General features: G+C 45.9%; 2 protein-coding genes across 2 annotated transcripts in view; both read right to left on the bottom strand.

The window, feature by feature from the left end:
• The window catches only part of Coq2 (coenzyme Q2, polyprenyltransferase), an 18,855-nt gene extending 5,056 nt beyond the window's left edge, over window positions 1–13,799 (bottom strand). Inside the window, exons 1-5 of the mRNA XM_041642142.1 lie at window positions 13,539–13,799; window positions 8,955–9,121; window positions 4,175–4,296; window positions 2,499–2,584; window positions 725–858 (exon numbers count right to left, since the gene is read on the bottom strand). Coding sequence (XP_041498076.1) covers window positions 725–858; window positions 2,499–2,584; window positions 4,175–4,296; window positions 8,955–9,121; window positions 13,539–13,791 — 762 coding nt within the window. The 5' untranslated portion in view covers window positions 13,792–13,799. The remainder of the gene's footprint in view (window positions 1–724; window positions 859–2,498; window positions 2,585–4,174; window positions 4,297–8,954; window positions 9,122–13,538) is intronic.
• A 3,346-nt stretch (window positions 13,800–17,145) lies between these two features.
• Hpse (heparanase) lies at window positions 17,146–54,861 on the bottom strand. The gene is made up of 12 exons (XM_041642062.1): window positions 54,555–54,861; window positions 45,790–45,935; window positions 43,656–43,781; window positions 34,686–34,859; window positions 31,197–31,365; window positions 29,697–29,744; window positions 28,426–28,519; window positions 27,815–27,921; window positions 25,653–25,767; window positions 24,413–24,531; window positions 21,266–21,409; window positions 17,146–17,331 (listed from the first exon to the last, which is right to left on the bottom strand). The coding sequence occupies exons 1-12, from the start codon at window positions 54,767–54,769 to the stop codon at window positions 17,172–17,174; spliced, it is 1,617 nt and encodes a 538-aa protein (XP_041497996.1). The 5' UTR covers window positions 54,770–54,861; the 3' UTR covers window positions 17,146–17,171.
• Between the last annotated feature and the right edge of the window lie 6,087 nt (window positions 54,862–60,948).

A 60,948-nucleotide genomic window follows, 5' to 3' on the forward strand; every position in this document is an offset into this window, starting at 1 on the left:
ACCATCTGGGCTTGAATTTCAGCTCTGTTCCCACTACCCAGGGAACCATGGGAAGTTACTTATCCATAAAATGCGGACAGACAAGATCCTTCCTGTGTAGACTGTTAGACGATTAACTTGGTTTTTGTAAAATATTTAAAAGGGTGCCTGGAACATAGTAAATATTATTTAATGCTTATGAACAAAACAGAACAAAGCAGCTGAACTGCGGAGTAAACTAGTGTAAAAATGAGCAGCAATGTTTTGTTGGGTAAAGGGAGCAGGGGATGGTTTTCCTTTTAGGGAACAATCTCCTTTGTCTACCGTTAAAGTCACTGTGCAGATTTGTAATCCCATCTCAGAGGAGAGGCAAGTGAACCAGGAGCACAAGGTCATCCTTGGTTACACAAGTTCAGGGCCAGCCTGGGTAACATGAAATGTCTCAAAAACCAAATTAGACAAAGAAACAAACAAAAACGGCTCTTAGAAACCACAGCAGTGGGGTTGGAGAAATGGCTCATAGGTTAAGAGCATTGCCTGCTCTTCCAAAGGTCCTGAGTTCAATTCCCAGCAACCACATGGTGGCTCATAACCATATGTAATGGGGTCTGGTGCCCTCTTCTGGCCTTCAGGCATACACACAGACAGAACATTGTATACATAATAAATAAATAAAAAAAATTAAAAAAAAAAAAGAAACCACAGCAGTTAAACCAAAGTTCAGAAAAATATATCATTTCTTTACCTGGTGGGCATAAATAGTATCATATATCAGTGTCCACATAACTCCAGAAAAATAAAGAGGCAGGCATACAGCTGGGTCACAGGAACCCTTGACAGCAGACCATCCAAGTAATGCACCCCAATTAAAAGTCAGCCCTGCAATCAGGGGAAGCAGAATGTACGTCAGCACACATAAGGCATAGGAACATAAGGCGGCACATGTCAAATGCTCACTCCAGTCAGACCCTGCTACACTGCTCTGCGTCCTTCACAGAATCTCCTCAACCTCCTGTGGCTGGTTCTTATTTGTACATCTTACAAAAAAAAACAAAAACAAAAAAAACCCACAACAATAACAACAACAAAAAAACAGGCACAGAAAGTTTAACTAGTAATTAAAATAACAGCTAATAATGTACCTAAGAATAAGGTACCTAAGAAGTTTGTGCCTGGCAGAGCCATCAAACTGTGAGTGCTGGAGTCGGAATGCAGACATACCAGGCTCTCTCTACCTCCCGGTAAGCTATGGGAACAGAGTACAGACAACACTCACTCTGCTCCCTCAGCCTCGGTGAGGCTGTACACACATCCGTGCACTGACAGAGCCTACATCGACCTGCAAGGCTGATCACCTCCTAAGCTGCAGGCTAGAGGCTCAACCCTCTGCGGACACCTCTGCCCACACAGCTCTCAAGTCATTCTGCACCTATCTTTCCCTTTCCTACAGCGTCTGTTCCCACTCCAAGCACCCCTCCTCTCCCGAGAAAGCACCACATCCACGTCGGCCACACGCACACTCTACTGCCATGTCCTGCCTGTCTCTCGGCCTCCAGTTCCTGGAAAACGGTGGCTGTGTTTCAGTCACATTTATCGTCTAAGCACTTGGTGCAATTCCTACCTGGCGCAAAGTGCAAGTAGGGACCCAGTGAATGCTTAGAGTAAGTGTACTGGCTGCATTTGTACCAGGCACAAGCATCAGTTTGAAAACAGAGTCTCAAACTTCTCCTACCAAACATTTCCAGACCCGCCAGAACAGTACCGTCTATTCTAAAGAGAAAGAGACTCTCCATGAGGGGTACACACTCCATCACAACTTTTCTACAAGTCAAGTCCTCATCCCTTCATGAAATCTCCCTGATTCTTTTCATTTACTGGAAAATGGTTCATAGAAGTAGAATCAGCCTAGGAGTAGTTTAGAATATCCTAGAAAAGGAATAGTTTAGACTATCCTAGAAAAGGAGCAGTTTAGAATATCCTAGAAAAGGATGGGAAAGTCTGGAAGTAGTTTCTGACCTGCCCACCCTCCGTATCTCCCATCCACACAAACACTTTCTGGAGCGCTTGTACTCTATAACGCCCACGCTGGGCTGGGCGGCAGGGAAAGATGCTCCTTAGTCGCTCACGGTTTACTAATGCAGAGCCAGAGAGCTGCAAATACATTCTGGCCAAAGTTTCATAGAGTGGGAGCTGTGGAAGCCTCAATTTTCACCTTGGTTCGCCCACAGAAGTGCATGTTACCTCACTCCCAAACTCCTTAGGATACCTTGATTAACCATCATCTTATGGCATATCTAGGGTTTTAAAGGCACTTAAGGAAAACAGTAATCTTGATAATTTTAACAAATCGCTAAGATTTCCCAGCCAATAAAAATAACTAAATTCCTTTGAAGCATAAAAATTTATTCTTCAGAAAACTTGACGACTGGCCTGATAATCACAGACACGCACACACCCATGCAGGACATAAAAACATGGCAGGCAGTGTGAAGGGAAATCTTTCGCTGTCTCAGTCTTACCCAAGGCTAACTGAGGCCAAAACGTGATTCTCTTCATCAGTGGGTAGGTGATGACAAGAAGTAAGGACGCCGCGCCCAAGGCTATGCTGGGAACAGAAGCAACAGGATTAAGGGAATTGTTAGAAATCAGTAACCATTTTCAAGTCATCAGTATCCCTAATTGCAAGGTATTTTTGTCTTAAGTACTATTTTTATGAAATTCTTTCCTAGAGTTTGCCTACTAGAGACAATGATTCGAAAGCATTTTAAATGTCACAAAAGAACCAAACCAAACAACAGTTAACACACACAGTACTTCCATGCACTAGGTACCATTGTAAGTGCTTCAGTTCTGTTCATTCTGAGCTTCACTAGGCAACAAGAGGTTCCTTCTGCAGAGGAAGGTGAAGCACAAAGAAATTAAGGAAGAGATTGTTGGTCAGCTCATCTGTGGGAGACCAAGGTTCAAACCTTAAAGCAATCTGGCTCCAGCATCCTGCCAATTTAAACGACCATGTATTACAGCCTGTTCAAAAACCATAAGATGTGCAGTAACTGTGCGCGCATGTGTGCATGCGTGTGTATGTGTTATGTGTGTGTGTACACGCACGCTGTGCACCCATGTGCACATGAGGGATGAGGAAAGAGGCCAACTTAAGATGTGCTCTTGAAGAGCCATACCTTGTTTTTTGACACAGGTGTCTTATTGGAGATCTGCCTGTTTCTGCCTCCCCAGTGCTGGGGACTGCACTTATATGGCAAGTGCCCCACCATATGAGCCATCTCCCTAGCTCTCCATGTGTCCAACAGAGAGTTCATCAGACCAAGGAGAGTCCCTTTCATACATAGCATATGTTACTTCTTAAGAAAGAAAATAGGACAGGTGGTGGTGGCACAAGCCTTTAATCCCAGCACTTGGGAAGCAGAGGCATGAGTATCTGTGAGTTCCAGGCCAGTTTGGTTTGCAGAGTGAGTTCCAACAGCCAGGATAACTTGGTGAAACCCTGTCTTAAAATGAACAAACAAAAAAGAAAGGACAGAAGGAAGGAGAGAGATAGACAGAGAGAGAAAGAAAAAAGAAAAGAAAAGAAAAGAAAGAAAAAGGGAAGGAAGGAAAGGACAGGAAAGGAAGGAAGGAAGGAAGGAAGGAGAGAGAGGACCTATTCTCCAGACAGCAATACTTAGCGGGCACGCTCTCTGTCGCCCTCTCTCCTTACTCAGGAGTACTCTGAGAACAGCCATATGATGCTGGGCCTATTTAGACTGACCCAAGAAAGGGCCCTCACACTTTTCTCTTCTACTACTTATATTAGTTTCAGACTCTGGGAAAGACACAGTTCCTCTTTATGTTAACTGAGCCTAACCACTTCTGCTTCCGGTACTCAGTGGTTACAGGCCGCAAAAGTAAAACTATACACATACCTATTGCTGTCCTACACACAGGGGATGGGCCTTGTGTCCCATCAGGAGCATCCATAGCAAACACTAAAGGTGCTTCAGAACCAAGCTGGTCTCCTCACTCCTTGGCTGAAGCGTCCCTGAATCTCACAGCACAGTGAGTTCCTTTACTCTTCTGAACCCATGAATGGATGCTTCACAAGAATTAACAGATTTGTAATAGAGAGAATTCTACATTCCACATTTTCTGATCCAGAGGACATGGTTTACACATAACTGTGCAACCACATCTACTGTACCTGTAGTAGTTCAAACACAGGAGAACTCCCAGTGCCAAGGTCAGCTGTCCCCCAAGGAAGACGAAGGACTGGAAGATTGAAATGTCGCCAGCGGCAATTGGGCGATTTGCTGTTCTCATAACCTCAACAAAGGAAAACAGACACTTTAACCTCATACACCAATTCAATTGTTTGTTTAAACATTGATTAATAGACAGGTCCATGAGCTGGCGAGATGGTTCAGGGGGATGGGCACCCGCCTTCACGCCTCCTGTCTGGAGACAGAGCCTCAGGCCGACATGACGGAAGGGGAGAGATGCCTCATCCATTCTTACTCTGACTGCTCTCATGCAGAGCTTACTTAACCCATACAGAGAAGTACATGCTATTTTAGAACTAAAGTGAGGGCTGGAGAGATGGCTCAGCAGTTAATAACACCGGTTACCCTTCCAGAATCCTGAGTTCAATTCCCAGCAATCACATGGTGGCTCACAACCATCTGTAATAGGATCCAATGCCCTCTTCTGGCGTACAGGCATACACACAGACAAAAGCACTCCTACATAAAATACCTAAGCAAATAAACCTTTGTAACACACATACAAAGTCATTATTTATATATACATACATACATACATACATACATACATACATACATAGTGAAAGACCCGAGGCAGGCACTAAAGCACAAATATGAACAGAGTGAAATCAAAATTTGAAGTACTATCGAGAACTAAAATCACGTGTTTAAATGTTTAACATGGCTTTTAAAGGGCAGTGTTTGTCCCACCATCCCCACCCCATCCCATCCTTAAACACAAAGTGTCTTCCTGATCTTGATGCTTAGTCACTGAGCTCAGCAAACACACAGGTCTTGCTTCCATAGGAAGGTGGTAAAATGACTGGAGTTCTCAGGAGAGAGGGAACCTCAGCAGGTTGCGGATAAGGCCAGCGCCCTGTTCTAGGATGGTAAGCACTACATGAGACATGACCCTGAATGGGTCTGTGCTATCGGACTGACGACGCTGAAATGATAAAGGTAAGTCAGCTGGAGAAATGTGGATGGCACTGTTAAACACGGGGATCATGACTGCTGCTGATTCTCCCCCCTGAAATGTGACTATGTCAAATTCAAACACATATAAAGATTATAATCAAAATTTTCAATGTTGTTAGAAATTAAGAACTTTAGATATGGGATGACAAAGCCTCACATTTGAGACTATGTTTTTAACCTATTGTTTGCCATACAATCACTTAGTAGTAAATCATCACCCCGGTATCAATGAACACACAGAAGCTGTGTTCCCGACAGCAATCCACTCTTCATTCAGTTCATCAGCAAGTTACTAACTGCTCAGTGCATTAATCAAACCCGAGCCATAAACATGTCCTTAGTGATGGACAACACTTTAGGAAACAGGGGTAAAGACTGCAACTAGGCCTTTAAGAGACAGGTGACATATTAACTCCCCAGGCAGCAAGCACCATCTCAATCAATGGGAAACACCTGCTCAACACCTGAGCTTTGTGAACGCCATTACACAACCAGACCCCTAGAGGAAACAGAAAAGGTTGGCTGGCTTGATTATCTTTTAATGAAACTTTTTCTCTGAGATGACTGCAGTTAAGAAATGGTTAAGAAATGGAGCTGGAACCAAATGCTACAGAGAAACCCTGTCTCGAAAAGTCCAAAAAAAAAAAAAAAAAATGGAGCTGGAGAGATAGCTCAGGGGTTAAGAGCACTGGCTGCTCTGCCAGGTTCAGTTCCCAGCACCCACACAACAGCTCATAACTGCCTGTAACTCCAGTTCCAGAGGATCTGACACCTTCACACAGACATATATGCAGACAAAACATGAATGCAGCCGGGCGATGGTGGCGCACGCCTTTAATCCCAGCACTCGGGAGGCAGAGGCAGGCGGATCTCTGTGAGTTCGAGACCAGCCTGGTCTACGGAGCTGGTTCCAGGACAGGCTCCAAAGCCTCAGAGAAACCCTGTCTCGAAAAACCAAAAAAAAAAAAAAAAAAAAAAAAATGAATGCACATGAAATAAATTGTTAAAAAATATGGAATAAAAAAAAGAATATGGAACTCCCATATACCTGTATCATCCGTTCCGTTAATGACATCCTGGGAAACTTGATGGAACCAGAATTTTGATGTCAAGACAGACAAAACCTACTAAGATTCCTGCTCCAAGGACCTCCATTTTCCCTGGATGTCACTCTCTTCCCTCTGTCACTCCTTGATTCCTACAACCGCACAGAGGGTGATCCATTCAGGCTTTTCCTTTCTCTTGACATAATCCCGGGAAATGCACCCACACTGTTGCATGGATGATTTTGCTGTTGCTGCAGTTTTCCAGAGCATAAATGCATCATGCACGGTCTACTCATACAGGAAAGAACTACTGGCTTGTTTCAGTTTGGACCTATAAGTAAAGCCACTACATTCATATGCAAAATGCCATGTGAACATAAGCTTTGTTTCTGTGGAGGAATGCACAGGCACCCCTGAATGACAGCTGTGTACCCACAGGAAAACAAGCCGGGTTCTCTCCCCACCAGCAATAGTGGATATGTGAACTGCTCTAGGCAGCATTTAGTGCTGCCATTGTTTTCCGTTTCAGCCATCCTGATAGGTCTGTAGTGATACTTTACCGTAGTTGAAATTTGTATTTAAATCAAAGCTAATGATGTTAAAACAAAAATGTGTACGTGACACTTGCAGTTTTGCCATCTTCCTATGGGACGAATTCATGGATTGATCAGATTTTTATTTAGTGCTTGGCTCTGAGAATTTTGTATACTGGTATCCAGGTAGGTATGTGCTTTCAAAATATTCACCAGTGCATACTTTAATCCTCTTAAAGGGCCTCCAACATATCTAAACTAACTCTGGTGAAATCCAATACAGCAATATTCCTTTTTATGAGCTATATTTTCAGCATTTCTCTTCCACTGTACTCAAGAGCTGCAGACTGTGATATATCTTACTGTAGATTTGTTTACCATGATGACAGCACCCACCTTCCTGATAACGTACTTACACAACGGACACTTACGCCCTTTGCCAAATTTCAGACATTCAGCTGTTATTTCTTCAGGTATTTTTTGGTATTTCTTACTTGAAACCCAAGCATTTTATGTGTCCCTAATCTCATTTATTTTATTTCATTATTTTATGTGTATGATGTTTTGCTTGTATGTATGTCTGTGGATCATGTGAGTGCCTGGTGCTTACCAAGAGGCCTGGAAAGAGCTTCAGATCCTCTGAAACTGGAGTCACAGATGGCTGTGAGTTGCCATGTGGGCACTGGGAGTTAAACCCAGGTTCTCTGGAAGAACAGCCAGTGCTCTTAACCACTGAGCCATCTCTCCAGCCCCTCTAATCTCATTTTAAACTTGTTTTAGCTGGGTTATTGACACCACTTTGGTCAGTGGAAGGGACTGCAGATGCTGCCTAATTATTTCCAGGTGGAATTAGAAGCGCACACCTGCTCCTGAGAAATAGGCTTTTGTGGGTGCTTGGTTTTGTCTGTGCCCATTTGTGTCCCCAGCCTGCTGGCCTCTTCAGTTCTAAGATTGAGATATGCGAGACAAAAATAATACACAAAACTAATGTACCATGCTCTTCTGGGGTTCCTGGGGCTCTGCCACCTTTTCCTCTCCAGTCGGTTTTGTTGTTTTCTAAGTGACAGTTGGAGTTTCTTAGTGGGAAGGATAAAGGACAGCACATGCGGTCCCCTTCCTGGAGCACAAGTCAGACTACGTGAGTGGTTACAGGGTGGGGCTGGCGCATGCTTTCTAAGGCTGCTCAGTCACATACTGTACCTTTTCATGTCTTCTTCAATATGTACTTCCCAAGCTCAACAGTCTTAGACTAGTTCTGAGGGTAACTAAGAACAAAATCCTTTCTGAATATTTAATCTCAAATGTTCGCTTTTATAAACAGCACATGGTTCCTCACACATGTGCTAATTTCTAGCACTGGTTTTCATCTTCTATAAGCCTTACACTGAGCTTTAAAAAGGGAATGCTGAACTACTTTAAGCACAAATCTGAAGTCTCATTTATAACAATATGCAGAACGAAAATGATCCAGGAAATATCAACATTCAAATCAGGTTTGCATTTGCTGGCCAATCAAATAGCCACAGCTGTCTGTATGGCACGGAGATGCCCATCAAATGGTTTCTGCCCACTTCCATCCCATCCCGATCCCAGGAAACACACGCACGCACACAAGAGGGGAGATAGAGACAACTGTCCACTACAGTGCACTTCTGTCTCCCAGTAAGAAACTAACTAAGAGTAAAACAGGCCACTTGTGAGAAGTGTATTTTTAGTAGGTGAGCTCTTGTGATAACACTTGTTGGTGTATAATTTAAAACTCATACACTCAGGGTCTGGTATTTTCCACTTCTTAGTTTTGGTCCATGGCCGACTGTGGGTAACTGGAACTTAAGAGCAAACTGAGGGCAGGGGCTTTGGGGGAGCCAAAGCTAATGCCTGCCTTAGTCATTTAAACTAAGACCTCGGAGGCAAGGATGACTTATCTTTAGACGTGGAAAGGTTCAGGGTCAATTTCTAGCTGTCTCTCCTACCTTTAGCTCCTCCATTCTAAATTACCTGTAAAACTCCAGTACACATCCCTGCTCCACTCTTCTGCCGGAGGGAAGTGAACTGCCCTTTGCAACAGTGGTTAGTCATGGCAGACTTCAGTGGCATCATGTGAGGTCATCATGGTGTTCTGCAGAAATGAGAGAAGCCTCCGTTCCTTCCCAGGGTGAAGCTACCTTTTTATCGAAGTCACGGTCCCACATGTCATTAATAGTACAGCCAGCTCCACGCATCAGAATAGCTCCAGTGCCAAAAAGTGACAGCATGTACCAGTCAGGAAAACAGCCTGGTTCAGCGGCCAGACCAATGCTCCAGGTGCATGGCAAGTACAGCAGCCAGGTTCCTAAACGAAACCAGAACCACACGGAAAACAGAAACGGACACATTTAAATCAGATAATTGCTTCACTTTCTTAATCACTGTTTTGGCTTCTGCTGCTGTGACAAATACCATGACCAGCTGAAACCAGGGAAAGGGTTTATTGGGTATGGCTATCCCCATCACAGACCATCATTAAAGGGAGGCAGGGCAGCAACCTGGAGGCAGGACTGATGCTTACTGGCTTGCTCAACCCATTTCCTTCTACCACCCAGAACCATCTGACCAGGGTAGCACTGTCCCCAGTGGGTTAAGCCTTCCACATCATTAACCAAGAAAATGTCCTGGGCAATCAGAAGGACACATTTTCTCAGTTGAGGTCACCTCTTCCCAGATGACTCTAGCTTGTGTCAAGTTGACAAAAATACTCCCCCCCACATACACACAAAAAAATCAAGTACACAGCACAATCACCACATCCCCCCAAAAAGTATAATCACAGTAAAACATAAGACAGGTCAATGCCTGGAATTACAGCACTGGGGAGGCTGAGGCAGGAGGACCAAGAATTCAAAATAATGATTCCTAAGCTACAGAATACCCAGAGCACAGTGTAGCAAGACCTTCCTTGGCCACAGGCACATATTACAATTATGACCTCACTTACTGAGAGCCTGTAGTGGTCCCTACAGATTAGGCAGCTCTTGCAGACCAAAAGGTCAGGAGACCTCCACATGTAAGGGGGCAGATATAGACACTAAAGTATCTGAAGGCTTAAGTCTTAATTTCATCTGAAAACAAGGAAAAAGAGCATCTACCTCACTGAGTTTTAAAAGAGATAACAATATTAAGGCCGACAGTTATGAAATCTGAACTTGGGGCTACACGTATTCTACCAGTCTACAGGCAGAATGGATTAACCAACTATATAAAGATACATACAAATACGGGCAGTGGTGGTGCACACCTTTAATCCCAGCACTTGGGAGGCAGAGGCAGGCAGATCTCAGTGACTTCAAGGCCAGATTGATCTACAAGACAATTATGAATGTTACACAGAGAAACCCTGTCTCAAAAAACAAAATAAAACTAAAAGAGATGTAGCATACATAAGTACAGTCAGTTTTCTCTTGTTTTTAACTCCTGAAGTAATAATAATATTAATATTCCTTGAGCCCCTGTCATGTGAAGGCACTTATCAAGGCACAGAGGATGTTTAGGAACTCCAGGTACCGGCAGCAAGAGCTGTCACAAAGCACTTTTGGGTCTGAAGTAGAACACCCCCTACAGGCACTGGCATTTAACAAGTGGCTTTAGAGGACGGTGCTGTGTGGGAGATGTAGGAGGTGCAACCATAGAGGACAAAGCCTATCACTTTGTTTAAAGACGTGGCCCTTCTCAGTGTGCTCTCTGCTCTCGGCTTCTTTCTAGCCACATCTTGGTGCCATGCTCCTCGCCATGATGGATCTAACCCTCTGGAACCACAGCCCAAATAAACCCTTTCTTCCATAAGTCGCCAGATCATGGTGTTTTACCACAGCACAGAAAGGTAACTAATCCAGAGACTGAAAGACAGAGGGCAGGATTTACCCGAAGTCACTCTGGTTAAGATGGAGCTCTAACCCAGAAGTCTAGCTGCAGCTTAGGTCAAAAACTCTCAGTTCCCATACCTAAATCTCAGTGCATACAGACATTCTACTGCTTCAGCTCTCCTGACTCCAGGGACACTTCTGTCTGTCCTCTGTGACACCTTCGTTCCTATGGCTATTCTGTGAAGACAGGTACCGGGTAGTGAGAAGCCAAATAGGCTACGGACAGAAATGTTTATTATGAAAGAGAAAAACTCTCTGGGAGATGAAATAAAATGGTCAAATTCTGAAAGTGATGGGCAGAACAAAATGCCTGTGTAGACTGGGCCTATGATTCTCTAATTATATAGATTTCCTTAAGACAACAAAATCACCCATGGAGAAGGAAAAATGACACTGCCATTTTGGTGGAAAGAGTGCCACCTGGTGAAACTTCTGCAGTAATGCAGGCTTTGTGGAGCTCAGCAGTATTGTGCTGGCCTAGCATATGGAAGGCCTTGATCTCCAGGTACTGGAAAACAACAATGAAACTTTGTTACTGCCTTCTCAAAAAAAAAAACTGAAGCCTGACAGTGGTCTATGAAAGTAATAAAATATAATCCCACTACAGTAAAATAATAACTATCTTACAAGAAGAGAATTATAAATATTTAGCAGAAATGCTACTGCCAATTACTGCTCCTGACACATGGTTGGGGCCCAAAACCATTTGTTGAGTGAATTCTATCCTGTATTCATCTTATTTAGCATCAAAACATGCAAGCCAGCATTTTAAGATACTTATAAATCTCGAATCCCCACTACTATTCTGAAGTAACAGTGGCTAATGCTAATAAAGCCACTAATAGTGCCCTTATATGCGGGCATGATTCAAAGTATCTATCATGGTGTAGATGTTAAGAATAATTTTAAAAAGTCAACATTAGCACTTCCCTTTTATAGATAAAGAAATGAAAGTGGAGAGACATAAAAAAATTTAACCACACTCCCTCCACTGAATGGAGAAGGGCCAAAGAGGTCTGGGTCTAAACTTGGCTCATGACCATTTTATAGAGTCCTGTTACATATACAGCCACTAGAATATGTTTAACTGTGGAAGCAGGAATAATGGCAGCTGTTGATCTGTCCTGCATGCCTGTAAGTCTATCCTGTAGCTCTGTCATACAGAATCTAAGAACAGAATTATAAAGTGCTGTGTGAACCCCGAGTTACATAACACGCTAACAATTGCAGGCCTACCTTCCGTTTAGAGGCTTTTGTACTTTAATCTCTGATTGTTAAAATCTGGGCCTGAATGCCAAACAGGAACACATGTAAAGACTATCAAAAGCAAGGCCTTGCTGGGTGCGGTGCCACTCCAAAGAATGGGGCAAGCTCTGAGTACAAAGCCAACAAGCCCTTGTCTCACACAAAATGAAATAAAACCCAGCATGGTGGTGCATGCCCGAAATCCAAGCAATTGGGAAAATATGGAGGCAGGACTGAATTCAAGACTGGCCTCAGGTACATAATGGGACCCTGTCTGAAAACAAAACACCAAAACCCACAAAAGGCCACTTTGTGGGGTGGGTCTGGATAGAAAAAGGTGGAATAAGCAATTGACACATTTGGATGTACTTCTAGACACTGAAACTGTATATACCAACATCGACATTGGCTAGAATTCTGCCTTCACCTCTTCCTGTTACCACTTTCTTCGGTCCAGCCTGTCTCCCATTGTGTGGTTTTGCAGGCAGGCTTTTTTTTTTCCCCTCAAGACAGGGTTTCTCGTTAGCTACAGAGTCAGTCTGGCACTCGCTCTTTAGACCAGGCTGGCCTCAAACTCACAGAGATCCGACTGCTTCTGCTTCCCGAGTGCTGGGATTAAAGGCGCACGCCACCACCGTCCCAGAGGTTAATATTCTTAATACACGACATGTTTTTGTTTTTTCAGAGCATACAGCTCAGACTGGCCTGCGACGTGAATCGGTCGTCCTACTTTAGCCTCTAGAGGGCTGCATCACAGGTGTGAGCCACCACATCTGGATCTCCAAGCTCTTTCTCCAAGATCTCCTCACTCCTCCGCTGCACAGCGCTTCCTTTGGAGTGCTATTTCTTCTGTTTTTCAAGGACTGGAGACCCTTAGAAAGTTCTTTTTCTTGTGCATGACCTATACCAGAGATTTGTTTCTATACTTTCCTAGGTCATCAACTCTTTTCCAACCAGAAACAAATTCTTTGAAAGCTGATAGTTTCCCTAGCTTTCTATCACTGGGGCCAAGTAAATTCCGTTAGCTGCTGGGCTGCGCTTTAGGAGCTCCGTGCATATGGAGCTTATATTGTATCACAGCTGTCAACAGTGCACACATTAGTAACCGATAGGCACTATGATGAGCAGGAGAAAAAAAGAAGGGGGTCGTAGAAGAAAGAGATGATTGTGTCAGTCTGACGTTGACAGGCAACCCAGAAGCGCGACACTGTCTGCGTCAAAGGCACTAAATCTCGGTAACCGGTGATGCAGGAGAAAAAGCCAGGCACCAACGCTAGGTCCTCCTATAACGAGGAGCCTTGGTTTCTTCAACAGTCTTACTAATGTGTCTTTGGGCCTTATAGGGTTGGCGGCAGAATAGAAAACTAATGAATGCAGAAATGCTCCAAGTCTGCAAATCGCCACGCGTGGGTTTCGAGAAAGCAAAGGTGGGCTAGATCATCTCCGAAGGGCCTCCGTGAAACTCATCTTTCTTGCTATCACTGTCCGCCTCCGGGGCTCAGGACAATAGGGGGTCCCCGACTGAAGTCCTGACCAGGTCCCGAAGTGACCGGCACCACGGGCCCACCCCTGGCAGCCGGGGCCCCGCCCTCTCGCCTCACTCACCGATGGGTTTGTCCAGGCGCATAAGGCGCAGGTAGGGCTGCAGGGGGCGCGGCGCCCAGTTCACCACGGCCGCGGCCGACAGGCTGAGTGCGCGCCCGCGCGGTGCCCCCGGGGCCGGTACCCGCCAGTCCCGCGCGCCCCAAGCCCCTGCCGTGCGGGCCAGGGCCAGAGAGAGTCCGAACGGACATCGCCGCCACGCCGGTGTCACCACCCTCAAACCCCACGCCAGCCCTGCGCCCCGCAGGCCCAGCATGGCGCCGAGGATCGACGCCGCTTGCTGACGTCATCCGGGGACGACCCGCTTCGAGCGGGCGAGCATGCGCAGTGGTGGCGAACGGCCGTTAGCTGGCTGGGTGGGAACTCAACCAGCTTTAAGGTGTCGCAGGTGTGTGTGTCTGTGTGTGCGTGAGTGCATGTCTGTTAGATTGCCTGTATGTATGTAGAAGTGTGTGTCAGGTTGTCTGCATGTATGTAGCAGTGTGTGTGTGTGTGTGTTAGGCTGCCTCCGTATATGTGCATTGCGTGTATATGTGCTGTATGTACGTGTCAGGATGTCTTCATGTGTGTAGCAGTGTATTAGGTTTGTATGTATGTGGAAGTGTGTCAGGTTGCCTGTGTGCGCATCATGTGCGTGTGTGTTGTATGTATGTGTCATGATGTAGCAAGTTCTCCTGTATATGTGTTGCTTTATCAATTCTTGTTTAATTTGCATAATCTGGTTTCCATATACCTTGTCTAACTCCGCTTGGAGCTGCGCTAATTTCTGTTCCGTTTCTTTTTCCATTTTTTTGCATTATACCGGGTTTCTGAAAAGTTTTCTTCATTTTTCTTTTGGAGTTCTTTGTCTCCATGAACTGTTTAATTTCTAGGCAACATTGCTTCACTTTTTGCTTAGAACCAGCTAGTTCAAGGTTTAAGCTTTTGGTTTCTTGGTCTTTTTTTTGTTTTTTGTTTTGTTTTGTTTTTCGAGACAGGATTTCTCTGTAGCTTTGGAGCCTGTCCTGGAACTAGCTCTTGTAGACCAGGCTGGCCTCGAACTCAGAGATTTGCCCACCTCTGCCTCCTGAGTGCTGGGATTAAAGGTGTGTGCCACCACCGCCCGGCGTAGATAAACCCCAACACACATGTCAGATGTGTTACAGCTCACAACCTGTAACTCCAGCTCCAGGGAGATGTGACGCTCCTGTCCTCTGAGGGCACCTGCTCTCATGTGCACACCCTCCCCCTCCCACATAATTAAAAAATAACAAAAAATACCTAAAAGAGTTCGAGGCAAAGTCAGGGAGAACGAATGACTTAGATGTTGCTATTGCTGTGCCCAGATTACAACCCCCAGAGAGACCACCAGAGAGGCCAGACTGTAATAAGTAAGGTTTGTTAGCATACTATGAACTAGTTCGGAACTCATCTCCAACCCCTTCTGCAGTGAGGAGTCAGAGCTCCTCTGTGGGCTTAGCTTTTAAAGGCAAGAATTACAAGAAGGCCTTTTGAAGTTGCTTTGGCACGGGAGCAAGGTCTTTTACTCTGTCCCATCCTTCTATGTCAGCTAGTTCTTTGTTCTTAGAGCAAGGTTATACTGTTCCTGAATCAGGCCATCTTTATCAACCTATACCAGGTGGCCAGGCGTAATTTCTCAGGTGGGGAGGCCACTATCTTCCTGGGAACAAGCTAACCTGGGTTTTTAGTTTTAAAACATTTTGCTAGAAAATTCCTTCTCAGCTGGGCAGTGGTGGCGCATGCCTTTAATCCCAGCACTCGGGAGGCAGAGACAGGCGGATCTCTGTGAGTTCGAGGCCAGCCTGGTCTACAAGAGCTAGTTTCAGGACAGGAACCAAAAGCTATGGAGAAACCCTGTCTCGAAAAATCCAAAAAAAAGAAAAAAAGAAAAAAGAAAATTCCTTCTCTTCCCTTGAGAATAAAGGGTGAGGGTCTCACAGCTATAATCATACAAGTGAAAAATTAAGCATTGCATTTATTCAGTGGAAGAGGAACAAGGAAAATAAATAGGTAAGTTCAGACGTTATGACTGAAGTAGGAAATTATGTCTATGCGTAATGGTTCCTTTTCTTCAGAGTCAAGAACCTCAATGTTGGGAGGATGGGCTAATATAGGTAGGAGGTAAACAGAAGATAGTGAAGGAAAAGGCTCCATCCATCCATCCATCCATCCATCCAGAGCAGTGACGAGGATCAAACTCAGGGCCCTTTGTCTGTTCTAGGCTAACATTTTCCCAGCGGGCCACAACTTCAATCCATCCAAACCAGACTTTCAAATGTAAGAACCTGTAACCTTTAGCTTTTTAGAAGAATAAACATGCAAATTAAGGCTATAAAATTATTTTATTTCAAATGTGAGAATATAAAAACTGCTTGCATAAAAATTTGAGAGTATTGACACATCCAAACTTTTACGTCTAGCTTAATCAATGTACTCAAACTCAATTGAGATAATATTCATAGCAGACACAAACATGTAGAATTGTAATCCTTAAGAGGTTTATAATCCTGGGGGAAATAATTATATGTTACTTGATCAAAGCAGAGGACTGTAATGTCCAGTGCCGTGAACCTCACCAAACCTCTCTGTCCCAGAGGATTGCTTGATGACAGTTACAGGGTTCGAATGGCCAGGGGTGGTGACTGGGGAAATGGCCAGAGGACTTGAGACTGAAGAAAGGCTTGCTGGGAGAACCCCAGGAAAGATGCCTTCAGGCCTGTAAGAAATGGCTCATCTTTGATTGCTGCCAGATCTCTGAATCTGTGGACAGTCACAGCCATCGTGTGAGCAGGCCAGGACCAGTGCTACAGGCTGGTGAAAGAAGCCGCTCCCTGGTGATGTGGCCACGGGAACAAGTTCTTAGTGGGATTATCAATGTCCTCACCTAGAGGTTTCTGTTGCTCACAGGCCAAAGCTTCCCAAGAGAAGCAAGAACTAGTGGTGTAGAAAAAGTAAACACTAGGATGATTGTGACGTGTCGGGTGTTTCCAGAAACTTCTCGTAATCAACCAACCGTCTCCTTTACAGTCATTTCCAGACTTATGCCGTCCCTTCCCGCTCAGGGGTTGGCACTGGTTTTCTGTGTGTTTTTAATACTACCCCACCCAGCCATCTGTCCTCTCACAGATGGTTTCTGCAGAACAAAGCGAAGAGGCACAGGGCCAGTCCTCTTCATTTTAGCTCCTCTAAGATGTCAGCAGGTGTAGGTCATTTACAGCCAGTGTGAAGTTGTGGCAATGAACCTTTCCCTGCCGGAGCCACACTAAGGCTCCTGACGGAGAGACCTGACAGTCTTCTGACCAAAATGCTACTAAAAAGAACCAGCTTTAAAAAAGCCATGACATAACCTTCGCTTATTTACTTCTTGGTCGTATCAGAGGCATTTCTATACTTTCCTATTTTTAATAATCCCCCAAATAGTGCATGCAAAATGCTAAGCATCATTTGGCACATGGTGCCATTAACTGTCATCACCTCCAGGGTTCGACTTAGATGAAATCACCACACTCCACTCAACACTGACCGTGCCCCAGTCATCCCGAGGCTCTTGAGCTCGGCAACAAGTTGGCCTTCCTACACCCTCGTGAATAACACCCCTTCCCCTCTCATCTCAGGGCTACTGCGTGCCTTTTATTTTCATAAACAAGCAGCAATTTTAGCATTTCTTATGACAAAAAACCCATACGAAAAGGCAGGCATTCCTAGTGAGCTTCCTGGGCGGAGAGGTTTCTCTGTTAAAGCTGGCAGGGTCTGGTCATCCACCATCTTCAGGGTCTCACCGTTCAGCTGGACAGATCTACAGGAAGGAGAGACACGCTTGAGTTAGGCAGGATGCGCATGCACTCCGGCCCCGACAAAAGTTGCAAAATAGTTTTAAACCAAGGAGGACTTCGGCGGCAGCTGGCGCTGTTATTTGTATCTCAGCAGTAGGTAAGACCAGGTGTTTGACAAACTTTAAACTACGGTGGGAAAGTAACTGAACCAGAGAGCATCCGGCCCTGTAGAGAAACATGCACAAATGGTGCACCTATTTTCTCTGCTTTTCCAAGACAGCGTCCCATCCTATAGCTCAGGCTGGAACTTACTATACAACCCCGGCTAGCCTCAGACTCCTAGTGACCATCCTACCTCCACTACATCGAGGTTCTTCATCTTTTTCTTAAATGTTTTTTGTTATATATAATGATTGACAGGATTGATAAGTTATTTTTATGCCATTCATGGAATACATGTGACGCATGTATAATAATCATCAATCTGCTTGTATACAATAAGCACCATGTAGATGTTAGATGCACCATTTTTCATACAAATAAACGTAACAAGCCAGGCCTGTGCACCCAGGAGGTGCAGGCAGGAGTTTAGAACTAGCTTTGACTACACAGCTTATTCAAGGCAACAGGAGACCCTATCTCAAAAACTGCAAAAACAACAAAACCTAGCAAAAGTAATTCATTATGTCATCTTACTTTTTTTAAATATTGATTTATTTATTATGTATACAATATTCTGTCTGTGTGTATGCCTGCAGGCCGGAAGAGGGCACCAGACCTCATTAAAGATGGTTGAGAGCCACCATGTGGTTGCTGGGGATTGAACTCAGGACCTTTGGAAGAGCAGGCAATGCTCTTAACCGCTGAGCCATCTCTCCAGCCCCATCATCTTACTTTTAATATCTCGACATTCATTCCATCTTTCTATGCATAGAAACACATTTTACTTTAACTACAGTGGGTGTAGTGTACATATTTTCTTCTTTTAGATTTATTTATTTCATGTGTAGGAATGTTGTATCTACACACCAGAAGAGGGCATCAGATCCCATTATATCCACTGGTGTGAGCCATCATGAGCTTGTTGGGAATTGAACTCAAGACCTATGGAAGATCACCCAGTGCTCTTAACCGCTGAGTCCTCTCTCCAGCCTTGTATATATTTTCTTAAAACTTCTTTTCATTTAATACATCCTAATGTTCGTTCACATCGGATGGTACCCATCAACTATATTATCTTAATGAACACACAGGATTCTATGATATAAGTTTATTAGTACATTTATTTAATCCTCTACTTTTAAATACCTTGTTTCCATGTGGCATTATCGTGTTTTTCTCTCTCTTTCTTTCTTCTTTTTTTTTTTTTTTTGAGAGGTTATTTCTTTGTAGCTTTGGCTGGCCTGAAACTCAGTGTATAGACTAGGCTGGCCCCTCACCTGTGGGCCATCCTCCCGTTTCTGCCTCCCAAGTGCCGGGATTATAGGTATGCATCATCAGGCCTGGTGTGTACTTTTAGTATCCTGGTTCTTATTTTAAAGCTTTTCACCTCTTCTGAAGACCGGATCTCACTCACTATGTAGCTCCACATAACCTTCGTTAGATGCTCAGTCCCACAACTCAAGACATCCTAACGACGTGCTCAAGTGCGCCAGAGGCTACCACCACATCTATTCTCAGGTGGATTCAGTCCATAGGCTTTGGTTTTGTTTTTACACTAATATATCGCATCAAGTTTATATGAGGTAGGGCAGGAACTATGACCATCTTCAAGGAAACCCCAAGCAAAAATAGGTCTTGAAAAATATCTCCGAATGGTGGTAGTAAGAAGGTTCAGATGAAATGAAGGGCCATTTGAGAATGCCTACCAAAGCTGGGTAGTGGTGGCACAAGCCTTTAATCCCAGCACTGGGGAGGCAGAGGCAGGTGATCTCTGTGAGTTTGAGAGCAGCTTGGTCTACAGAACACCTACCAAAGTCCTCGGATCGATTCAGTGTTTTGCTACCTCAGTTTGAAGGGAAACTTGATTATTATTAATTGATTACTATGACTTAATAGCGCTGTGTGAGACAGGCACACAGAGAGACTCCACCTGCTCTGGCTGCGGCGTTAATCAGCTGACATACAGCTGTGCTCTAAGGAAGGGTGTTTAAGTGGATTCAGTGGTGAGGGTAGGGTCTTATATGAGGGAAGTAACTGGTTCCATGTTTTGAAGATAGAAACAGAAGGATAAGGAAATAGAAGCTAGGTCTGTAGGTAAGATAAATGATCAAAAAAATTAGTAAACAGCAGGTTTGGCAGAATTGAGGAGCCTTGGGAAAATTCACCTGAGATAAATACAAAAATACTGTTTTCACTTAAAATATTTTCATTCACTGGGTGGTGGTGGCACACGCCTTTAATCCCAGCACTCAGGAAGTAGAGGCAGGAGGATCTCTGTGTGTTCGAGACCAGCCTGGTCCACAAGAGCTAGTTCCAAGACAGGCTCCAAAGCTACAGAGAAACCCTGTCTCAAAAACAAACAAACAAAACAAACAAATATTTTCATTCGAGGCTGGTGCGTTGGCTCAGCAGCTAAAGCACTTGCTGCCAAGCCTGCCAGCTTGAATCTGATTCCCGGGACCCACACGATGGAAGACAGAACCTCTGCATGCTGTCCTTTGATCCCTGTGCTCAGGAACGCGCACACACAATGTATTTAGAAACAACTGAAACAATTTACCTAGAAGCTCATTTCCAGCTGTTTTTCTTACTCTATTCCACTCCCCCAATCCCCCATGACTTCAATGCTGCAGGAGAACCCATCCAATTCTGTGTGACGTTTTATACCCCCACACACATGCCCTTCAGATGAGTGGTTCCGTGCCATTGGCTGTCCAAGTATCTTTTCAGAACAAAGACTCTAAATGCGGAAGTACTCTGCACTTGATAAACGCCAGCCACAACCCCTTATCTATAATGGTGTATTGGCTGCAAGATTGCTAGGGCAATGATGGCACCAAGCTTGTGGGAGGAACCAACCACTAACTGATCTGACCACAACATGGAACCCACATCGAGACTGCTTGGGTGACCAAGAACCCGAGACGAGGTTCCTAGGGGACCTAGGGTCAAACCAAATATTACTGATCTAAACAAAGAACAAAGTGTAGAGATAAAATGACTCCTCGTAATATCCTGATATACTCATTGATCAGCGCCTTCTTCAGCTGTCATCAGAGATGCTTCCTCTGGCGTGGGAACACAGAGAGGCGCGTAGCCAGATGGCACACAGAGAGGGAGCGACCTTGGAACACTCAGCCCTAAAGGGGATGTCTCCATCAAATCCCTCCCTTCAGGAAACCCCACAGAAGAGCAAGGGCAAAGAGGGTGAGAGCCAGAGAGGATGGAGACACCAAGGACAAGGCCTTCTAAATCAACACAGCAAAGCTTAGGAGCCCCCCAGAGCCTGAAACGGCACACACGGGGCCTGCACAGGTCTAAATACACTGAATGGATCTTGATATGTGAAGATATTTGGGACTACAGATTTTCTTCTAAGAAAGCTACTAGTTTGTGTCCATATCTTTCTATGTTGGCCTCTTCCACACGTTACACTTGTACAAATGATTATCCATATATAGAATATATGAAATAAAGAGGGTTAGAATGTAAAAGTTGCACCTCTTTCTCGCCATTAAAAAAAAAACCCTCTCGCTGGGCGGTTGTGTGCACACTTTTAATCCCCGCATCCAGGAGGCAGAGGCAGGAGGATATCTGCGAGTTCAAGGCCAGCCTGGTCTAGGAGAGCTAGTTCCAGGACCAGCTCCAAAGCTACAGAGAAACCCTGTGGGGGTGGGGTGGCGAACAAAACAAAACAAAATAAAAAAAAAACAACCCAAAACCCCAAACCCTCTGTATTATGATAAAAGTAAGTAAACATACACAAAGTTTGCCATCCACAAGAAAGTGACTCACTTGGAAAGTAACCCCTCGGGTCCAGGCTTTAGGAGGTACTTGTCCACTGGCTTGTTAAACAGTTGGTACGGCAGCTTCACGTGCTTGGTGACATTATGGAGGTTCAAGGCATACAGAGTTAAATCTCCGTCCTGATATCTTGGGCTAAAAGCGAACAGGTTAATCTAGTTAGTTATTTGTCTGACTTATACATCGGAGAACTTGAACATTGACACAATCAGAGATTCTGAGTGCCCGTATTCATAACGGTGGTGGGACCTATCAGCATCCTTTCCCAGGAGGATGTTAGACCAATCTTGTGGTCCTGCTTTGAAAACAAGAAAAGGACTGTTTCTCACATCCCCACCTCCCGAGCCGGAACACTAAGAGCTTTGCCCCTTTGCCACCATGAGCTCCAGAAGGCCATAGCCAGACCACATATTTTTATGTATAGGAAGGTTTAATGATAACAAGATCTACAGTGAATTCCAGTTATAAACTGTTTAAACAAGAGCTATTCCTGGTCTTATAAAAAGACTAAACTAAGCCTGGGCCGCTCTTCCGGAGGATCTGGGTTCATCCCTGTAACCCACAAGGCAGTTCACAACTGTTGTAACTCCAATGTCAGGAGAACCGATACCCTCTGCTGACCTCCAGGGCACCAGATACAAACATGGTACACAAACATATACAGGCAAACACCCATACATATTAAATAAAAATAATTTTTAAAAAAGACTGAAATGGGGCTGGGGAGATGCATAAACTGGTAACATGCTCTCTCTATCTCCATAAATCCTGTGCGAAGCTGGGTAAAGTGGCTCGTGCTGGTCATTCTCGTGATGGCGTCATGGCAAGGAGAAACATGTGACTCTCTGGAGTGTGCGGGCCGGCTAGCCTAGCAAGCCTGGCAAAGTTCCAGGCCAATGAGAGACCCTGTCTCTAACAAAAGGTAGATGGCACGTGAGGAAGGACCCTGAGGTTACTGACTTCGTCATGCATACACTTGTATGTACGTGCACACACGTGAACACACAGTGCACCCTGTATGTGAACATGCGATATCACACAAAATGAAGACAGTTGAACAAAGGCCAAGTGTGGTGGTGTATCCCCTTACTCAGATCTGAATTCAAGGGCCAGCCTGGTTGGTCTACGTAGCAAACTCCAGGCCGGTCAAGACTACCTAGTAAGATCCTATTTCAAACAAAACAAACAAAAACTACATCTGTGGACTTTTTCAGAATTTCCCTACTTCATACCATGACCTTCACCATTCAGAGTCCCCAGTCCCCAGGAATGGAGGACGCTAGGTGGCCTTTGGGTTAGTATAACCCGGCTGCCATGACAGATTGGAACTCAGATAAGGAAAGCCCTGAGGGTTGGGGAACTCTTTCTACCTAAAGTCAGAGTACAGGACTAGAGACATCTACATAGCCTCTGGCTCTAGAAACTGTGGTCACAACTCAAAAAAAAAAAAAATTGGGGGGGTGCTGGAGAGATGGCTCAGTGGTTAAGAGCACTGACTGCTCTTCCAGAGGACCTGGGTTCATTTCCCAGCATCCACATGGCAGCTCACAACTGTCTGAAAATGCAGTTCCATGAGATCTGACACCTTCACACCAATGTACATAAAATAAAGTTAAGTAAATCATTAAAAAGAAAAAAATTAAAAAATTGTTTGGTTTACTTCTGGGAAGGACACACGCGTGCCACATGTTGGAGGTCAGAGAACAGCTCATGGTTCTCGTCCACCACCTGTGGTGTCCAGCTCAGTCCCTGCATGTCCTCGACCTGCTGAGCTGTCTGCTGACTCTGAGTTAAAGATGTTAGGTTTATTTACTTGTGTGCATGTGCACACAGGGAGGACAGAGGACAATTTTCAGGGTCGGTTCTTTCCTTCCACCGCGTGGATCCCAGGAATGGAGATGGGGTTGTCAGACCTGACGGCGGGGGGTGGGGGGGTGGGTGGGGTGGGGGGGTGGGTGGGGTGGGGTGGGGGTGGGTGGGGTGGGGTGGGGGCTTTGCCACTGAGTCATCTCCCCAGCCCTTTCTCAACAGTTGTTGATATTGTTGTTATTGTCGATACTTTTCCCTACCTTGGTAAATAAGGAGATCAACACAGCCACAGAATTGGATATTCATACTTATTCCCGATCACAGGTACGCATACTCCCTCAAGGGATCTGCTGCTCATCTAAACGTGGTGATATTTAACTTGTGTGCCACCCCTAACAAAATTCAGGATATGTTTTCACTATAGACTCTAACAATTAAAATCCTTGTGTACATCTTTGCTGGCTTGCAAACGTCTATGCTGAAACAATTGTTTTGTTTCTTTAATCTTTAATTTATTTTTGTTTTTCAAATTGGGGTTTCTCTTTGCCTTGGCTGCCTGGAACTTGCCTTATAGACCAGGCTGGCCTCCATCTCAAGGATCCACCTGCCTCTGCCTCCCAAGTGCTGAGATTAAAGGTGTGCACACCACTGCCTGGCTTGATTTTTTTATTTATATGTTCCTATAAATATAAATATGTATATATATACTGTGTGTCAAATGCCCTAAAACTAGGGTTATAGACAATTTTGAGACACTGTGTGGGTGCTGGAATTGAACCTGGGTCCTCAGCCAGTGCGCAGAACTGCTGAGCCATCTCTCCAGCCCCTATTTAAGCTACTGTGTGTGTGTGTTCACGTATATGTGTGCTCGTGTGTATGGTGGCTAGAGAAGACATTAGATGTTTTCCGCAGTTGCTCTCCACCTTTCCTTTCTTTTTTTCTTTTTTGAGAGAGGGTCTCTTGTTGGCTTGGAGCCCATGAATTCATATAGACTGGCCAATCAGCACACCCTGGAGTCCTTCTGTCTCTTCCTGGTGCCATGACTACAGACATACGTTGCCACATCCAGCGTTTTCTATGTGGGTGCTGGATATTGAACTCGGGTCCTCAGGCTTCCGCTTCCACAGAAGCACGTCCCTGGCTGAGCCACATCTACTCAGCCCTGCTAGAAGTCTTTGGAAGTTAGATTCTGGTATCGGGAAGACAAAAAAGAAAGGATAAGGAGAGGTGAGATCCATTACACAGCTAGAGGGCATCTGGGGTGTTGGATAGGAAGTTTCCCGCTTACTAATCTAGACTTGCTGGGGGAAGGCTGTGTTTTGTACTTACTGGTGGGTGTTTGTGCAATGGAGATACACTCGAAGTTTGCTTCTGGCTGGGCCCTTCACGCGCACCGTTAGCACCTGGGGACCTACCAGTTTCTTGAACAGAAGAGATAGCCAGTAATCCTGTCATTCGGAGGAGGGATGGAAAACAGATCTCTGGTTATTCTCTTTTTCATATTTTAACAAGTCGAGTAAATAGCTATCCAATAAGAGCATGACAATGGTCCCAGAGATGTCTATGAACACAATGAATGGGATACGTTCTGATCCGAATAAATCAACTCTCATAATATTTTCAATAACAAAATTGAAATATTGGCTAAATATATTTAAATCATTCCCTTAAAAATTATTCTTAGAGCCAGGTGGTGGCGGACCTTTAATCCCAGCACTAGACAGGCAGAGGCAGGGCGATCTCTGTGAGTTTAGGCAAGTCTGGTCTACAGAGTAAGTTCCAGGACAGGCTCCAAAGCTACACAAAGAAACCCTGTCTTGAAAAACCCAAACAAATAAAACAAAACAAAAAGGATTATTCTTAGAAGGGCTGGAGAGATGGCTCAGCAGTTAAGTGCACTGGACGCTCTTCCATAGGACTTGAGTTTGGATCCTTGAACCCACATGGCATCTCACAACTGCTTGTAACTCCAGTTTCCAGAGACGCCATCAGAAACCACTAGGTATGAAGGTGGTGCCCACGCATAAATGCAGGCAAAACACCCATGCATATAAAATAAAAATATAAAAGCATAAATGTACCATTAAAATATCCTTAGAATAATTGATCTTCAAATGTCATCTTATATGTTTACATATTTTCCATTTATAAAAGACAGGTTTGTGTAACTCAAGCTGGCTTCAAACTCAATTTCAGCTTTAACTTGCTTTGCAAAACAACCATTCAAATGTTTAATAAAATGTATAGCATACTCTTAGTAGACGATATTTTATTTTTATTTATTTTATTATCATTATCAATTTTTTTGCTTTTGTTTTTTGAGGCAGGGTTTCTCTGTACAACAGCTTTGGCTGTCCTGGAACTAACTATGTAGACCAGGCTGGCCTTAAACTCACAGAGCTCTCTGCCTGCCTCTGCCTCCCGAGTGCTGGAATTAAAGGCGTGCACCACCACCACCCGGCTCACACATGGCTCTTTACTGTGGGGACTGACTATTCTTAGGAGGTTAGCACAGGGCCTAGAGCAGACCCCCATCTGTTTACAAGCACAGGAAGGTGGTGTCACTTACAGGCAAGGGCTCAAAGTTCTCATCCACCAAGTGGTAGTTGCCTGCTCCGAAGAACACCTGCCTCATCACCACTTCTATGCCCATCTGGGCCGACACGCCCAGCTTATCCAGCCACCTGGGACAGAGTGACACACAGTGTCTTTAGACTGGAAAGCAATGTCATTCCACTCTAATCACACACAGATCTGTTCATGTGTGTGGGAGGAACCAACAGGAAGCTGCAAGGATAGCATTAATTACAAAGAAGTTGTTCAAATGAGTTGGTGAACAAGGGCGCACACGTACACCCTCCCATATGACAATATGCTCTATCGAGAATGACACAAACAAGCCAGGCGAGTTTCCTCCAGAGCGAGACGACTTCTATAGAGCAGAACGAAGCTCCCACCCCTGTAGACAATTCCTCTTCTCGTTCCCGTGTTCTTGCTCCTCTACCCCACAGTGCATGCACACACACACACACACACACACACACATACACACATACACACACACACACACACACACACACAGCGAAGGCAGCTGTCAACAGAGGTCAAAATATGAGCCACACAGAACCACAACCAAACCGCTATGATCATCTCCCTGGCACGTTCAATGAATGTCAACTCTTCATTTTTTTCTCAATCCCTCGCGCCCTCACGAACATTGAAGGGTTTGTGCTTTATTCTTACTTTGTAACAAGGAAGATGGTGGGAACTAAAGAGTAAAAATGGAAGAGAAAAAAGGCCCAGGAAGGTTACAGGATGAAGAGCATGGGGGACAGCGAGGTGCTGAATAAGCAACCCCTGGTTTAAAGCAACCACGCTCGTGCGGTGGCCAATGAGGAGTCACAGTCAATGCTGGCGTTCACAGGTCACCCTCAAGGGTGATGTAAGTGCTTTAGGGCTAACCGTCTGAGAGTCTGCAGTGCTGCTCTGTGCACACTGAGCATCCTCAGAGCCGGAACTCTGGGTGACATCTTCTCTCCCCTCCTCGACCTTTCTTTCCTCCTTCCTTTCCTTGCCTGCCCTGCCTCTTGCCCCACAGGGATTCATTTGAACCCCTGATTCTCTGCTGTGGGTTTCTACATGCCAGGATTATAGGCAAGCCTCCACCCCTGGAAAAGAGTGAGCTTTCCTAGAGAGGGACCCTGTATGGTTTGGACCTGAAACGACCTCCCAAGGCTGTTGTGCTGGAGCCGGGCCTCAGCTGTGGTGCTTGTGTTAGGTACCACGGCCTAGTCGGAAGAAGCAGACCCTTCCAAGGGTATCGGGCCCTCCTGGCTCCTTCTCTTTTGCTTCTGATCACCCATGAGGTGAGCAGTTCCCTCCACCATGTGCTTCTGCCACAGACCCAAAGGCAATGGGACCCGGGGGCCAAACAAGTCACAGTAAACATTTTCTCCTCTTAAATCGTGTATCTTGGGGGTTTTCACAGCCACCGAAAGCTAATTAACAAGGATTCTTTGACTTCTTTGACCTATTTTTAGAGCATAACTTTCCTCCCTTCGTCCTCCTGGTTGTCACTGTCATCATCCCACTGTGGGTTAAACCCTGGGCTCTGAGCATTCTAGGCAAGTGCTCCATCCCTGAGCTATAGCCTTAGGCCTCATTTTACTTTTTGTGTTTTGAGACCTCAGTTGTGCAGTCTGGCCTTGAACTCACTCTGTAGCCCACCCAGTCAGATCTTAAACTTGCAATCCCCCTGCCCCAGCTTCCCAGAATTACAAATGTGTGTTATCATGTCTACCCAAACTTCCTGAAACAATCCGTGCATGCAACAGTTGATTAGAGACACAACTAAGGATGTCCAACAAGGTTTAGCAAACCATTTCAGACAAAAGCATATGAGCATCTTGCCTGCTTGTATGTCTGTACACAGGGGGCATGCCTGGAGTCTGTGGAGGCTGGAAGAAGGCACTGGATTTTCCGGGACTGGAGTTAGAGATGGTTGTGAGCCACTGCATGGGTGCTGGAATTCGCACCCCAGTTCTGTGGAGTGTAACCAGTGTTCTTAACCACTGAACCATCCCTCGAGCCTGGGAAATTCCTTTTTTGTAAGACCTGGCACAAAATTTTAGGGCTCTGTCCCACAAGTTGTGTTTGACGCGGGTTTCGGTTGACATTAGAGGATGGGAAAGAGCCGGAACCTGAGCCCAAAGCTGGGCAGCATTCACTCACAGAAAGCCAGCAGCAAAGGTGTCGGACAGCGAGGGTGCTCCACCACCGTAGGCAGAGCTCGTTTCTCCCAACCAGACCTTTTTGCCGGGTCGCATTTCCTTAGTCACCTGGGGAACAAGGAGAGTTCCACAGTCACTGCAAACAAGTCAACCCCCTCGGTGCTGAATGTGAACAGCACACAAGCTGCGCCTCTCCATACTGTTAGTTACAGGTGCATTTAGAATTGCTCGGGTCTTCACCAGTATCTCTTATGGGCCTAGTAGGCTATAGAAGGAATATAAACAAATATGGTCTGTAACAGTTCATTCTACTGAAAGGCCATTAGAGGCATTTTAATTTCTAATTACCGCAACTTAAAAAGATCCAACGCTAAGGAGGAAACCAGGGAATAAGATGCAGCGCTTACCCTTTGGAATTAATATATATATATATATACACATAAATACATTCATTTTATATATACATACATACATACATAAATACATTCATTATATATATATATATATATATATATATATATATATATATATATATATGTATATATCTCCACAGGCCTTGTTAGACTACAACCCAGAGACTGGTATGGGTGAAAAATTTAGAGAGACTATTACCTTTAGAATTTTTTGCACAGATAAAATAAACGTGTCCAGCACATCAGAGCTCAGAAAATCTTCTTTGGTGGCAATGCGTCCATTCAAGTAGTAGCTAAATTATTCAGAAAAAAAGTGTGCAGTTTACTTCCTGCTGTTAAGTCACCAGGTCTGACCCTTGTTCTTCTTCCTACCCTTTCTCACTGCTGCTGTTTTTACAAAGGCAGAAGTCCTTCCAGAGAGGAGCTAACGTGGGGAGGGGCCTTCTAGCCTAGTGACTCTGAGGCCCCAGTGTTACTTATTCTGTGGCCGGCATGGTTTACCTGCTTTTGTGGCTCATGGCTTAGTTGGCCATGTGTCTCCATGTTTGTAGTAACCGCCACAGTATTTAAAACATGACTCCTTTGTTCTGCTAACATTTAAAACCCTTGTGCATTGATGTTCAAGACGCTGCTCATTTATTATTTGAGCTTTGAAAAGTCAGTCTGCAGCCAGGCAAAAATAACTTCCTGAAAAACTGGCAGGAAGTGCGACGAGAATGGGCATTGGTACTGCCTGCCTTCAACTCCAGCATTCGGGAGGTGGAGACACGTGGGTCTCTGAGATTTCAAGGCCAGTCTGGTCTACAAGGAGAGGTCCAGGACAGTCAGGGTTACATAGACTTTGTCTCAAAAAAAGCAAAAAAAAAAAAAAAAAACAAACAAACATAAAAAGACAGGGTTTCCCTGTGTATCTCTGGCTGTTCTGGAACTCACTGTGTAGATCAGGCTGGCTTCAAACTCAGAGATATACCTGTCTCTGCCTCCTGAGGGCTGAGATTAAAGGTGAGTCTTACTTCCAAACCTCTAGAATTTTTTTAAAAATATTATTTTTAAAATATTTATTTATTTAGAAAAAGAGTCTCACTCTGTAGCCCAGGCTTTCCTGGGACTCATGATGTAGACAAGGCTGGCCACAAACTCACAGAGACCCACCGGCCTTGGTCTCCTGAAGGCCTAGACTAAAGATGTGCATCACCACACCCAACTGTTTTTAGTTTTTATGTGTAAACATATGCTTGCATGTGTTTATATGTACCATATGTGTGTAGTGCCCTTGGAGGCCAGAAGAAGTATTAGATCCCCTGGAAATGGAGTTACAGGCTGTTGTGAGCTGGGAACTGAACCCAGATCCTCTGCAAGACCAGCAAGTCCAGCCCAGTAGCTGCTCTCTGCCATGTAATATACCCCAGAGGCATGCAGGGTATTAAGAGCAGTCAGTAATGGGGACATCACGTCAGTGTGGGTACTTACTGATGCCACGTCACTGCGTCGATCGCTTCCCCGCCAGCCTTCAGGAAACTGGAAAGGAAGATCCACAGCAGGGTCAAACACCTCAAACAAGCAAATGCAAATTTCCAGAAGCGTTCCATCCCCCGGGAATGACTGAGTGTGTGAGTCTCAGGCGACACAGACGCCCTAGTCATAGCTCTGGGATTTTCAGCCCATGTTTCCTCTTTCTGTAAACAAGGTAACCACAAACTGTTTACTGATGTGGGGTACAGTGGATTCTCCACCGGGAAGAACAGTTTATCTCTAAGAAAAGTGGTTCTGCTTCCTTGCCAAGAGGGCACCTAAAGCAAAGAAGCCCCTGTCCCTCGCAGAGCTGAAGTCAGGGTCAAGTGGTTCTGCTTCCTTGCCAAGAGGGCACCTAAAGCAAAGAAGCCCCTGTCCCTCGCAGAGCTGAAGTCAGGGTCAAGTGGTTCTGCTTCCTTGCCAAGAGGGCACCTAAAGCAAAGAAGCCCCTGTCCCTCGCAGAGCTGAAGTCAGGGTCAAGGCCACTGAAAGCCAAGAAGCTAGTGCTGGAAGGAATCCACAGCCACAAAAGAAGAGCTGCACACCACCCACCGTCCACGACCCACGACCCTGCAGCTGCAGCGGCTACTCAAATACCTCGGCAAGAGCCTCCCCAGGAGAAAGGAGCCTGACCCCTTAGGCTAGCATCCAGCTCTCCCTGACCACTTCGTGGGAACTGAAGTCATCAACAAACTCCAGGTCATTGTTTACCTCAAGACCAACAAGAGTGAAGTCAAACCAGCTGAAAGGAATCTCTAGAACACCAATACCCTGGCCAGGCCTGATAGAAGGCACGCTGCTTAACTGCCCCCTCAAAAAAGCTTTGGGTGCTGTGGACAAAACTGGGATCATCTAATCTGAGTTCAGAGGGCTAATTTTTTTTTTTTTTGGATTTTTCGAGACAGGGTTTCTCTGTAGCTTTGGAGCCTGTCCTGGAACTAGCTCTTGTAGACCAGGCTGGTCTCGAACTCACAGAGATCCGCCTGCCTCTGCCTCCTGAGTGCTGGGATTAAAGGCGTGCGCCACCACCGCCCGGCTAGAGGGCTAATTTTTAAGTACACATTTTTTTTTTCACCATTAGAAAAATAAGACACCAGGCAGTGGTGGCTCACACTTCTAAGCGCAGCACTCAGGAGATAAAGGAAGGCCAATCTCTGTGAGTTCAAGGTCAGCCTCGTGTACTGAGAGAGTTCCAGGACAGGCTCCAAAGCTACAGAGAGACACCCTGTTTCAAAAAACAAAAACAGAAACAGTAGAAGGCACTGGAGTGTGGTGCACACACCTTTAATCCCAGCACTCAGGATGCAGAGGCAGGAGGATCTCTGAGTTCTAAGTCAGCCTGATCTACAGAGTTCTGAGACAGCCAGGGCTACACAAAGAAACCCTGTCTTGGGGTGGGGGGTGGCAGGGGAGTGACAGGGAGGAAGAGAAAGTAGTTGCACACCTCCCAAGTCCTACCTTCTCAGCAGCTTAACCGTCTTCCCTCGAGGCTGACCAATGTCAGGACCATAGAGCTTTGCATTTTTGAAAGCTGACCTTCGCAGAAGCTTACGCAACTCAACAAAATCTTCTCCCAATTGCAGCCCATCGATGAAAACGTGAGCTTTCTTCCAGAAACTGTTGGGCTCTGGAAGACAGCAATGCTCACAGTCACCTAGACATTCTTATTAAACAGAGCACACGCAAGCACACAGCCACAAACAGTTTTCAAACTACAAGCCCAGAATCGAAAGTCAAGAAAAGGTCTGGAGAGATGGCTCAGCAGTTAAGAGCGCAGATTGCTCTTCCAGAGGACCTGGGTTCACTTCCTAGCACCCACAGGGTAGCTCATCTGATACCCATACATACATGCAGACAGAACACCAATGCACATAAGAAAAGAGTCAAGAAAGGTAGGACCTCCCCTTCCACCCCGTTAATAAAGAAGAGAGTTTAGAAACAAACATTTTAATTATGGCACAAGGAGGGAACAAACAAATTGAAGTTACTAATAGGTGTTAAACCAATAGGCATTTGGGAAACAGTTTATAGACATTATTTAGTAGCCCGATTTATTATTTACCTACAAAGAACAAAAGAAAACGAAGGGCTAGAGAGACAGCTCAATTGGTAAAATACCCACCTCACAAGCAGGAGGACCGAGAATAATTCCCTAGAATCTGTGTAAAAAAGCCAGACATGGTGGCCCCTTGTCAGCCATGGTGGCCCCTTGTCAGCCATGGTGGCCCCTTGTCAGACCTGGTGGGTCACTTGTCAGACATGGTGGCCCCTTGTCAGATCTGGTGGGTCACTTGTCAGACATGGTGGCCCCTTGTCAGATCTGGTGGGTCACTTGTCAGATCTGGTGGGTCACTTGTCAGACATGGTGGGTCACTTGACAGACATGGTGGTCACTTGTCAGACATGGTGGCCCCTTGTCAGACCTGGTGGCCCCTTGTCAGACCTGGTGGCCCCTTGTCAGACCTGGTGGCCCACTTGTCAGACCTGGTGGCTACTTGTCAGACCTGGTGGCCCACTTGTCAGACACGTTGGCCCGCTTGTAAGCCCAGCACTGGAGAGGCAGAGATGGGAAGATCTCTGTGGCCTCGTCTACAAGGTGAATTCCAGGCCAATGAGAGACCATGTCTCTCTAACACACAAATAGGAAGATGGCACCCAAGGAAGGACGCGCTAGGGTGTTCTCTGTCCTTTGCACGCTCATGCATATGAGCACCTGCACACAAGCACGTACACACGCACACGTGAGCACGCACATGCACGCACACACACCCACACCCACACACATATACTCGAGGCAAAGAAAGAAAACAAGAAAGAAAAGGAGTGGGCAGGGAGAAGAATTTCCCGTGCAGAGCAGAGCCTGTCCTACACAGCTGTGCTCATTAAATGTCTGCATCTTATTTCTGTACATCATATTTAGCTTTATTGCTTGATGCACAGAAAATTCTTATATATTTTGAACAAACCTGACTAATCATTAGCATATTAGTCAGAACTTATAAATTCCTTGAGACTGGAGAGATGGCTCAGTAGTTAAGAGCACCGACTACTCTTCCACATGACCTGGACCCACCTGGTGGCTCACAACTGCCTATAATCTATTGTGGCAGCTTCTAGACAGCCTGAGCATACAGTGGAGGCCAGAGTGGGGTTTGGAGTGTATTTGCTATTTTTGTTGCAATAACTGAAAGTAACTCACGGAAGAAATAATTTCTTTTGTTTTTATGGTTCCAGAGGTGAGGCACGGCAGTCGGTGGCCAGCACAGGCAGCCGAGAGGTCACATCTTAGCCACACACAGAGAGTGGGGGGAGAGAGAGAGTGGGGTGCTTCCTCTAGCAAGACTGCACTTCCTCCACAAGCGGTTCTTCCTATAGGGGACCAAGTTGCACACACACAGCAGCCAATGGGGGCAGTTCTCATTCAAACCACCACACGGAGATTACCTGACAGACTAAGAAAGGAAGAGAAGGAGAGAAGCAAACCATCACACTCACAGTTTCGCTGAGTTCCATTTGCTAAGCACAGTAAGTTCAAAAGTCTGCAAAGCCCAAGGGAGTCTAGGAGCTGGGGAGTCCGACGGCCCCAGTTGTTTTTCTTACCTCAGAAATGACATAAGGGTGTGCTCGCAGAATGGCTCAGCGCACAAGCATTTATACATGGTGGAAGGAGAGAACCAACTCCACAGAATTGTCCTCTGAGCTATACCAGTGTGTGCTGTGGCCCATGACCTTCCCTGTCACACACTTAACAATCTAAAAACGTGAAGGGGCAGTGTTGAGGACAGGGTTTCTCTGAGTAGCCCAGGCTGGCCTCGATCTCACAGAGATCCATCTGCCTCTGCCTCTGCCTCCTCAGTGCTGGATCAAAGGTGTGAGCCATCACTGCCTGGCTCAAGACACATTTTTTTTTAAAAAAAAGAAAAAGAAAACTTAATGACCAACATAAAGGTGGGGTGAGAGCTCCAGGAGCATGGTGCTGGCTGTGGGAAGCAAGAGGGCCTGAGTTCAAATCTTCGACATCCACACGAAATGGTTGGTGTGGGAGCGAGCCTATAATCCCACTGCTGCAGGGCAGAGCTCGGAATCTTAGGGCTCAGAGGCTGTCCAATTTAGTTACTAATCACCGAATTCTAAATTCAGTAAGAGACCTTGCCGCAGACAAGGTGGAGACCGACAGAGGACCCACCTGACCTGACATGCATGGTGCGCAAATGGCGCATGTGTACACACACACACATGCACGTGCATTCACACGCACACACACATGCACTTGCACACACATGCACACACACATGCACACACACGTACACACACATGCACGTGCATACACATGCACACACACATGCACACACATGCACGTGCATACACACATGCACTTGCACACACACGCACACACACACATGCACGTGCATGCACACGCATGCACGTGCATACACACACATGCACTTGCACACACACGCACACACACATGCACGTGCATACACACGCATACACACATGCACTTGCACACACATGCACACACACATGCACGTGCATACACACACACATGCACGTGCATACACACACATGCACTTGCACACACATGCACACACACATGCACTTGCACACACACGCACACACACATGCACGTGCATACACACACATACACACATGCACTTGCACACACACGCACACACACATGCACTTGCACACACACCCACACACACATGCATGTGCATACACACACACACACACACACACTTCACGCACACTCACACACACTCAACACACCCATAAACTGGAATTATCCAGAGGCTCTCTCTGCTGGTGCGGTTCCTTCCATTGCTGAGCCACGTGCATGAATGTGTCTAGGGAGAAGTCTGTTTACTAACATGGGAAAGAATATCAGAACAGGACAAATAACAGCAAGAGAATTCCTTCGTGAATGAAACGGTCCCAGGTACGTACCGTTGCCCAGTTCCCAGGAGATGTTGTAACCCTTGGAAGCACAGTAGTCCAGGAGCAGCTGAGCATTGGAGCTGTTCCACCGCAGGTCTGGAGTTCTTAGTAAAGCATTGAGACCAAAGATCAGGTCTAACCCCGAGCACTTTGCAAAACTGTACAGCATGTCCACTGTGCTCCCTGGGAGACAAACGGTGGGGTTTAGCTGTGTTGGCGCCGCGATGAAGACTACCTCCCGACCCATCTTCATGAGTTTTCATTCCTAAAAGATGGCTGTCATTATGCGTAAACAATGACACAGGTGAACACACAAATCAAGAGAGAAAAGCCTGTGCTGGGGTCTAGCCCAGCCGGTAGAGCAGCTGACTACCATGGAGGGGACCCGGGTTCTTCTATTCAGGAATCAAACTTATTATACAGCCAAAGATGACCTTGAACTTCAATCCTTTGGTCTCCATCTCCTAAGTGTTGGGATTGCAACTTTTTACTTGTGTTCTGAGAGTGTCAGCAATATAATTTTAAGATTTTAAACTTTTTATTTTATGTGTCTAAGCAACCACCTATACGTGCCTGCATGTATGTCTGTGTACCACCACACACATGCAGTCTTCAGAGGCCAGAAAAGGATGTCGAGTTTCCTGGAACTGGAGTTACAGGTGTTTGTGAGCTGCCATGTGGGCGCTGGGAATTGAACCCAGGTCTTCTGGAAGAGCAGTCAGTGCTCTTAACCACTGAGCCATCTCTCCAGCCTCAGCAATACAATTTAAGTGTATTCTCTGAATTGAGTATTATAGGTGTTTTTCATATGAATTCTCCAATCGTTATTCAGTAGAAATTCCCTCAGGAACTCTTCTAGTTTGGAAACAAACAAACACCTCACTATCCGGTCAGTGTCAAAACTTCCTCCTTAAAAGCAGCTTTGCTCGGTTCGGCTGCGACGTCTTTGGCTCAAATGACCTTCATAATCACTACGGCGAAGCCTCACGTCCAACACTGCTGACGAAGGGTGCTGAGGGGCACAACTCCAGTGAGCGTTAGGTGTGGCATTTGCGGTGTCACTTTTACAGCACTGTGGCCAATCAGCAAGGGGTGACACACACTGGGACTTGAGACACTCTGGAATGTAGCCACTAGCACTCCACTAGGTCTTACAGCCTCAGCTTGGGATCACAGAGCGCACACCAACTTCCACACTCGCTTTCCTATGAGGTCCAAACGGCACCAAACAGTTAGTGTTGCCTAACTGCACACTGGGTTTGTGGTGGCTGTTCCCCCACAGTTCTTAGTATTACACGTAGACCAAAGAGCAAATGCAGCCCTAAGCACTTAGCAAAAGCGTAGAGCTGACTCTAGAGCCTGCTGCAAACCGTAGCTCAGCTGCCGCAGTTACACCCATGACCGCCTGCCTGTTGCAAAAGTGTGACATAGAAAGTTCTCTGGATCAGAAATCTGCCAACCGAATCAGATAGGTTCCACCTCTCTCACTCACAAACAAGAATGGCAGTGCTGTGGAACAGGCAACAGGTATTGCTCTCGTTGTTAACAAAAAACTGATTGACCAATGGTGAGGCAGGATTTCCAGGACAGAGAGAATGCTGGGGAGAAGGGCAGAGACAAACAGACAGAAAGGAAGCAGGACATGAAAAAGAGGTAAAAGCTGAGTCTCGGGGCAGCACAAAGATGAATAGAAATGGGCTAATTTAAGTTGTAAGAGCTGGTTAGTAATAAGCCTGAACTATCAGGCTTATATATAATTATATTTATAATAATTATATAATTATTACTTATAATTAATAAGTCACTAGTGGTTATTTGGGAGCACCTGCCAAGACACAGGGAGACTCCACCTATATAGGAGCAACAGGTCTACCCTCCAGGGTGTGGATCTACAGTCCCCAAATGAGGACCAGACACATTTACAACAAAGACCAAGGCTGAGAGCCAGGCTTAGTGGCAGAAGCCTGTGATCCCAGTACCTGGAAGTCTAAGGCAGAAGAAGAATCAAGAGTTTGAGTGTAGCCTGGGCTACAAAATGAAACACTATCTCAAAGAACAACAACAGAATGAACATGAAAACTTTTTGAAACTAAGCAACCAACCACTCACCCTTTACAGGTGTAAGGCACCGTCCCTGTCTTTCCCTCATCATTCCCAAGAGTCTCACATGCTTGCTGGGCAGAGTATCTTCCACTCATGTCTCTCTCTGCCTCTGCTTCTGTATTCTTCCAAATGGACTGGGAGCTTATGTATGCTATACATCCCTTAATAACACAGCAAAAAGTAATAGCTCCTAGCACAAAGGTAATATATTTCTGAGTTCAAATACAGGCTTAAAAATCAATATAAGGGGGCCAGAGATACAGGCACAGCAGGTAAAGGAATTTGCCACCAAGCTGATGACCTGAGTTTGATTCCCCAGGATCCATAAGGCAGAAGGAGAGAACCAACCTCTGTACGTTGTCCTCTGACAGCCACAATTTGATATTCTCTCTCTCTCTCTCTCTCTCTCTCTCTCTCTCTCTCTCTCGTAGAGAGATCTTTGGGATGACCATAAAGGCAGACGACACATTAAAGAAACAGGACGGGGCAGCCGCACGCCTTTAATCCCAGCACTCGGGAGGCAGAGGTAGGCGGATCTCTGTGAGTTCGAGACCAGCCTGGTCTACAGAGCTAGTTCCAGGACAGGCTCCAAAGCCACAGAGAAACCCTGTCTCGAAAAACCAAAAAAAAAAAAAAAAAAAAAAAAAAAACAGGACGGGATCTTTCCCTTTAGTTTACAATATAAATGGACATAAAGGCACTCAGCATGGGGCTGCATGCTGAGGGGATGGGAAGGAAGGAAAGTGGACTGCTGGCTCTTTAAACCGAATCAGTAGAAAAGGGAGACTGTCCTCCTGTAGTTTGTCCTGAACCGGATCTGCAACTTCTGCCTAAACAGGTTTACAATTCAAATGCTTTTGTCTTTTACTTAAGACAGTAATTCTCAACCTGTGTGGGTCATGACCCACTTGGGAGTTTAGCAATCTTTTCACAGGGGTAGCGCAAGACCATTGGAAAACACAGATATTTACATTACAATTCATAACAGTAGCAAAATTACAGTTATGAAATAGCAATGAAAATAATTTCATGGATGGGGGTCACCACAACATGAGGAACTGTATTAAAGGGTAGGAGCACTAGGAAGGTTGGGAACCACTGACTTAAGCAGATTCAAGAAGACCTGTGTCAGGAAAGCTACCTGTATTTTCTTTTCTGTTTGTATGCGTGCACGTGTGTGTGCGACTCTGTATGTGTGTGCACTTTATTATCGCCAACATAGTGACCGACTATGCTATACCAGTTGCATGATGGGAAGAGGAGGCCATCTCTGCAGAGACAGCAAAGATACTGCAAACCTACAACCTTGGTAACATAGGATGCGTCCTAGCTGATCTGTTTAAGAAACTAAAGATGGGGCTGGAGAGATGGCTCAGTGGTTAAGAGCATTGCCTGCTCTTCCAGAGGTCCTGAGTTCAATTCCCGGCAACCACATGGTGGCTCACAACCATCTGTAATGAGGTCTGGTGCCCTCTTCTGGCCAGCAGACATACACAGAGACAGGATATTGTATGCATAATAAATAAATAAATAAATTTTTTTTTTTAAAAAAAAGAAACTAAAGATGCTTAATATGACCCCTCAAAATGGAAATCCACTCATTACCTGGCACACGTGGTCTCCTCACACACCCATATCATGATTTCTTACAAATAAGACCATACCATTGTGGCATTCTAGTTCTTTCTGCCATTCCTGTAGTGGAGTCGAGATGGCCAAATTTAACTCAACAACAAATCAAGCTTAGCGACATGTCTGAGAAGTTTCCACTCCATTTAAGAAGGCCAGGGTCGGGGCTGGAAAGGCGGCTTAACAGTTAAGAGCACTGGCTGTTCTTCCAAAGAACCCAGGCTCTAGTACAGCTACAAGGCAACTCTCACCTGTTACTCAAGTTCTGGGAGTCAGATGCCCTCTTCTGGCCTCTGCAGGCACTGCATGCTTGTGGTACACAGACACACAGGCAAGCAAGCATAACTAAAGAATGCCAGAGTTTAGGGAACTGTATTACTTGTTAGCACATTATCCATTTTTGCTTTGTAGTTTTTTTTTTCATTTTGTTTTTTGTGGGGTTTTTTGTTTTACGAGTTAGGATTTTTCTGTGTAGCCCTGACTGTACTGCAGAACAGGCTGACCTCAAACTCAGTGATCCACTTGCCTCTACCTCACAAATTCTGGGAGCAAAAGTGTGTGCCACCACACCCGGCTCATTTTTGGTTTCTTATATAGCACATTTTCCTTTACTTTATATATAAAAATATATAAAACTAAACATTGATCTGACATACTGAAATTCAGGTGGTATATAGCAAACCTTACAAAGACAGGTAAATTAGTTTCTGTACTAAATAAACATGACTAAGAGATACTGTGAGTTTGGCTTCAGATGCAATAAACACAAAGTCATAATGAAGTTCATCATACAAACTTTGATTTCTCAATACTACTAAAAGTCATACTTATACTATACCATACTGTATTTAGTATACAGTAGCATATGTCTGACATGTACATACCTTAATTTAAAAGTTTTGGGGGCTAAAGAGATGGCTCAGCAGTTAAGAGCACTGGCTGTTCTTCCAAAGGACCCGGGTTTGATTCCCAGCACCCACATGGCAGCTCACAACTGTAATTCCAGTTCCGGGGGATCTGACACCATCTCACTGACATATGTGCAGGCAAAATACCAGTGCACATAAAAGTAAATACGTCTTTTTAAACAAGAAGAACTTGCTGCTTTAAAATGATAATTATCTGGCCTCAGGCTGCAACATTTTGGCTGGTGGCAGAGGGTCTTGTCTTGATTTGGGGTGGCTGTTAGCTGATGGGGTTTGTGATCGCTGAAGTTGAGATGTTTACGGCCATTTCTTAAGAGGACAAAGAAGTTTGTCTCATCAAGTGATGACTTCTCTGTGCCGTGCGGTGTGGTTTGATGGCTCGCACCTGGAGAGGAGGCTTCTGCAAAGCGAGTCCCGCACTCAGACCCTGCCAATGTCTTGTCAGCTGTTTGTGCAGTAGCCGAGTTTGGCCCTGTCCTTTCCCTTTCCACTGCCTCTTCCCCAGGAGCTGACCCATCTCACGGGATCTCATCTTCGCTCATCCCTAAGGCATAGAGCAAATGAAACCAAGTCACTTTTCTCACTAGTTTAATACCATCTGCAGTTACTTCCTCCCAAGTGTTCCCTGCGGATCGGAAGGACCTCCTTCCAAACTCTGACGTCCTCCCATCAGTCATGAACGCCACTAACGGTACCCAGCGGTGCTGTGGTAGCAGGCATGAAGACTGCCTTAGCCTGCTTGTACATGGCCAGGAGAGCTCTGGGTGTCCTGGTGTGCGGTGAGTTTTTGAAAGGACTCCCCCGCCCCCATCAATAGTTCTCAGTGGTGGTCCTGAATATCAGTCGAGCACATTATAGACAGATAAGCTGTGACTGGGCGTTGTTACATTTACAGAGCCCTATAGATCAGCACACAGATTAAAGAGGATCTTTTGAACTAGTCAATGGGCTATGGTTTCCACTTAAGGTCACCAGCTGTATTGGTCCCTAATGTTAAGAAAGCCAGGCACCACTGAAGGTTTGAAGCCAGTGTTGATGTCTCCTCTTCAGCTATGGAAGTCCTAGACGGTATCTTCCAGAATAAGGCTGCCTAACCAATCGCCTTATTAGAGCTTCTGGATAATTTGCTATGGTTATGGCATGCGCTGTTGTCCTGAGGTACTCTCAGCTCCCTTAAACCTCTTGTGTAGCATCCTTTCTTTTTTCCCTTCACAGAACTGAGGAGCACTAGGGCTTGCTCTGCCTTAGACTTTGAGCAAAGGGAGTGCTGTGGCTACTTTGATCTTCCATCCCGACCACTAACACCTCCTTGATAAAGCTGTCTGGCTTTTCTATCATCCGCATGCTCACTAGAGTAGAACTTCCAATTTTCTTAAAGAACCTTCCTCTTGCATTCATGGCATCGCTAAATATTGGTGCCAGGGGCCCGGGGTTCAGTCTGCCTCAGTGTTCAATAAGCCGTCCTCACTGTTTAATCTGGATTTTGACCAAGAGTGAGCAATGTGTGACTCCCGTTTTTTCCATTTGAGTACTCAGAGGCCACTGTGAGCTGTGACTCAAACCCCAATATATTTGTGTCTTAGGAAAGAGGAGGGCAAGAGAGAAGGGCCAGGAAACAGTGAGTGGGTAAACCTGCCAACATACACACATTTATCAGTTAAGTTCATTGTCTTCTTTGGATGCACCTCAAAACAGTTTCAATAATAACATTAAAGATTGCTGGGTGTGGTGGCACATGCCTTTAATCTCAGCACTCGTGAGGCAGAGACGGAGGATCTTCCTGAGTTTGAGGTCAGCCTAATCAGCGTAGTGAGCGCCAAGACAGACAGGGCTACATAGAGAGACATTGATTCAAAAAACAGACAAACAAGAAGCATCTGGTTATGACAGCTCGCACTCGTCATCTCAGAGTGCCCCAAGCAAGAGCATCAGACATCATTATGTAGATGAAAACATTCCATAGTCGGGGATGAGTGCTTGCTTGCTTCATTTAAAGTCTTGTAGGACAATATCACCCTACATTGAATGGCTAGAGAGAAAAAAAAAAGACAGAAAAGGCTGGTGTAGATGTGGGAGAACAGGGACACTCAGTATTTATTCACTGCTGGTGACAGGGCAAACGCGTGCAGGAACTATGGAAAGCAGTGTGCAGGCACTTAAAAAAACTAGAGATACCACATGATCCAACTCTACGGCTCTCGGGCCTATATTCAAAGAACTCTGTATCCTCCTACAGATATCCTCATACACATCCATCGAACTCTGTGTCCTCCTAAAGATACCCTCCTCATCCACATCCATCAAACTCTGTGTCCTCCTAAAGATACCCTCCTCATCCACATCCATCGAACTCTGTGTCCTCCTAAAGATACCCTCCTCATCCACATCCATCAAACTCTGTGTCCTCCTAAAGATACCCTCCTCATCCACATCCATCAAACTCTGTCCTCCTAAAGATACCCTCCTCATCCACATCCATCGAACTCTGTGTCCTCCTAAAGATACCCTCCTCATCCACATCCATCGTCTGTGTCCTCCTAAAGATACCCTCCTCATCCACATTCATTGCTGTTCTACTTACAACAGCCAGGAAAGAGAAATAGCCTAGATGTCTGTCAACAATGAATATAATGAAAATGAGCTACGCTGACATAATGGAAAGTTATTGAGCGGTTAAGAATAAAATTTGTAGCTAAACGAATGGGTCTGGAAGCAATCATTATGAGTGAAGTGACCGGACATAGAAAGACAGACGTCACATGTTTTCTCTTGTTCCTGGATTTTAGTTTTGACTCCTTCTTCATTGAGAATACCCATAGAGAAAGAGGCCAAGGGGATGGTCTTCCCAAGGCCAGGTAAGGGAGTTCGTACACAGTGGTATAAAGAGGTGAGTGGGGAATAATGGAAAAGGGTTAAACTGGGGTGTGCGATGGGGACAAGGTAGCAGAGGGTTACATGAAGGGTAACGAGCAATAAGGGTATTTTTTAAAGTACTAAGATTAGGGTGTGGTGGTGCACGACTTTAATCCCTGCACTTGGAAGGCAGAAGCAGGTGAATCTCTTTGAGTTCGAGGTCAGCCTGGTTTACAGAGAGAGTTCCAGGATTGCCAAGGCTACACAGAGAAACCCTGTCTCATAAAACAAAAACCCAACAAGTCGTATGGGTAGGTCAAATATTGAGCTCCCGTGCTTGGATCTGGAGCATTGCACAATGCACGTGTGCCTGGATCTGGAGTATTTTAACCTCTACCAAATGCATGTCTCTAGCCAGGCGGTGGTGGCACACGCCTTTAATCCCAGCACTCGGGAGGCAGAGGCAGGCGGATCTCTGGGAGTTTGAGGCCAGCCTGGTCTACAAGAGCTAGTTCTGGGACAGACACCAAAGCTACAGAGAAACCCTGTCTCGAAAAAAAAAATGCATGTCTCTTATTCAACCGAGATTCAAAACAGTGGACTTGGGAGGATTTCCAATTTTGAACTTTCAGATTCAGGATTTTCAACACATAGGAGTTTTCCATCCTTCTGAGAGGAGAAACAGAAGAACAAGGAAGTGTGGGTGAACTTTCGGTGTTACACTTCCACATTTTCCTTCTGCACGAAGACTATATTCATATCTTGACTCCCAAAGCTGGCTTCTGAATCTCACTCTGTGGCCAGCAGACAAAGTGGAAGTCGAGGAAAAAGCCATACAAACTTTTTTTTCTTTTCTAGATGCTGGTTACTGAAGTCAGAGCCTTACACATGCTCAGTGTGCTGCAGCACTGAGCTGTATGCCAGCCTCTCTCATTAACTCTCTCTGTGTGTACATGCATGTGTGTTCATGTGTGCAGTATATGTGTATGGACATGCTTATGGAGGTCAGAGGTCAACACAGAGTGTCTCTGTTTTTCATCTGTTTTTTCAAATTACCACCACCCATTAACAAATAACAACAAATAATTTTTGACAAATGACTTACTTAATGTGTGTAGGTGTTTTGTCTGAATGCATGTCTGTGTACCATATGGGTGCCTGGTGCCCAGAGAAGATAGAAGCGGGTGTCAGATCCCCTGGAACTGGAGTAACAGGCACTTGTGAGTCACTCACTGGGTTACTCACATAAAAAAAACCACCCAGTTTTTCTGTGAATGCCGGGGATCCTCATACTTGTGTGGCAAGCATCTTACCATTGAGCCACTCCCCACCCCCCTCCTCATTAGCTCTTGATGGTATTTAAGTACTGCACAACTTTCTATACATTGCTGTAGGGTATTAAAGACCAAAGGCAGCCCCTCCGAACATGCATGCAGCTGGAACACCTGCAGGCGCTTGCGCTTCTTACTTGAGTAGGTGCTGTTCTTGAACTGCTTGTGGTACTGTTCTTTCAGCAGAAACAGCTCGAAGAAGGGCCATTCCGTCTGGAGTCTCCTTACCACGTCGGCAGAGACAGGTTCAGACCGGCAAATATCTGCAGGTGAAAGAGAGAAGAGCTCAGGACCACAATCTTCACAGTGACGAGGCTGAAACCCAACCAGGATGTTTAGTCAACTATTATGTAGTTAAGAAAGGTAATTAGGTTATTAAGTTATTAAGTACAAAATCAGGGAAAGTTATATTATTACATGTGCCACATCTGTTGACTAACAACGGCCAAGAAAACAACCCATGGGCAGCTTCCCTAAGAAACGCTGGGTGAACACTGACGTGGAACACTAGACGTGATTTCAGATGGTTTACTAACTCAGAAATCCCCTCAGCAGGTTGAACGTATCAGAGAGCTGGATGGAGAGGTCAGAATGCAGCTCAAACTTGAAAGTCCACTTTCAAAATACAGCTGGCTGTGGTGACACACCTGCCATCTCGGCATGTGGGAGGCTGTGGTAGGAGGATCGCATGAATTTGAGGCCAGCTTTGACTACCTAGCAAGACTCCGCCTTAGAAACAAAACAAAACCGTTGGAGAGATGTCTTAGCAGTTAAGAGCACTTGGTGCTCTTGTGGAAGACCTGGGTTCAAATTCCAGGACCCACTTGGTGGCTCACAATTGACTGTAACTCCACTTCTAGGGTATCCAGCCCCATCTCTGACCTCCTCAGGCACCAGGCACGCATGTAGTAAACTACATACATGCAGGCAAAAAGCCCATACACATAAAAAAAACAAACAAACATCAAAACATGTAGAAAGTTGCTATACCTGGACGGTATTTGTTTTGCAGTGGTTTCTTCTCTAATGATTTGGAGCTAATGGGCCCAAACTGGTAAGTTACCGACTGTTCTCCCTGGAAGGCTGGTACCAGCCGAGCTTCCGGAACCACGGGGTGAGCACGGGAACCCCACTCTCCTGCCAGGAAGCCTGCACTGTTCAATCACAAGACACCAGGGGAGCCAGCGCTTGCTGGCAGAACCAGTTGAGACTGGATTGACTGATGACTTCCTTTCTGTGAAGCTGCCTGTGACCGGCTGACAGAGAGTCCCTTTTCTATCCCATTGCTCTCAAAGGGGGTCTCTGAGGAGCTTTGGGGCTTCAGGGGAGCCCTTCACCTGCCCCGGGATGAGGAAAAGTGAGGTGTGAAGATTGGGGTCCCATCTAAACTTAGACTGGAAATGCAGAAAAGTCAAATGGCCAAAAAAGAGGACCAGGGCATCTAGGACTGGTGAACAAGAGCCAGGCTGAGTAAACTCCTGAACTTATCATTAAGGCAGGCCCTGGAGGCTGCTTTCTGCTCCTTCCTAATCACTACTCTTTCGGTTTGGGACTGACCGTTCTGAACACTTTCTCTCTGGAGAGAGTGAGTCGAAAGGAATACGTAATATAGGAACTAACTAAACACTACTCACTAGCAGACAAAATACACACACTCTTAAGGTGTAAGACATATAACGTATCTCACAACTGTTCAGATAATGGTTTGACAGACATCCGGGGCTTCACGGCACTTCTGATGGTCACAGACAAATCTCAGGTCCCCAAGGGCAGGTGAGGTCCACACACTTACGTGTTAGAACTGTTTGAAAAGCTTGCTAAAGACAGAGGCCAAGGTTGGGGCCCCGACACCCCACTGCTCAGACTCAGCCCGGCCAGTAGGGACAGTCAATGAAGTCGAGACCCAGCACCCAGTAAATCACATAGTACTCAGGCAAAAGTTTTCTCCTGGGTTTCTTTGTTCGACCTCCCACTCTCCGTATAATAATGTGCTTCTGTGTATCACTATGCTGTTACCTCTAAACACTGTCCAGTCTGACCCTGTTTCTACCCATGTGTTCCCTCCAACCAGCTATTTTCAGGTACAGCCACTGTTTGCCTGTTTTTAACCCCCAGTCATGCCCAGCACGTCCCAGGAAAGCCGCCCACGGCTTCCTCGTTCCCCTGGGGTCCTCTGCTTGTATAATAGCTAGGTCTGAGCATACCCTTTTCCCGAAGCAATCTCACGACCCGCACAGGTTAACTAAAATATATATCTTTTCTAAGTTTCACCGTGATTGACTTGAGAGTGCCAGTAACTTCTTTCTTCAAAAGTTGGTTCCTTCTTGGGATCGAAAATCAGGAAGTCAGTCTTGGTACCACCAAATCTCAAGAACGCAGGAGATAAACCTCTGGCTAACGTGCGGAGCCTTGGAGAGCTGTTATGAAGACAAGCAGGAAAGTATAATAATAATTATTATTATTTCAGTTTTTTTGAGACATCTTACTATGTAGCCCAGGCTTGCCTCAAACTTGGGATCCCCCTGCCTTTGTGCCAGAGTGCTGGGATTATAGGCATGCACCACCATTGTGACTTGTAATTATTATTTTCTGAGAAAGTCCAGTTAAATATTTTCACTTCCTTCTCTCTTGGTGGGCCTACTCCTTAACTTCTAGCTGCAGGGTGGTTGAGGGAGGAGAACAGCTCAAGACATATTCATCCACAGAAATCAAAGATTTAGTGGTCACCTGGGTCAGAAGAGCCAAGGGTGAGTGTGGGGATGTGCCCTGTGGTCTGCTGAGATGAGGTCATAAGGTGGATGGGGGAGGAAGCAAGGGGCAGAAGACTCTGTAGAAACTGAGATGCCAACTGTGGTGGCTAATGCTTCAGTGTCAACTTGCCTGTATTTATAATCACCATGGAAACGCATCTCTAGGTATAGTCTGGGAGCGTATTTCCAGAAAAGTTAAATGGAGGAGGGAAGCGCTACCCTCAACGTTGGTGACACCCTCCCATGGGCTGGGGTCCCAGATTGAATAAAAGGGAGAAAGTGAACATTCATTTCTCTTCTCTTTGTGCAGACACTGTCATGTGACCAGCTGCCTTAGGCTCCTGCCAGCGTGACCTCCCTGAGGTGGTGAACAACACACTGAACCAAACCTTTCCATCCCTAAATGGCGCTGTCAGGCATCTTGTCCCAGCAGTTGACAAAACTAACTAATACATAAATGGGCACCAAGCCCCCAGATCCACAGGCCACATGTGAATGGAACTCAGGAGACACATCCGGGCTTGGGGATGTGTCCTGGAGACTGCTCGGTACAGTCAATGACCGGCCACCACATTTCGCCTGCAGACCTGATGCCCTCTATGAACTCTGCAGCCACTAACTACATGTGGCAGGGGCCCTTATGCTCTCCTTCCCCTCCTCTCTCTATCCTGATGTCACTAGGGTACCCCTAGTATCACCACTGTTGCCCACATCACCCCCATTCCCAGTCCATCTGCATCCCTTTGGGACCTGCAACCATCCTGGCTGACCCAAGATATCCCTAGTCCTGGTTCTGCCCCCCTCTGGTGGAGTCAGACCTCAGACCCCACTGAGGAGACTTCAGTCCCAATAATAGCCTATAACCCACCCACCCACCCCACCCTCCTCACCAGTCTGGGACTGCTTGGAGTATAAACTCAGAGTCCCAACCAGAACTTCAGATCTGGGACCAGTTAGAGTCTGAACACAGAAACCCAGAGTGGCTTCAGCTTCCGACTGAAAGCCAAGAGTCATTCTGTTGGTTCACAACCTGTCAGATTTGAGTGACAGCAACCAAAGCACCAGACACCCAAGCAGCAAAGGAGACCAGACATCTATGTAAAGAAACACATGAATGTCATTTCCAGACGCCTAGAGCCCAGCTCAGAAACACAAACCTGAACCACCAAGACAACATGCCTCCTCCAGAAACCAGCACCTTACTTACTTATAACGTACTGTTATAAGTGCTGGATAAAGCAATTTAGCTGACATGCAAGGCAAGCATTTCAGCATAGCAATTATGAATATGTTTAAGGATCTTAAAGATATGAATAACTGTATCAATGAAAACAAAGCATAGTAGCCACATAGCCCGTGAACGCCAAAACAAATCCCAAGAGCTCACGCGAAGGACTTGCTCAGAGCCACTGAGGCTTTATACCACCCCACTGACTTTAGCCGGGCATTGGTTCTGGTCCTTGGCATTTCATTTTGTTTGATGACAAGGAAATCCATTTAGATTTATGTAGCTACTATCTGTAAGTAATTGAGGCTGGGCAAGTGTGGTGTCCTTTGAGAACTAGAGGGGAAAGGAGCTGTAGCACCAAATGATGGCCTGGGTCGGATACCCGTGGACCAAAGCCTGATCCCCAGGGTATGGACTGCAGCATCATGGGTCACCCCCCATCAACCCAACCTGCCTCGTGTCCTGCGGAGGATTTCCCACTCTTTGAAATTGGCTTCCGCGTGTGGCTCGCTGCTCTGCCTCTCCCAGCTGCTGCCCCTGGTACTGGTTCCCGGAGAGCAGGGACCTTGTCTGGTCTGTTGGATTCTTCCCAGGACCTAGATGAGGGCCTGGCACACAGCACTGCTTGGCCAATATTTGTTAAGTGAATGAACAAAGAAAGCTAGCCTGAGAAAGGGCAAGGGGAGGCCAGCCAATGACCAGTTTTTGAACAAGATGACATTAAAACTCATTGCTACGGCCACTGCCACATAAAGCAAGTCATATGTCTCAGAGTTTTGCTAGTAAGGACCTTTTGTTTGTCTCCTTTGCAGCAGAGTATCTTTTGTGTTTTTAGAATACAATATTGATGCCGTCTGAAAAAAAAACAGATTTAACACAGCTGCAAAACTTTCCATAAAAACAAAATTGATCAAAGGCACAGTATTTCAGTCATATGTAGGAGAAAGAAGGTGGAAACACCCATCACACGGTGCCATGAAATCAAAGAATGTGTAAGGCAGCTGCAGCTGTTCCCTTTCCAGTGAGGCTGTCAAGGAAAAAACAAAACAAAACAAAACACAAAACAGCCTGCAGGTGTCTTTATTTTACCTTTAGGGCAAAAATATATTGCTTATCTTTGACACAGAGAAAAGGTGCCTTATTAGTATGCACTAAATGCTATCATATTTCCATTTCCAGATTTAAGGGCCACCCCAGAGACTCTAAAAGAAGGATACAGGATGGACTGAGTGACAGCTGGTGTTTCAGCAAGAGCAGTGAGGCAGAAGCAGAGGTTATTATCACAGGACGGTTTGGACGACAAATCAAGAAGTTCAACTATGGACAAGATAGAGAGAGGAGGTAGCTGCTCAGGGAGGTGCTTTTTGAAAAGCAGGAGGTAGAGAATTTACTTTTGCTATAACATAAAGGAGCGGAGAAGGCATGGAGTTGGTGCTTTTTGAAAAGCAGGAGATTGAGAATTTACTTTTGCTATAACATAAAGGAGCAGAGAAGGCATGGAGTTGGGATCCATGAGCACCATGTTGGACTTTTACGTTTCACATATAGAGGTGATGTTACTGAAGCTGATGAGAATCAAGACAAGCTCGCGATGTTTACACACTGAAATGGAGTCAAGCAACGTGAGCTAACAGCCAGCCATCAGCAAAAAAGCACCCTGGTTCTCCGTGCTCGCCAGTTTCCACGGTGGTGAGTGTGATGCCACAGAATGTGGGGTTGAGAAGAAATGTCACATTTCATGGTGTGATGCAAGCTGGCCCAAGGCTGAGGAGCTGTTTTCTGAGAGGATGAAGACGAGGAAGGAGAAATTGAGAGACTTGTGTTTTCAGGTAAACTTGATGTCACCTAAGAAGATAGTGGGACTGGGAACTGAGAACAACGATAGATTTTAATCAGTATGGAGACTAGGGAACCAGGGGATGACAAGGACTGAATGAGAGCTGGAGGGGAACCCCACACTGGGGTCACAACAACCATCTCTAACACACAGCGGTTTCATCCAGCGCTTTAGGCAGCTTGGACATCACAGTGACGTGGGTATCATTATTATTCTGACTTTATAAATATGGAGCCTAAACAAAAAGGAGCTAAGCTAACTCACCAGCGGTAACAAGCCAAGAGGGATCTCAACTACCATAGTCTGTATGCGGATTAATGAACCATTGTCTAGAAGGAGTTGCAGGCACATGAACGGAGTATGAAAAAAAATGTACAACGCATACTCAACAGGTCTACAGGGGCAGAGGAGTCTTCAGTTCAGTTAGCTAGGGCATGGAGTAAAGGAATCTATGGGAATGACAGCAGGGTTACCAAGCTCAAGGCTCCAGGGAGCACGGTGGAATGGCTTGGGAGGGAAGGAGGCACCAATAGGCCAATCAGGGGATGGAACAGGGATCAGGCCTGTGGTTACTCTCAGTTTGTTGTCTCCCTTCAGTCAAAATCACTTCTCTCCATGATAGACAAGCGCCCTGCGGCCCTGCGTGATGTGGGTCTGGGGGTTTGAATGGGAAATGTCCCACATAGGTGCACTTATTTGAACACTTGTTCCCCAGACAATGGTGTTCATTGAAGAGTTTTAAGATAAGGCCTAAGGGGAGATGGTTCAATGGTTACGAGCACTAGCTGCTCTTCCAGAGGACCCAGGGTTCAATTCCCAGCACCTGCATGACAGCTCACAGCTCTGCAGCTCCGGTTCCAGGGGATCTGACACACTCACACAGACATACATGCAGGAAAAACACTAATGTGCATAAAGCAAAAATAAATAATTTTTTCTGAAAAAAGAATGGGGTTGGAGAGATGGCTCAGAGGTTAACTCTTTCAGAGTTCCTGAATTCAGTTCCCAGCACCCAGTTGGTGACTCACACCATCTATAATGCGACTGGTGCCCTCTTCTGGCATGCAGACAGAACACTGCATACTAAATAAATAAATAAATATTAAAAAGAAAGAGAGAAAGAGAGAGATTATTTTAAAAAGGAGGGCTGGAGATTTAACTCCGTGGTAGAGCATTTGCCTAGCTCTTTTGCTTTGTGTTACTTCCGGGTCTGGCCACTGGCTGCCATTCCTCCCTGCCAAGCCCAAACAAAGCCTTCCTCCTCTGTGTGTGACTGTGGGATGTTGACACAGCAACAGAAAAGTAACCAACACACCGGCTACTAAAGCACAGACTTTGTACTGGTAACAACCGCTTCTCCAAATACAGAAGGCAGCTGTCAATAAAGATGTGGGAATTTAACTATTAAAATTATTAATGAATGACATCTGAGTTAGGGTTTCTATTGCTGTAAAGAGACATCATGACCATGGCAACTCTTATAAAGGAAAACATATAATTGAGGTGGCATCTTACAGAGATTTAATCCATTATCTTCATGGTGGGGAGCATGGCGGCATGCAGGCAGACACAGTGCTGGCTACATCTTGACCAGAAGACAACAGGAAGTGAACTGTCTTACTTGGAGTAGCTTGAGCATAGGAAACCTCCAACAAGACCTTACCTACTCCAGTAAGAACACACTTTCTAATAGCGCCATTCCCTTTGGGGGCTGTTTTCTTTCAAACCACCACAAATGTTATTGAAATAGCAAAAAATAATGTTTACTGAAGAAAAAGAAGCAAATTACTATACAAAGCAAGCAAAAACTACATTTTTGTTTTGTTGGTGTACAGACTGGTTTTGTGTCAGCTTGGCACAAGCAGGAGTCATCAAAGAAGAAAGAGCCTCAGTTGAGGAAATGCCCCATGAGATCCAGCTGTAAGGCATTTTCTCAATTTGTGATCAATGGGGAGGACCCAGCATATTGTGGATGGTGCCATCCCTAAGCTGGTGGTCCTGGGTTCTATAGGAAAGCAGGCTGAGCAAGACACAGGGAGCAAGCCCATAAGCAGCACTCCTCCATGGTCTCTGCATCAGCTCCTGCCTCCAGGATCCTGCTGTTTGAGTTCCTGTCCTACTCCCTCCAATGTTGGACTATGATCTGGAAGTGTAAGTCAAATACCCCTTTCCTCCCTGTCTTCATTAGGGCTTTTATTGCTGTGGAGAGACACCATGACCACAGCAACTCATAAACGAAAACCTTTAATTGGGGGCTTGCTCATTGTTTCAGAGGCTCAGTCCATTATCATCATGACAGGGAGCACGGCTGCACACAGACAGACATGGCACTGGAGTAGTTGAGAGTCCTACATCTTACAGGCAACAGGAAGTTGACTGAGACAACAGGAAGTATCCTGAGCATAGGAACCCTCAAAGCCTGCCCCAGTGACACACTTCCTCCAACAGGCCACAACCATTCCAACAAGGCCACGCCTCCTAATAGTGCCACACCTATGAGATTACGGGGGCCAATTACATGGAAACTACCATGCTACCCTACTTGATTTTTGGTCACATTGTTTCATTGCAGCAACAGAAACCCTAAGACAGTTGTTCAGTGCCGTGTTTGCCCTGTAGAACTCACAATTTCTACCAATTATATCATCTCATCTTCATGAAGAAATTATAGCCATGTATGCACATGCCTTGTTACAAATAGAGCTGCGCCCTCTAATACAATAGCCGTGCACTGCTGAACCCTTGAAGTGCGGTGGGGCTGAACTGAGACATGGCGTAAACATAAATCCCAAGATTTTAGAGGCATGAGTTCAGAAAGGGAATGTGAGCTACCTCATTACTGCTTTTATATTGGGCTTGGGTGCAGGTCAGTGGCAAGACCCTGGACTCTGTCACCAGCACTGGCAAATGTTAGTGGCCACACGCCTCTTCCTACTGTCTATGTTCACTTTTTGTTGTTTTGCTATTTGAGACAGGGCCTCACTGTGTAGCCCAGGCTAGCCTTGAACATGTGATCCTTTTATCTCTGCTTCCTAAGTGCTAGGATTCTAGCTAACAATCATGTTTAGCTTTTTTTGCTTTTTGTAAAAAGTTTAAAAAATTCCATTTGTGCCTTGCATATGGGGCTGACATTATAATTCATGTTGTTTCTGGGACCGGGGTCTCTTTGGTATTCCGCACTAATCCAGGCTGAGAATATATTCTGACTAATTTCCCCAGGGAAGAGAAATTTAACAGATGTTCCTTTCAGTTCTAGAGTCTTCTAAGATTAATGTTTAAATTTTTCGTACTACCTGTTCTCTGGTTACAAATGTGAGAGATCTGTTTCCGTTCGTCTAGCACCTGTAACAGAATCACCCCAGCCCTCCTGGGAGGCACTGCTGAGGTTTGGGCACCAAGTCTCCTATCTGTATGGTAATGGCAGGTTTTTTTCTTTAAATCAGCCAGTCTTTCAATTTGTTTCTAGACAATCTTCTCCTAATATACTCTGCTGTATTTCCTTTAGAAAATAATCGCTGGCTTGTTTTCTTCTGTGTGCCTTTATTTCTGTGATCGGAGTCTGCCTCCAAATACTGCCTTTATTTGCTAGCTGACTGACCGTGGGTGAATTATTTAATCTCCCATAACCTCAACTTCTTGATGGTTGCCTCCCAAGTGCTGGGATTAAAGGTGTTCACCATCATACTTGGCCTTTAAACTTTCTTTCCTTCTTTCCTTCTAGACAAAGTCTAATGTAGCCCAGGCTGGCCTTGCCAAGTAGCTGAGGATGACCTTGAACTTCTGATCCTCCTCCCTTTGGCTCCCGAGTGTTAGGATAGGAGTCGTAAGCCGCCATGCCTAGTTGTATGTAGTGTTGAGGATTGATCCTAGGACTTGGTGTGCACTAGGCAAGAAGAAACAATGAGCGTAACCTTCAGACACTGTAGTGAGTACTTATTATCTCGTCAAATCATCCTACAAATCCCATGAGTCACATTTGTGAAAACCAGGGTGGCTGGACTGTCGTGAGACTCCATGTGAAGTCAGCAGGGACACCCGATAGCATGGGTTCAGGCTGTGCAATCAGTGTCACCTTTGACAATAGTGACATAAAGGACTGGTAAGGATATAGTAAGTGCGGTGGCATTCAAGAGGCTGAGGCAGGAAGATCATGAGTCCATGGCTAGTCTGAGCTAATGGCTACGCAATGTCTCAAAACCACAAAAGATGTGGTCATCTCTGGAGCCTTCCATGGTTTAGACGACCTCGAGTATGCCTGGTGTCTTTCACCTTGGGGACAGGCTGCACTCATGGAGGAGGAGCAATAGGTGTGTTTCCTCAGGAGAAGGGAAAAGCCTGCACTGACGAAGCAGTATCCAGTCTGCACCCTCATCTTGGAGAAACACAAACTTTTAAAAAAGTTTATTAGCACATATTAATTATAGATAATAATGTCTTTCATCATGACTCATTTGAAAGTATATAAAATGTATTTTGATTATATTCGCCCCCATTGCCTTCTCTTATCCCGCCCACTGATCCCCAATTTTCTCAATTAGTCTCAGACTTCTTTCTCTTCCCTGTCTCCCGCCTCCTCCAATTTAGTCCAGTCTGGCCTCACACTTGCTGTGTTGCCAAAGATGGCCTGTAACTCCTGATCCTCCTACCTCCCAAGTGCTGGGCTTACAAGCACCATGCAGTTCCAGGTGGTATACTCTTGTCTCCCTCCTCTCCCACTTCTGCCCCCTCCACCCGTTTGATCCATTCTGGCCTCAAACTTGCATGTTACTCAAACTGAGGTACACCCAGTGCCCTTATAGCTAAATGATTTAAAAACAGCAAGATGAGCGATGGATGCTTTCCACAGGGGCTTTTTCTATCTGACTTTTCTTTCGTGGCTTTTTTTTTTTTTTTTTAAATCTAAATGTCCTAAGAGAGTTTAAAGAACACCAGCTTACTGTCCTCTACTGAGGCAAATTCAAAGGCTCCAGCTGAAGTGCTGGGACGTGTGACACCTTTGGGTTTTATCCTCCAAACCTCCTCTCAACCTGGGCTTGGCTTGCGCCCAGGCAACCAGCGCTGAGTAAATGAAACAGGAAAAAGCTTTTGGGGCTTGGCTGTACATGAGACGCAGGCTCGGTAGACCGAACGCAAAGTTGTTTCAGCCAAGAGAGTGGCTGGCCCTCGTGAGTGTGAGAGGCGACTAGGGCACAGGCGCGGTGGAATCAGGGGCTGCACTTACCCCAGAAAGATGAGGAACCGCGGGTCGGTGGCCAGGTTGGCGTCTATGGTGACCGACAGGAACGAGGGACTCACGAGATGGAGCGGCTGCTCGGTGGAAAACTCCAACTCCACCACGTCCTCGGCCTGAGCGGTCCCGGCTGGGGCGCCCAGGGCCAGGACACCGAGCGGCCCCCAGAGCCCCCAGAGCCCCAGCAGCAGCAGCAGCCGCCGCATCTCACCTGGTTGGACCGCCGGCAGCTGTGGGAGCTCCCGCCCCCGGCACCCGGCCCTGCTTTGCCTCTGGCGCCAGGGCTCGGTACCCTCCCGTGGCGCTCCATCCTCCCACTCCTCCCCTGCGTCCCTCCCCTAACGCTCTTCTCTCCCCGCCCTCCCATCCGCGTGCTCTCCAATTTCCGCGCTGGCTTCTTCCTCGGCGGCAGCGGTCACGTCCTCTTTTGAAATCATCCACACCCATTCCAAGGGTGCGGAGGTGGCCAAAATCCAAGATCCTGGGAGGCCTGGGGAGGGAACGCCCCGGAGCCTCAAGGGAGTGGGGCCCAGCTTCCTGGTGTCCTGCGCCTCTTCTAGGTTCTTTCCACTTAGCCCCAGGACTTGCCCCAAAATTAAAAACATTGGTTGAGGACTCAGTCAGCCCTTACCCTGACTCCCATCTGCCTTCAAAGGCTTGACACTTGAGCCTTCCTAAGTCTGACTAACCTAGAGCGTCCTCTGCCTAGGATCTGCTTCTCAGGTATCCCACTGTCGCTTGGAAATCTGATCCGAGCATCCGCTAAAATGCAGCTAGAAATCAACTCTCAAAATTCTTCTTCCTCCTTCCCCCCAAACAGCTCTTGAAAAGAGTACTTGGGAGAGTCTAAGAGTCTTCTAAGCAGTCTAAGATGCTTCTAGGCAGTCGACAGTTAAAACACCTTGGAATTCGGAGCAAATTCCTCTTGCTGTTGCCTCAACTTTATAATGATGGCAAACGCCAAGTGCTTAAGCTTGGTGTGCACGTGCGTGTGCCTGTGTGTTTGTGTGCATGCGTGTGTGCTCGCGCGCGTGTGTGTGTGCGTGTGTGTGTGTGTGTGTGTGTGTGTCTGATACCGTGAGAGAAGCTTTCACCGTGCTACCTCTCTTTTCCCCAGCATGTGACCAATTGCGAATTTTTCTCTTTACAGGAGGGCACACGTCCAAGAGTCAGAACCCCATAACTGCAGGCACACAAGCCCAAGTCGACGCTGTCTGACTCCACAGCCGTGCAGTCTCCCGGAAGAAGCCTCCCTGCACTTTTAGACAACTGAAAGCCCTGAAAAACACCCTGAGAGCACCCTAACATGTTAGACTTGACTGCGTTTGCCAGCACTGTGATGTCGCTCAGTGCTCACCTCATCTGTGGGCTTATAAGGCTCTGGAAAGCAGAGATGGAGGTTGTGGTGTACCTATGCAGGGTAAGGTGATGGGTCTTTAGTGGGCATCAATTCGTACTTATTCAGGAAGCAAATGATACCAGAGACCTTAGAATTTTCTGTCAGATTGCACCACCAAAAAAAAGCAATAAATAAAAATGGATTGGTATGGAATGTGTATCTGTCCATCTGTCCATCCTTAGGCAATTTAAAAATTACATCACGGTTAATGCTGTGACCTGCATTGCATTGGTATGCTATAGCTATGAGATACAAAAGGAGAAAAATTCCTGTTAGCAGCAAGCTGTCTGGAGTGTGTAACCCCATGTAATTGGGAAGCAGAAGATGGGGCCTTTTCCCACCTCTGTCATGACACAGATATCACATCTCACCCCCCTTGCAGTGTCATGGGCTGAAGTCACACCAATTCCTTTGGAGTGTTTGGGTGTTTTGGAAAGGAGGCCACTGCAAGTTTTCCATGTCCTGCACTTGTGACATCCTGAGATGCGGGCAAGTAGGATCTATAGACATCGCTAATACGGGAACTGGGAAACAAACAGGAAACAGAGGACTACCGGCTGGTGGTGAGCTCTTGGTGGAGTTCAGTTCCGGCTCCAGACTCTAAGTTGATTTGTCCTGTTGTAGCAGAGGAAGATATGGTCATGTCCGGAGAAACTGCCACTTCAGAGACACTTTGTAACAGGACTCTCCCCGTAAGTGTAACAAGGTCAGGTCCATGTCACCTGGACTTCGATAAAGTCCCTACTAGCTCTCTAGCCCTCAGTAGGGTGTAGAATCTTGGACCAGTTGCCAATTATTTGGGGTTGTTTGTTTGTTTATTTGATTGGGTTTTCGAGACAGGGTTTCTCTGTGTAGCTCTGGAACTAGCTCTGTAGACTAGGCTAGGCATATGCCACCACCACCTGACAATTATTTTTGCTTTTGAGACACAGTTGTCTTGTCGTCATTGGCCTGAAACTTACTACATGACAAGGCTGGCCTGGGACTCTGCCTCCTGAGTGCTGGGATTAAAGGTGTGCACTGCCCTGTTAGGCTTTGTCTTAGACAAGTTTGGTTTTGGTTTTTTTTTTTTTGTTTTGTTTTGTTTTTTTAACTTTGAAGAGCTTCAAGTTCATCTGTCAGATGGCGGTATCAGGCATTCAAAGTTCATTTCTCTTTTTAATTGACTGAATTAACGACACACCTAGCTTCCCTCAGAACCTACAATGTGTCTTCAGATGAAAGAATTAAACACTATCTCCTTACTGATTTGAGTTTTGAGAGACAGGATTTGCTCTACAGCTCAGGCTAGCCTTGAACTTGTACTGATTTCCTACCTCTGCTCTGGAAAACTAAAATTACCGATGTGCGCCTCTTTGCCCAAATCTCTGTGCCCAATCTACCCCCAGGTAATCTTCACAATGGCTTTATAAAGCAGTTAAGATCCAGGTTCCAATTCCTAATTCTAAGTTTTCCTACCATCCCACCTAGATTTGTTGACTTGAAAAAAAATAAGATTTCACAGATCTTGGCTAGGCAGTAGTGGCGCATGCACTTTAGTCCCAGCACTCAGGAGGCAGGTACAGGTGAATCTCTGTGAGTTTGAGGCCAGCCTGGTCTACGGAGAGAGTTCAAGGACATCCAGGGCTACACAGAGAAACCCTGTCTTAAAAAACAAACAAAAAAGATTTTATAGATCTGCACTTCTCTGTAAACATAGCCAGAATCTCTGGAGCACTCGCTGTGCTGTTGCTGTCTTTTTAGTCGGTCCAAGCTGGCTTTGAACACTCTTTTTTTTTGTTTGTTTGTTTTTTTTGTTTGTTTTTTTCGAGACAGGGTTTCTCTGTGGCTTTGGAGCCTGTCCTGGAACTAGCTCTGTAGACCAGGCTGGTCTCAAACTCACAGAGATCCACCTGCCTCTGCCTCCCGAGTGCTGGGATTAAAGGCGTGCGCCACCATCGCCCGGCTGAACACTCTTTGTAGCTGACGATGACCTTGAACTTTTGGATTTTGTTTTGAAACAGGGTCTCACTGTCTGAGTTTAGCTGGCCTGGAACTTGCAGTATAGGCCAGGTTGGTCTCAGATTCATCCACCTGGCTCTGCCTCCCCAGTAACAGAACTGAAAATGTGTACCTGCCCAGCAACCTTAAATATCTGGCCCTCCTGTATCCACCTCTCAAGTGCTGGGATTACAGCGGTGTGCTACCAAGTCTGGCTTCTGTGGTGCTAGGATCAAACCTAGCAAGGCCCCCTGCATTTTAAGCAAGCATTCTACCAACTAAGCCACATCTCCAGCCTCTTCGGATGCTTTTTGTTAAGCTTCTACATGTACACATTGCTATAATGTATATTTTATACTATTTAATGATTCTCTCTGTGTGTCTGTAAGGAAAGTGGGTACTAGAACCAGAAAATGAGCAAAGCCTGTGGAGCGAATGCATCATTAAGAAGAAATCAGCCACATACAATAAACAAGTAGGTATTTATTTATTTATTTATTTATTATGTATACAACATTCTGCCTCCATGTATGCCTGCAGGCCAGAAGAGGGCGCCAGATCTCATTACAGATGACTGTGAGCCACCATGTGGTTGCTGGGAATTGAACTCAGAACCTCTGAAAGAGCAGCCAGTGCTCTTAACCACTGAGCCATCTCTCCAGCCCACAAGTAGGCTTTTATATTGTAATCTAGGTAACCATTCAAAAGTCCCATGAAATAAGCTGAGTGGTTAAATTTGGACACCTGCCTCTGGGATGATAAAGGCTCTGGGAGATCCTACTAATTATACTCACGTCAAAAAAAAGGTATAATTTGGGTTATTGAGTGGTACATTATTTATGGCAACGAAGGCTCTGTAAACAGCGTGAATGAAATAAACGTGGGGCAGAAAGAGCCCAGGAAATACATCAGGGGGGAGAAAGCAGGCTCACAGATGGCATAGTTAATCTGGGCTCTCTGCTGTGTTTGGGCCGAGGTCAGGTCACTTCAGGTAGACGTGAGCCATAAACTAAATGTGTAAGGTCCTGGTTCTGAATCCTGACAGCTGAAGGGTACACACACACACACACACACACACACACACACATCCTCACATACATACACACACACACACACACACACACACACACCACACTCACGACAAAAGAATGCAGGAAGGAAGAAAGAGATAAGGGAAGGAAGGATAGTACTCTGAAGGTTGGCAAAAAGATTTCGTGAGTTGTTGGTTCCAGATTCTGAGTTACCTGAGGAGTTATTTGAGGCTATGCGGCGAACGGTGCTTGGCTGGAACTCAGTCCACTGAGGAGGTCTTGTACTGACTGACGTTTGCACTGCAATTTTGGATGGAGAGAATGTTGGAGAGGTCACTAGTGAGCTAGGTGACTGCATAGGTGCTGAACATTTTAATTTCTTAGCATATTGATTTTATTTATCTATGAAGGAGATGAGACAGGGTTTCTCTGTGTAGCTCCGGTTGTCCTAGAACTAGGCTGGCCTCGAACTCACAGAGATCCACCTGTCTCTGAGTTCTGGGATTAAAGACATGCACCAGTATCCCTGACATGAAGTTTGATTTTTAAGACTATTTGTGTGCATACGTGTGTGTGAGAGCAAGCACACATATGTCACAGTGCATATGAGGAGCTCTGGGGAAAGCTTGGAGAGCCAGTCACCTCTCGGCTTTCAAACAGGGTCTTTGTTGTCTGCACTGTGTACATCAGGTTAGTTGGTCAAGAGCTCCCAGGTACCTTCCCGCCTCTGCCTCTCAGCTTGTAGGTGCGCTGATATTATAGACACGCAGCACCTGTGCCTGGAGTTCTATGAGTTCTGGAGGTCTGACCTCTAGTTCTCATTCCTAAGCGGTGAGAACTTTACCCACTGAGTCACCTTCCAGGCCTGATGGAGTTTAATCATCATTTACGAAGAGGCGGGGTCTTTAAGAGGTGGCTGTGGAGGAATGGGGAGATGGTTCCACTGCTCAAGTGTGGAAATCTGATTTGACCCCAGAACTCACATAAAATATCCAAAGTGCAAGCTCCAGCACTAGGAGGCAGAGGCAGGGGGAATCTCTGAGTTTGAGGCCAGCTGACTCATAGAGAAAGTTCCAGGACAGCCAGAGGTATACAGAGAAACCATGTCTCGAAAAACAAAAGGCACGGCAAGTTGGGAAGACGGCTTGTTAGCCAGCAATTGAGAGTACTTGGCAAGCCTTGCCTCAGAACAAATGAACAAAAGATAGAGAAGTTGCTTGAGGAGCCACAGCAGAGCTTATCTTTTGACCTATGCACACATGTGCATGAATGCACTTGCACAAAGACACACGTACAGGTTATCTTCTGACCTATGCACACATGTGCATGAATGCACTTGCACATACACACACGTACAGGTTATCTTCTGACCTATGCACACATGTGCATGAATGCACTTGCACGTACACACACGTACAGGCACACACACAGTAGTGGTGATGTTATAGGAGTTGGATATTGTGGGAATGGGTTCTGTATAAGAGGATGCCCACCCCGCCTCTGCTTAAACCCCTCACTGTGGGGTGCTGCTGTAAGAAGGCTTCTGCCTGGCGCTCTCCTGTCGGTTCTGTTGAAATATGAGTGGCGGGGCTGCTTCCCCGGCACCCGGCCGCCCCCACGGCTAGCTTTACTCAAAATAATTACACGGAAACTGTATTCTTTTAAACACTGCTTGGCCCATTTCTATCTAGCCTCTTCTAGGCTAGCTCTCGCACCTGGACTAGCCCATTTCTAATAATCTGCTGTAGCCCACCAGCTGGCTTACCAGGAATGATCTTAACCTCTGTCTGTCTGGAGTGGGAGAATCATGGCGACTCTCTGACTCAGCTTCTTTCTCCCTGCATTCTGTTCTGTTTACTCCACCCACCTATGTTTTAACCTATGAGGGCCAAAGCAGTTTCTTTATTGCTTAACCAATGAAATCAACAGATTGATATATGACACTCTCACATCACGGTTCCGGCTCCAGAACAGG

This window comes from Microtus oregoni, unplaced genomic scaffold, assembly GCF_018167655.1.
Source record: "Microtus oregoni isolate MIOR12 unplaced genomic scaffold, Mior012 000072F_ref0000427, whole genome shotgun sequence".
NCBI lineage: Eukaryota > Metazoa > Chordata > Mammalia > Rodentia > Cricetidae > Microtus > Microtus oregoni.

What these genes read in the sequence shown, in the direction of transcription:
- Hpse (XM_041642062.1), bottom strand. Translation starts at nt 54,769, where the DNA reads ATGCGGCGGCTGCTGCTGCTGCTGGGGCTCTGGGGGCTCTGGGGGCCG. An exon ending in CAAGAACAGCACCTACTCAA is followed by an intron (nt 34,860 to 43,655) that starts GTAAGAAGCGCA and finishes TTTGTCTCCCAG; the next exon opens with GGAGCACAGTGGACATGCTG. An exon ending in AGAACTTTGAGCCCTTGCCT is followed by an intron (nt 24,532 to 25,652) that starts GTAAGTGACACC and finishes TCCGAATGACAG; the next exon opens with GATTACTGGCTATCTCTTCT.